Source organism: Capsicum annuum, chromosome 1 (genome assembly GCF_002878395.1).
Source record: "Capsicum annuum cultivar UCD-10X-F1 chromosome 1, UCD10Xv1.1, whole genome shotgun sequence".
In the NCBI taxonomy this organism is placed as follows: domain Eukaryota; kingdom Viridiplantae; phylum Streptophyta; class Magnoliopsida; order Solanales; family Solanaceae; genus Capsicum; species Capsicum annuum.
Window position 1 is genome coordinate 115,680,100 of NC_061111.1, and position 63,515 is coordinate 115,743,614.

Genomic DNA, 63,515 nt, shown 5'->3' on the forward strand with positions numbered 1-63,515 from the left:
CTTGACTCGTTATGTTATCACCAAAAAATTAAAGATGTAAAATTCTATTGACCTAAGATAGGGCGAAAAACGACTCAAGGCTCAAATAAAGCATGTTTTTCTATTGGTTTCTATTGGTTAATTTAAATATAACTGTAAGGCATCATACTACGCACGACAATATAATATATCAAAATAATGTACATTTAGGAGTCATTTGGTGTGAGATATAAGGTATAATAATCATGAAATAAAATAAAAAATTATTTTATTTTACATTGAGTTGAAAGTAGTAGGTAGTTTCAGAATTATATATATGATGAGATGAGGGATGGGCATTCTGTTTGCTCGATTTGCTTGTTTAATATCGGTTCTATGTTTTGATTTTCAGATTGACGAAAAAGACAATCGTAATCAAACCCAAATAAATTTGATTTAGTTCGATTTTTATAAATTCAGTTCAGTTATTTTGAATTTTTATTTTGGTTTTGAAGATTAAAGTATTGAATTTTTCCTTGTCATGACCGGGGATTTAAAATTGGTGATTTTAGTTTAGAAAAAAAAAAATTTCAAGCCTATTATTCATTTCCAAATATAAATAACTCAACATGGATGAAATGAAATAACGAAAAATTATTATTTATACTGAATATAATATATATATATATATATATATATGTATATATAAATATAAAATTTATATATATAATAAAATATACATATTATTTATATAATTTTAATTTTTCGGTTTAACCAATTTTATTTTATTTTTTGAAAAAATAAAAAACTGAACCGTTTTAATCGAATTTCTAAAATTTAAAACCAAAACCGATCCAAAAAGTTAAAAAATCAAAAGTAAAATTAAATTTTATCTAAGAAGACAAGGACCCGGAATCAAAGTTTCAATTGTTTGAGAGATATTCGAAATTAGAGGTTAGTTTTCTTAGCTTCTACAGTAAACTCGATACTTTTTGCATTTCCGAAGGTCCCCACTCAATCATTTTGAAGTCAAAGGTTCTAGTTTTGTGTGTGTTGACACCCAATTTTGATCACTTGGTACTCTTTTTAGGCCGTTGTTTTGTCAAAATCATTAATTTTAAATATTAATATTTTTTTACACATTATTCTTGTATCAAACAAATATTGACGTGTCACATTCATGATTTAAAAAATATACAAAGTATTTTATTACTTTTATTATCATTTTTTGTAATTTATCAATTTAAATGTAACATTTTTACATAATTTGTTAATATTTTATTTAGTATTCACACTCGTAAATTACTAAAACATTGTCTATTATTATTATTATTATCAGCAAATTCAAATTTTGTATTCATAATTTATAGGTGTCTATTTCGAATTATTGTTATCATTGATTTTAAAGTAATATATTATTTGTCATATTTTTATTTACACATTTTATTTATAACTAATCTGAGAATAATTATATTATTTATTTTTATATTATTATTATTGTATTAATCCGCAACCTTATTCAAATTAATTTTTTCCAATTTATTTATTTTCTAACTTGATTTTGCCAATTTATAACAATTTTAGCCTAATTTTATCCAATTTATTACAATCCTAGCCCAAATTGGGTCCAATTGAACTCAATTTCAAATTCCAATCAATTTTTTTAACTAAATTCTTAATCTTTAGATCTCAGTCATTGATCAAATTGATCCAACGGTTGGGTTCAAACTCATGCCTTCTTTCCTTTTAAAACACCCAAAACCAAAATCCTAATTCATTCTAACAAAACTGCCGCATACCTCTACCATTGCTTTTTCTTTTCTCTCTTTTCCAGTCGCCGCCTGCCACCATCAATGGATCGTTGACCGATGGCCAATCCCTTTTTACCCCTTCTCATTGACATCACCGTCCTCTCCTTCCCCACTGGCAAGCAAAATGGAGTCATCTCCGACGCCCACATCCCTTACCCGCTTCTCCACCGGCAAAATACATCGGTGAACCCCACTCATGCCGCCGCTACCGCTGCCTCCAGCCATAATTTTTTATCGATAATTTTTATATAATATTTTTATGTGACATACATAATTTATTTGTAAAAATAACAATTTTCATAATATTTATTTATTTATTATTATTATATTTAAAAAGCAGCCTAAGTCGATTTAATTGTCTTCTCAATTTTATTTAAATTCTAGCTAACCTTATATCTAATTGATGTCGATTTTAATCGATTTTTTAATTCAATCACAACTAAAAAATGGTCATCGATGCTCTTCTTCCGCCGCTACTCTAATTGTGATTTCTCTTTCTCGTATTACTAAAAAAATAGAAAAAGCGACCATCAAAAAGCAATCACGGATGGTGGTAAGCAACCACTTGTGGTCTTTTTTTCTTTTTTTCTTCTAAAATGAATTTTTGTTATTATTATTATAATTATTGAACTTTTTTTATTAATAATAATTTATTTTACAATGCGTAACATTAATTTTACATGCGCAATTTACTTTTATATCGAGTCTTATTATTTTTCTCGTTATTATTATTATGTTATTATTACATGTATAGCATCCCAAACTCAATTCGATTTTTCCAATTCAATTTAACTTCTATTCATTTTGATATTTAATCTGTGTCAATTCTAGTCTAAATCAGTTTCAATTTCATCAAATTGAAAATCTCCAATTCAAACTACCTGAATTTGACTATCTCTACAATTTAGTCTCAACCATTGACCATATATGATCAATGGTCGGGATTACATCAACTTCTTGCCCTTTTAATAACACCACCACTAAAACCCCTAATCTTTTTAATATTAAAACAGCCTCCCAATTTAATTTTAATTTTTTTTTATTTTTAATAAAATTGACAGACAACGCCGCTATAATTTTTTATTTTTAAAATATTAATTCTAGAAAAACGACGTTATCCGTCGCAATTTTTAATTTTTTTTGTATTTTTTACAAAAATCGACGGATAGTGTCGCTATAATTTTTTGTTTTTAAAATATTAATTTCCAAAAAGCGACGCTATCCATTGCAATTTTTAGTTATTTTTAATTTTTATTTTTATTTTTTACATAAAGCGATAGACAGTCTCACTTTTGTTAAAAATAAATAAAAATTAACTTTATGAAAATGATATTGTCCGTCGATATTTGATATTTCTAATTTACTAATAAATAAATAATTTTATATTTTAAAAATTAAATTAAATATAAAAATTTTTAAAGAGTGACAAACAACGTCGATTTTGTATGTCGCTTTTCAGTCAAACACTTATTAGGGCACACCCTAATTTTCTTTCTCTTTTCTTTTCATTTATCTTTTCGATATATATATATATCATGTAGTTATATACGCAACGGAAACTTAACTAAATGTATTCAATTATATATTGAATACATTGATATCATAAGATTGATTGATCAAGGTAATAATATACTGTTGAAGTTATAATATACTAATGTAAGCTAAATTAAATGATAATTCATCAGAGTATATATGAAATAGGTTGTATTACGAGATAATATACTCGTGTATGTGATGTATATAGTACGTATTACAAAGTTGATAATCAACCATATATACATACATATATATATATATATATAAATATATATATATGTACAAATACTTATCTCTCGTATAGTCGTGTATGTGATGTATGTAGTACATGTTACAAAGTTGCTAGTCAATCAAAATATATATGTATAAATATGTATCTCTCGTATAGTGATGTACATAGTAGTTAAAAGCTAGCTAACAGAATCTATATATCCAAATATTTTGAATAATACGTTAACATCATATGATCAAGGTAGTAATACACTATGGAAGTTATAATAATGAAGATAATTAACCGATAATTCATCAGATTAATACGTTATATTAACCCAGTTAAAATTCCAAATTCAATCTTTTTTTTAACCCAATTTCTAATCCCAATTTGACTCATCTCCTCAATTTTAGTCTTAGTCGTTCATCATATTTGATCAACGACCGATGTTAAATCAACTTTCATTTTTTTTTGAAATTGGACTGCTTTAGACATATTTTCTTAAACCGAGGGTCTATTGGAAACAACCTATCTATCTTAGCGGTAAGGTCTGCGTACACTGTACCCTCCACAGACCTCAATTTATAGGACTACTGGGATAGTTGTGTTGACACTCAATTTTGACCTCACAATACCTCTCTTAGGTTGGTATTTTAGCAAAATTATTAATTTTAAATGTTGATATTTTCAATGCATTATTTTTATAACAAATAAATATTAACGTGTCGCATTCATGATTTGAAAATATATAATTTATTTTTATATTATTATTTTTTACATTATATAATATTTTATATAATTTTGCTAATATTTATTAAATCATTTCCGCAATTATACATGCCCATAATTTACAAACATTATCTATTATTATTATTATTATTATTATTATTATTATTATTATTATTATTAAAACGGCTTTCCTACACTTATTAAATAACAACATAAGTCAATTCAATTTGCCAGCTTATGTAATTTCTAGCCTAATTCTTATTTAATTAATATCAATTTTAGTCAGAATTGATATCAATTTTGACCCCAAATTAAAATTCAATTCTTGACCTGTTTTTAAATTATTATTACATTATTTTAATCTCAGTCGTTGATTAAAATTAATCCAACGGCTAAGATCAAGTCAATTTTTTCTTTCCTTCTTAAACAAAAAAAACAACCCTAATATCATATTTTTCATCTTAAAAAAACAGTCGCCTCCACAACCCTCTCTCCTCTCTCACCAAAAAATAACAACCACATCAAGCCGCCACTACTTCTCGCTAGTCGATGGAACCCCACCTCTCTTCTCTCCTTTTACTTTCTCTGGCAACTTTACCAAATGGCCACTGCTCAGCCAACAAAACCCTACAACAGCCACTGCTTCCACCGCCGACGAATCCAAGCTAGCTGTATCGCCACCAAGACAATATCAGAGCTCCGTCGGTGAACCAAACAAAAACCACCATTGTCGCTGCTTAATTCTTTTGTTTCAACAGGTATCCGTGACTTATAAACCAAGATATATTTATTACTACTTCTGTATTTTAAAATTTAGAAGGATAAAATTAAAATGATTAATTCACTAGTATAAGCAGTATAATCTATTCCTTACAAAGAAATTCAACTGGTAAAGAACAAGCATCTTGTTAGGTGATGAATTTAATAATCAAATATTGAGTTTAAATTTTTTTTAATACTCCTTGTTTGTTATACTAAGTGGTTTTTTATCTTTTATGAGTTTGAATAATGACATTAATAATTAGATGCTTCAATTGTGTTTGGAAGACAGACCAATTATTGTTTAAGAACGATTAGTCCAAAGAAGATAAAACACTTTATCTAATTCAATCAGTTGCCCCAATTTTGAAATAGAAAGGTGCTAAGGATATTTGTCGTCTGACTAAGAGTTCTCTGCGTTACCGGCGTCATTTTAAGAAGCTGTAAATGCTAACTAATTCGGAATCGTTTGAATACATTGAAGATGTTTTCCTTGCGTTGCTCAATCTCTCTGTTAAAGATGAAGGGTACTTCTAATTTCATTAATTATCAAAATATTATTAATTACCATGTACAACCTGTAGAGAGGTTTAGTAGGTATTTGTGTGTGGTCTGGTTCTACTGTGTGATAATTACTCTTGGTGCTTCGTACATGTTTCTCCTTTTATTTTACCAGTAGCATTAGTAGCATTGATTTCTGTTATTGTTTGTTGTTTGTTTGCTTTAGCTATTAGTTATCATATTATTTTGTTTTGAAATGTGTTCTAGTGACTTCAAAATGATCAAGTGTAGTCACTTGAGAAGTGGATTAGTGACTTGAAAATGGTTTAGTGTAGTTACTTGAAAGGTGAACTTGTGTTTTGAAATTAGTAAAGTGTAATCATTTGAAAATGTGAATTTATGACTTAAATTTGGTTTAGTGTTGACACTTGAAATGTGAATTTATGACTTGAAAATGATTAAGTTTAGTCACTTGAAATGTGAATTAGAGAGTTGAAAATGGTCAAGTGTAGTATTTTAAAATGTGTATTAGTGACTTCAAAATGATCAAGAGTAGTCACTTGAAAAGTGGATTAGCGACTTGAAAATGATTTAGTGTAGTGACTTGAAAGGTGAACTTGTGTTTTGAAATAAGTAAAGTGTAATCACTTTGAAATGTGAATTCATGACTTGAAAATGGTTTAGTGTTGTCACTTGAAATGTGAATTAGAAACATGAAAATGGTTAAGTGCAGCCACTTGAAATAAGAATTTGAGACCTGAAAATGATCAAGTGTAGTGTTTTGATATGTGTGCTAGTGACTTCAAAATGATCAAGTGTAGTCACTTGAGAAGTGGATTAGTGACTTGAAAATGGTTTAGTGTAGTTACTTGAAAGGTGAGCTTGTGTGTTTGAAATTAGTAAAGTGTAATCACTTGAAAATATGAATTCATGACTTGAAATTGGTTTAGTGTTGGCACTTGAAATGTGAATCTATAACTTGAAAATGGTTAGGTTTAGTCACTTGAAATGTGAATTAGAGAGTTGAAAATGGTTAAGTATAGTGACATGAAATGTCAATTAGCTATTTGAAAATGGTTTAAGTGTAGTAACTTGAAATGTGAATAAGTTATTTGAAAATTATTAAGTATAGTGACTTAAAAATGAGTAAGTGTAGTTACTTGAAATTGCAAATTTGTTACTTGAAAACGGTTAAGTGTAGTTACTTAAAATTGTGAACTTGTGACTTGAAAATGGTTAAGTGTAGTCACTTGAAATGTGTACTAATAACTTGAAAATAATAAAGTATAGTTACTTGAAAATGATTAAGTATAGTGACTTGAAATATGAATTAGTCAATTGAAAATAGTTAAGTGTAGTGATTTGAAATGTGTACTAGTGACTTGAAAATGTTATAAGTGTAGTGACATGCAATGTGAATTAGTTATTTAAAAATGGCTAAGTGTAGTGACTTGAAGTGTGTAGCAGTGACTTGAAAATGGTTAAGTGTAGTTACTTGAAATGTGAATTGGTTACTTGAAAATGGTTAAGTGTAGTCAATTGAAATTCTGAACTTGTGACTTGAATATGATTAAGTGTAGTTACTTGAAATGTTTACTTGTGACTTTAAAATGGTTAAATGTAGTGACTTGAAAAGTATACTAGTGACTTTAAAATGGTTAAGTGTAGTCATTTGAAATTGTGAACTTGTGACTTGAAAATGATTGTGTAGTTACTTGAAATATAAACGTGTGACTTTAAAATGGTTAAGTGTAGTGACTTGAAATGTGCACTTGTGACTAGAAAATGGTTAAGTATAGTCACTTGAAATGTGAACTAAGTTACTTGAAATTATGAACTTGTGACTTGAAAAATAATTAAATATAATGTCTTGAAATGTATACTAGTGACTTTAAAATGATTAATTATAGTAACTTGAAATGTGTACTAGTGACTTGCAAATAGTAAGCTTAGTTACTTGAAAATGGTTAAGTATAGTGACTTGAAATGTGTACTAGTGACTAGAAAATGGTTAAGTGTAGTTACTTAAAATATGAATTAGTTACTTGAAAGTGGTAAAGTATAGTGACTTGAAATGAATGATTAAGTGTAGTGACTTGAAAATGATTAAGTATAGTTACTTGAAATGTAAAGTAGTTACTTGAAAATGGTTAAGTATAATTATTTGGAATGTGAAGTAGTTACTTGAAAATGGTTTAGTGACTTGAAATGTGAATTAATCATTTGAAAATGGTTAAGTTTAGTGACTTGAAATGTGTACTAGTGACTTGAAAATGGTTAAGTGTAGTGACTTGAAATGTGAATTCGTTACTTGAAAATGGTCAAGTGTAGTGGCTTGAAAATGGTTAAGTATAGTTACTTGAAAATGGTTAAGTATAGTGACTTGAAATGTCAATTAGCTATTTGAAAATGGTTTGAGTGTAGTGACTTGAAATGTATACTAGTGACTTGAAATGTGAATAAGTTATTTGAAAATTATTAAGTGTAGTTACTTGAAATTGCGAACTTGTGACTTGAAAATGGTTAAATGTAGTTACTTGAAATTGTGAACTTGTGACTTGAAAATGGTTAAGTATAGTCACTTGAAATGTGTACTAATAACTTGAAAACTATAAAGTATAGTTACAAAATAAATATGTTTGGTTATATGAAAAGATCTCTGCTTTGAGAATTTTTCATTGAGTAAATCTTCTTGTATAATCCATTGCAGTGTACCTGACAATGTATAATCCATTGCAATGTACCTTCTATAGTCCATTTGACCGGGTATGGAGTTTTAACAAATAAGAAAAGAGTTTTCTTCACATTAAGTGTTAAATCATGCCACCACTTGAACCCTTCCTCTTGTTCTTTTATTCTTCTAATTTCATCCTCTGTTATCTTAGTAGAACAAGTCATAACAGTAGTCATAATAATTTGAAAAATCAACTTTGAGTTTATGATGCTTTATATGCTAATATATACATGTTTATATTTGTTGATTGTTATGATTTTATTTGATATTATAATGTCATATAATTTATGCGAATAATATATTTTTAGCACTTTTTATGGTCTGAATTAACATATTCTTATACAGAATGAGTTTGAAAGAAAGAAACAAGAAATATTAGCTGCTCAAAGTGCATCAATTGTGGATGTGGAAGGAAAATGAGAAAGGAATTGAACTTGTTGATGAAGCATGAAATCATTTTCAAATGATGAACACTCATCTCAAGAAGACAACCCAGCTTATGAGGATGAAATTGATGATGAATTTGACGACGTGAATGAAAGTGATTCTAATCCTGATAACGTGGATGAAAGTGATTCTGACCCTGATGGTTGATAGTTTTATTGAGGATTCAAGTTTGAAATATTTTGTTTTGAACCATTTAAGAATCATACATTATTGATGTGGATGTTATGAATTATGTTTTTTTGTTAGCCGTAATGGGTTACATTAAACTTGTATTGAATGATGTTTTTGAGAATTATTGAAGGTTTTGAATAGATTTTTGACTAATTGTGAAATGTTTCTTGTAATTTACGTGTGAATTATTACTTGGGAATTTCCATGTGGATGTACATGCTAAATATTCATGAAAATTTTCTTGAGAAAATTTGTTCTTGCGGATTTACTTGAGGCATTTCATATGAATTTTCTTGCGAAATAGTTTCATAAATATCCGAAAAAAATTTTCTTTTGTTAATTAGGAATTTTCACCTCTAAAATTTCTTCGGATTTACTTGAGAATCTTTGTGGGGAATTAATTTATAAATTTTTTCGTGAAAATCCGCAGATAAAATTCTTTTTTTAGGAAATTTCAAAAAATAATTCATGCAAAATTTTGATAGTTAATCGCAAATAACGTACCTGTGGATTTATTTCCGCAACTAAATTACCTAGGGATTTTATAAATCCGCAGGTAATCAAATTACTTAAGGATTTTACCACATTATCTCTATGAAAATCGCTAGGCAATAAGCATTTTTCTTGTATGAGCAATGGTACAACTTAAGTATGCCAGGAGAAGAACCTTCATATCTTTTAAATGTTTTACTCCAGAGTATCAAGACCTTTTCATAATGGGGTAATTCATTTTCTAGAAAATCGACATACTGATTTTCCTCCCTTCAGTCAAGTAAAATCATGGTTTTTTTTAATCAACAAATATTGACAATCTTGAATAATAGATCTAAGCATATGATATTTTCGATGTAAATGGATTCAACTTAGTCACTGGAATACAAACCAAAGGATTAGCTCTAGAAAGGGTAATGCCAGGTGCCTCTTCCATATCCACTTTATCTATCAATCCACCACTAACCTTCCATTCGAAGCACTGCATCATGGAAGCAAGGATTATTTGAACTATTTGTAATGCTAATGATGTTCCGGGGCAACCTCTTCGCCCCGTTCCAAATGGCAAAAAATGATAGTGTTGTCCTCTCACATCCAATTGGCATTTTGGACTCCCCTCATCTTCTGTCAAAAATCTTTCTGGTATAAATTCAAGAGGATTTTTCCAATACTCGGGATCCCTATTAATCGCCCACGTATTGACTAGTAACCTAGTATTTTTCGGTATGTGATAACCTTCAATGCAACAATCTTCTGTTGATTCTCTTAAGATCATAGGCCCGGTAGGGTGTAGTCTGAGAGTTTCTTTAACGATGGCTTGGAGGTATGGGAGGTTTAAGATATCTGATTCTTCCACAATTCGATTCTTACCGATGACCAAATCAATTTCATGGACTGCTTTCTGCATAATGTTAGGATGATTGATGAGCTCTGCTAAAGCCCACTCTACTGTGATCGCCGCGGTATCTGTGCCAGCAGCAAATATGTCCTGTGAAATATTAGTTGTAACCATAATCTGTTATTTTCATAGGATTTTGATCACGACTAAAAGAAGAGGAATTAGAAAAATAACAAACTCTATTGCTAATCCTAGTTAGCCACAAATTATCAAAAAATTATGTTAAGTACAAGTGATTTAGTGACAAATTGATGAAGTTCATAGCCAGTTCCAATTTTTCTTTTGTAATGGAATGACATTTTAACAAGATAAAAGGCAACCCACTTTTCTGGAAAATGTCATTTATTTTCTCAGTGTCAAATTGTTGTCTTCTGGTAACCAAAATCAGTATTTTCAACAAAAACTGCAAACACAAGTTCAAATAACTTATGAACAACCAAAAGAAATTTAAACTATTTCTCAAAATAGTAAAAAAGAGAGATGAAGAAAGAAAAAATCAATTTCACCGAAATCATGGGCTGTCCTTAAGGAAATTATTTCCCTTAATTACCCGAGGTTAATGAAATATATCCTCTCAGGACAAAATGATTCACTTCAGCAAATGGTGGTACCTCAAATTTTTTTAACAACAAACTCACTCAATAGTTTGTAAATCACACTTAAGTTTTTAGGAAGAAAAAGAGTTTTTTTTTATTGTAAAATTTTCGTACCAATACCTAAGTAAAAGTCAAGTATTTATACCCAAAAGGAGTTGCTTTAGAAAAAAAAGTAATGGCTCGTGAAGAGTTGCACATTTTTGAAACAAGTTGCCCACATGCGGACCCATGTGCGCTGCACATGGTCACATACGAACACATGTTATTTCTCTCTCAAAACAGAAAGTTGACTGTGGACTTGGATATCTGCGGACCAATATGCATCCGCATATGACCATGTGTGCCCGCAGGTAATCTTTTCGTCCTTCAAATAATGAACTGAAGGGCCGCGATCTCTTCAATGTGCGTTGTGACATGCGCCCCCAAATGGAGAAAATTTTTCTGTTCAAATTTTTGAATTGAAAAATTATACTCTCAAGTTTCAAATGAATTTTATCCAAAAAGATAATCTCTTGATCATTTAACAAATTCGAAGCCAAGCCGATGACAACGAGGATGTAAGACTTGTCTTCTTCTTATCTCACTATCCACATGAAGGAAAGCTTTTATACTTAAGCACAAGGATTTTCATTTCTTCCACCAGTGTGGGAGAGCACACATTTTATAAAATAAACACACATTTCACTTTTTCTCCATTTTTCATTCACATTTCACTTAGAACCCAACACAAACTCTTTTAATTTTACATGTTATATACAGATATCACTAAACTTCAAATTCTAGTAATTTTTATAGACGGTATGTTATAAAGCTGACCAGCTCTATGTATTTTTTTAAAAATAGAGGTTGATAAAACCTTGCAAGCAATTAGAAGTATATATATAATATTCTAAATGTGTTCTTTTCTCAATATTCTGTTTCATATACTCCATTATTTTACTCACGTTTCATTAATTAGGGTGGTGATTCAAGCCTATTGGGACAACTCTTCGCGCTTCTTACTTAGGTGATAAAAGTGATTAATGCAGATTGTAGAAGTTATTTGTGGTTAGGTAGTAACACATTTACTAAAAAGGCATTAGTAGCATGAAGCCAAATGTGCTTCCCAAAATCTGCTGTTGGTATATGTGAATCTTATAAATTTAAAAATTTGAAAGTAGTAGTCATTTCAAAACTTCCTAGAATTTATCTCATAAACAGGATAAACTATGGATCAAATGAATCCACACATTCTATATGAAGGACTAGCAGTACTTGCAAGTGTTGGTGTACCACAAGCTTGTTAAATGATCAGAAGTATTTGAAGAGTCAATATGGATCAAGTGCAGAGATCCGTTAGGGCTGGGAAACATAGCATAAGACAATTCTATAATCAACTGCTCGGTAACAACCCCAGGGTGTCATCAAAATGCTTTACGTTCATGAATGATGTCAGACTCAAGGTCTGGTCAATGTGGCTACAGGTCCAATTGAAGCTCTTAACCACACATAGACATACAAGATGGAGTTTGTGGTGGATACCAGATGTGTGATGTGCTAGAACCATGATGAGCCGGTTGATCATTTTGTTTAGGTAGTGTGAATTTGCTCAAAGACTTTCATTTTTAGTATTGTGCAAATATAGCGCTTGAGTTCGGACAAACAAAACATAGTCTGTCATATAAAGTCTACGAATTTTTAGCTAGCGGTCTAATGTTTTCTCATAAGATTTTCAAATTGCTCAAAAGATATCTTTAGATCATGGTCTAAAAGTAACAAAAAGAGTCATTTACTAAACAACAATCTCAAAAAGGATCAACTGGCAAAAGTTCTTGAGAAACTTACCAGGATAAAAGCCTTGATGTTCTCTCTTGTCAATCTCATCTCTGAACATTCATCCTCTGATATATCAAGTAGAATATCAAGCAGATCTCTGATCGCTACAGTTTCACCTTCATCCTTACTTTGACGATTTCTCTTCCTCCTTGCTTCTTCGTGCTCATTTATGATCCTCTCCATCATCTTATCGAACCTTTTACGAACATCCTTTGTCCTTTTTCCAAACCCTAGCAAATCCAAATTCTTACAGAACCAAATATAATCGGACAGATTGAATTTCCCAGCGAGTTCCGCGATCTCTTGAACCAACTTCCTAATACTCCCGGCTTCATGCTTGTCCTCTGAACACCTTTCACTCATTATCATTCTTGAAATAACATTATTCGAAACCCTTAGAAGCTCAGCTTCAATATCTACTGCTTCACCAGATTCCGCCTTTTGTAAGAGTAATTCAATAAAACATTTTATTTCATCACGTCTTACAGGAAGAAGCATGTCCAATGTTCGAGCACCAAGGAGTTCGGACATGCATATTTTCTTCATGAACTTCCAGTAAAGACCGTAAGGTGCAAAGGAAAAGTCTTGTGAACCGTAAGTTAAGTAATCAACCACTGCTGTTTGAGGTCGATTTAGAAATGAAGTTTCATGAGTTTTGAGTACTTGTTTGGCCATTTCGGGTGATGAAACTACTAGACAAGGGACAGATCCAAGATTTATGTGGATCAAAGGCCCATAGCGGTTCGAGAGCCTGTGAAGTGCCTGGTGAGGAATTGGAGATAGGAGGTGTAAGTGACCGATGATCGGTAAACCAAATGGGCTTGGTGGGAGATGACACGTGGTTCGTTTACGAAACACCACATATTTAAGAAATAAGCTAGAAAATAGCCAAATAAGGAATAGCATCAAGTAGCCTTGAAGATCCACCATTTTCTGACTATTTGAAGCAGAGCTTTTCAATTGTTAAGTTATTAGGAGACTGACCAAAATTGAACATAACTTTCTGTGTTGTTCTACACCTATTTATACAACCAAATTATATATGATGGAGTGTGTATATTTTTATTATATACAATGGCGAATCTCAAATTTAGGTATCCTCACAAAGCATTTTAGGTATTTTACTTCCTTGCCTAAGTGAATTAAGAGTACATATGGCAGTTGATGGTGTTCGTTTGTTAAATATTTTTATTTTTATTTTTATTCTTTTTGTTAAGATCATTTCTACTTGTGTGTTTGTAATTGGTCTCTTCTTATTACTTAATAAATTATCTTTTGATTAAAATTCCCTTCATTGTAAATTAATATAAATTAATAATAATCACTTTTGCTCAAAAAAAAATTATTCAAAAATAACTTTCATATAAAATCAAAGTAGTAATAATTTCTAACTACACCCTTATAGTAAATATTTTTCAATTCTTTAATAATATATATAATAAATAGGATAATTTAATCAATAATAAATAGTATATTACCTTTATTATTTTTTTAGAGGACATGAAAAAAGATAATCAATAATTAAAATAGGGTGAATAAAATATTTTTTAAAGGGCGTGTAAATAATAAACACGATAAGTAAATGGACCGAATGAAACAATTTATTAATTTAATTTAATTATTATTTAATATTCTTATAGATCACTGTTAAGTTAGTTTATGTAAATCTTCTAAATTAAGGTTGTAACTATTGTTTTATATAGTTGAAGTCATTGAAATATTTTATTGTATTAGATTGAAAAAAAAAATTGCAAATACTCTTGTCACATGAAATTATAGGTGAAAATAAAACAATAAATATCAACACAAATTTATTTCTATCTATAACCGAGAAATTACATACGCACAAACTCATTAAAATGTCAATATATTCTATTTTTTATCACCATTGAATTGACATTATTAAAATATCATGATGTTATTTTATAAAGAGTAAATACATAACCACCCCCTGATCTTGTCCGAGTTTTTGCAAAAGGACACATAAACTTTAACTTCGACCTATTACCCCACGATTCTTTTTTATTTCGTTGCAAACACACCATTTTTCGCTGAATCTCAGTCACAACAAGGAGAGTGAAATACGCGTGCCAATCAGGTGTTGCCACATGCCAAATACGTTTAATTTCATATATTTTTATTTTTTTAATACAATTCTTCTTTTTATTTAATTTAACACCCCACCCCACCCCCTATTTCCTCCCACCCCCAATCCAGCACCTCCACCTCCCCCCATCCAGCATCTCCCCTCCCCACCCCTCGCGTCCAACACCTACCCCTCTCACCGCGTCCAGTACCTCCCCCTCCCTCTCGCTGCCTCGCGTCCAGCACTCTCCTCGTTTAGTTTATTTTTTTTGTTCAAATCAATTCAAAAGTTAGTTTTATGATTGTATTGAGTTTTAAGAATAGTAAAATGATTGAATTGAGTTTTAAAGATAGTTAAATGTGTTTTAATGAAGTTTTAATGTAGGAGCTTTAATGGAGCTTTAAAAAAAGAATTGTGACATGGTGTTGAAGAGCTTTAATGGTGTTGAAGAAGATATTGTGTTGAAGAAGAAATGGTGGGTAGTTAAATGATATGATTTAATTGCAAAATGAAGCTTTAATGATATGATTTAAAAAAAAAAACTTCAATGGAGGAGCTTTAATGGTGGCATTGTGTTGAGGAAGAAATAGTGGGGTTATGGTGATGATGATGATGTTGTTGTTGTGGGCGTAATTGATGTTGTGTGTTGTAATTGATGTTGTTGAGTGATGGTGATGAAGAAGAAGTTGGGGAAGAAGACAATGGTGAATGGGGGGTTGCGGGGTGGGGTGGGGGTGGGGGTGGGGGTGGGGGTAAGGGGTATGAAATAATTTTTAAAAATAAATAAATATTAATTTTTTTAAAAAATAAATATAAATTATATATTAAATTATTTTACACATGGCAACTTGTAATTGGTAAAAAAAAATTAAATTTGAGCCCTTTCACGCGCTTGTGGAGCGTGTGTACACGCAGGGGGTCAAAACGGTGTGTCTGCGTACACTCTATCCTCTCCAGATCCCACTAGGTGGGAATACACCGGGTATGTTGTTGTTATTGTTGTGACTCTTTTATAAAATACTGAATTACTTGTGGCCTTTTGATATATTCTAATTCTCCAATAATATTTTCTTCCGCACAAATAATTTTTTTTTAAAATTATCCAATTGTTTTATTAAGAACTTTAATAATTATAAAATTTATCAATAAAATATATTTAATAAGTTGGTCATTAGATTATGTTAATTATAAAGTAAAAAATATAATATAAATTATATTTTTTGAATTTAAATTATTATTTTTTATATCATGAGCACTAAAACTAATATATATATATATATATATATATATATATATATATAGGCATATTGTTTAATTTTTAGAAACGGTCAACTAGACATATACATATAACCAGTACGTCTTCATCATGATTATAAAAATAAAAATAACAATCAAGGCCGGCATTGATAAATCATTTTTCTTAAAGTTTAAACGAACTTAAAACAAAAATGAGGAATACGACGCTAATGGCTTACTATATTGCCTAAGCAAAGACCATGTCCTGTGAATTAGGATTGCCGAACAAGATGACTTATTTCGCAGGAAATTACATGCCCCTACGGGGGTAGCTTTGTACTTTTGCTACCCTAGCAAATTCTTTAAAGACTAACCTTAGTATAATATTTTTGCTCCTCTATACCTCAAATGTTGTTACGCTTTTCATGGTCATTTGTATCTCAATTTTTCTTTTTTTCTATTTTTCTTTTTCTTGTTGTATTTTACTATTTCTTGATTTTTTATTTTTTTTTTCTTATTTTAATTTTTTTTTTTCTTTGTTTTTTCTCTTTTTTTTTTCTTTTCTTAACCTTTATTTTTTTCTTCTCTTTTTCCTTTTTTTTTGAATCTTTATTTTTTTTTCTCAACTTCTATTATATTTTGTCAATGAACAAAAGTTGAATAATCTGCAAAGAGGATCTTCTTTCTTTGACATCAAAGAAAACTTAAGGGTATGACTTGTTGTTTGAAAGTCCTTTGAAATAAGTCTTGCCTCTAAGGCAAGAGTTATAAAACATCCCATAAATCAAGACACAATGTGGTAGTGTCAAGTCTTGCTCATGAAGCGTAACTTGTTGTTTGTAAATCTTTGAACTAAGTCTTGCCTCTAAGGCAAGAGTTATAGAGTATTTCATAAATTAAGGCATAATGAGATAGTGTTAACTCTTGCTCATAGGGAGTAACTTATTTTTTTGTGAGGTTCTTGGGCTAAGTCTAGATTTAGAAGTAAGACTTATAGATTATCTCAAGACACAGTATGATAGTTTCAACTCTTGCCCATAGGGTGTAACATGTTGTTTGAATGTTCTTGGACTAAGTCTTCCCTCTAAAGCTAGAGTTATAAAACATGTCATAAATCAAGACACAATGAATATGGTAGTGTCAACTCTTGCTCATGGTCATAACTTGATGTTTGAAAGTTTTTGGGTTAAGTCTTGCCTCTAAGGTAAGGGTTATTATAATGCCTTGATACTAACCCCTGAACATCACACGGTGTTTAGGAAAACACGTAGACCCAGAGCTAACCCATGGTATGTTCTTAGCACTGAATCAAGACAAATTTATTTAAAACATGAGCAAAAACTTAAATTTAATACTCTAAATTTTTTTGGATAGATAATATCAATAAAGTAATGAGGACAAAACATCAACTAAACTTACGAATATCTGAAATCAATTGACAAGTCTTGACAAGCCTTTAAACATATTGAAGAGCCACTAGGACGGGCTTCAGTTGACCCGAAAGAAAAACATATAGTCTGAGTCATAACTGAATTTTTGGATCTAAACATAATCTAGGTCCTCAGAATATAAGGACTCACCAATTGACGGGTGGTAAGAACTGGTGATCGCGGATAATCGTGTTGCTGAGGACAAATATCAAGACCTACATTATGAAATAATGTAGCCACACAAACATATATGTGGTCAGTACTTCTGGAATGTACTAAGTGTATGTGGGTGAATGCAATAAGTAAAATTAATACAAACTATAAGCTTAAAACATGCATGCTAAGTGTGGATAGACTCACCATATTCATCAATAAAATTAAATATTGAAATATCATAAAGCATATTTAGTAAAGCATAATCTAGTAAGGTTAGTGAGTCATTGCACTTAGTTTCTGAAATCATTATTTCTATAGGAGATTTTTATAACCGACATAAATTAAGTGAGTAAATATGGAGTCCAACATTTGACCATGTTGAGGAGGATTACTCTATAACTTACCATCGGTATAGAGCCATAACTGAAGTGATCACTAAGTTGAGCCCATTTTAGGTAAGGAAGACACTCTCTGGGGAGGATCCCTTTAACCTATGGTGGAACTTAGTTTCTAAGAAGTTGGGTGTACTAAACACGTATCCTTTCATTGCTAAATACTACTCCCAAAACATACTGTTGCTCATAATATATGGAATTCATTGTAAGTAAGCATGGAAGTCTATATGTTTAAAAAACAATCATGCTTCTGTTGCTAAATCATGTTTCATGAGTAAGCATATGAATTTCATATCATGAATATCATGTCTGAGATCATAAGATCAAAGTTTAAATCGTAATCATGATGTAATAGTCTATAATATGAAATAGTAAGTTTAAATTGCTTATAAATTGAATGAATCATGCTAAAATCATATACATTTACCAACTTATGGTATTTGATATCAAGAGCACTGAAATTTACTTCATGATACCAACTATATGAGTAAAAATATGGGTAAACAATGAATTTTTATAATAACTACAACTTAATTCATAGTAGAGCATCATAGTTTCAAAAGCATGTAAAGTGGGTACAAACCCTAATCATTATGTCTGTAAATTCATATGAAAGATAAACTTTTGGGCATAAGGATGAAATTATCAATTCTCTTGGGAGAAAATTTGAATTTAGGACCCTTGAGATTGAATTTTGAGAGAGACCCTTTCTTTTGGTGTTCTTAAGAGCATAGAAAGAGAGGAAATAGTGAATTTGTGTTATGGGGGTAAGGAAAAGTGTTTTAGTATCAGTTGTAGGATCATTTAAGATGTAAATGACCAACTTTACCTAAAAATTAAAGGAAATAGAATTTTGGCATCGCCGCGATCAGTGGCGTGCCACGCCCTTATCACGGCAACCAACTGGTGTGTGATGTGCAATAATTTCATGGAACTTTCAATGCTTAAAATGGTAAAAATATGCATTTACTTAGGTCATTTTTTTAGATATGATGTGTGTTTTCTATGTGTTGTAGGTAAATTAGGTTGAAAATGGTATGGGTTAGAATTGGATGAAAAAATCTAGAATAATTGAAGTACTGATTGGATCACGAGTCATTTAGTCACCTAACGACTCATGACCTCAGTCTTGATGATAACAGTGATCATAGTTGAGTTCCAGGAGTGAATGAAGACTGACCACGACTCGTAAAGTGTAACTATAAGTTGTGGTGTGAAGTTGTTCTAAGCACGGTGGCTAAAAGTCCTAAAGATTGACAAAAGATGCTCTAGTGGTAATGAATGAAGACCACGAGTCGAAATGACTGGCTACAACTCTTGGCGAGGAGTCGTTCTGACAATTGACTCAAAAGTCTTAAAAGTAAAAATCTACTGGAGTGATGATGACTTGCAGCATACGAATCATTATGTCACTTAATGAGTCGTAACCACGAAAAGCAAAAAAAGAGCTATGAAACAGGCAACGAGTCATTGCCAGTCCTAACGATTCATTGCCAGAGGCATGTCCACTGCCAACCTAGTTTTTCTATTTTGTTTTAATTAGGTTTCCTTTAGTATTTTGAGATACTATAATACCCTTGGGTTATTCTTGTATTATTTTACACACTTTGAGATATTTTTATGCATTTTGCCCTCTTTGATACTCTTGTTCTTGGTTTTTTTATTTTGTAATTAATCTGAGATTTTGGATTTTATTCTTTCATCATTGTGTAATAAATTCTATGATTTCTTTATTGAATTCCAGGGATTGTCGCATAACCATGAGCGGCTATCTCCTTAACTAGGGTTGTGAAAACCCTGATGGATTAATAAAGTATGGAAAGTACGAGGTTCGGTTAGATTATTGTTGCCACATATATTGTGATCTTCTTTGTATTAATTTCTTCCTTAGTTACTACAGAAGCTACAGAATTGCCTATATTCACAATCATCCTCACAAGGGAGTTAAATATTAGGAAAGAAGAGCACAATAATGATTCGAGGCTACTAACCCTCGTCTAATAGCTTGAGACTCACAAGGTGAAAGCTAAACTGGGATTGAAGATAATGCTTAGTAAGGCGACACCCTGAGACCCACAAGGTGAAGGATGAGATTTACCAATGAGTCCACAAGACAATAGGTGATACATATCTTGTCAGATTCTACATATGTAGCCTTGGGATAGTCGGTCTGAGTATGAGAATCTTATGGAGTTAATAAACCAGGGGGAATACAGTCCTAGTGTTCATTTCATATTATGTAACAACCAAATAAATCCAAAGATTGTTACTTTTTGTTGTTTTGATACAAATTCCCCCATTTACTTTTCCACACTGCTCTACTCTTTCAGCAAGTTTGAGATACAAGTTCATCCATTCCCTGTGGGATCAACCCCAACCTAGTTGGGTTAATAAATTTGACAGCGATCGCTTTATACTTTATGGAGGTATAAGTTTGGGCGATATCAAATTTTGATGCAGTAGAGGAATATGAAAAGAAAAATAATATTTAGGAGGATGAGGGGTCCAAAAATAAAGACAAGGGTGAGAATGAGTCGAGTAACACCTCAGTTGAAGTACACCCTCCTCCACCAGCCACCGACAAATACTTTTGAGATTGACTTTCACATGAATGAGATGAGAAATATAAAGAAAAAGCAAATCGGCACAGAGGATAAGTTTATTCACTTTTGGTGGATGGACAGTTTTATTATCTTTGAGAAAGAGGAGATTATTTGGGTAGTAGGAGTAGTAGGACCGAGTTTAGGTTGATTACGAAGGGCAGCCTGAACTTTTTGGCAAAAGTGTGGTGGATGATTATGCTTTATAGGTTGAGTCCCACATATAGGGACAATGTACTCATCCCAAATTGAACAACCTTGGTAGCTAGTATTATGGTAGGATACAATATTCACATGGCCTAGTTGATAACTAGAGAGATCTATAATTGGGCAGTAAGCACCAATGCAGTCCTAGCATTCCTTTATTTGCTGATGTAGATATGTTTAGATGCGGGAGTGCAAGAGATAACAAGGGTTGACATGTTTTTCCAGTCATGAGGTACTACAAATTTGAGGTTTATTCATGATGATTCAAACCCCTTCTCCAAAGTTGCAATGATGGGATCAACATTGCTTAGCGAGATACTTCGGGCTGAAGGGCACGTGATTGATGATACAGGGTTCATTGACATGGGTATGACCCTACTGAGACTACCTAATTTGAGCCTCAGACCTTGACAAATATAGCAGGTACTTCTCCGACTCTGACCCCACCACCTCCTATGGTACCACATCTATTTACTTCTAGATCGGCCACCGCCGGCTATGCATTAGTGATACAGTCATTCTTAGCTGAGGTAAGGAAGAGATTAGGCACCATGAAGTCATATGTGAAGCTTACTGAGGAGAGGGTTAATCCATGGGTAAAGAGAGAGATTATGAACAAGATGAGGAGCATATAGACTCGATTTAACAAGTTTGAGCATCATATTATCCAAAAACTAGAGGGTATCCAGTTCCAAATTTGGCGTGCGTACATGTTGAGCTAGACGTAATCCATAAGGCAGTTGAGGACCTGTATAATAGACCATTCCCTTTGATACCCATTATTAAGGAGATCCATAAGGTAGAGGAGATATTAGATATTTGGGGTGTTAAAGGTACAAAAATCGTGGTTGATGTTACTGATGGTGAAAGAGGTAAGAAGAGGAAGAAAAAAAGAGAACTAAGAAGACAAAGATTAAGGCAGTGAATGTAGATAGTATACAATCTGAGCGGGACAATCAGACCAGGGTTTGAGAGATAGTGATAGGAGCTAATAACTCCCAAGTTATTGGTAAGACGATCCCAGATGCAACCAAGTTAACTAGGAAAACTATTCCTACCCCACAGGTACCATTGATTGCATCGTCCACAGCTGCCATTATTGATGTGAGCATCCCAAACACCACCAGGACCACTACTGATGAGACAGGGGCCTGTTCATAGTCCCCATAATCTGATGTTTTATGAGCCGGTGCCTAGTGTGACTAGGTATGACTTTTCCCCCTTTGCTATATATTACAGTCACGCACTAAGGACAGTGAATAGTTTCTTAATTAGGGGTGGGGGTTTACCATATCACTTAGCCATCGTGGGTTTTTGTTTTCGTGTTTCTTTTCTCACTGGTCATAGTTTGAATGTAAAGTCGACATATCTAGAATAAAATTATTTTGTATTGTGTTTTGTGTTGTGTTGTGATTGTGATGTCTGTGTTGGTGTTTAATTAGGGCAAAAACACCATATAAGGGATCTACACCTACACCTATATAAAGCCTCAAATAGAGCCATATGAATACTAGCGGACTAACTATTATTATAAGTATTCTCAATTAGAGGTAGATGATCATCCTAATTTCCTTGAGACTCAATCACACAAGCTCTCAACATATCTTCTATAGTTTGGATAGTATGCTCTTCCTGACCATCTATCTGAGGGTGAAAAATAGTACTAAGCTTCACCTTGGTACAAAGGTCCTTCTGAAATGATTTCCAAAATTAAGAAGTAAACTGAGTACCTCAGTATGAGATGATGGATAAAGAAGTCCCATTTAGTTTTACTAACTCAGGTGGAGTCTTACTAACTCGCAAACATATAATTTAGCATAATTTTTAGCCATATCTGAGGACTTAGCTTGCAAGAAATGGGCTAACTTGGTCATTCGATCCATGATGACCCAAATTGAATCATGTTGACGCCTAGTTCAAGGAAGTCCCGTAATAACATCCATATTAATAACCTTCCACTTCCAATTAGGGTGCCTAATATCCTAAAGCGTGCCTCCTAGTCTTTGAGGCTCAACCTTTACTTGTTGACAATTGGGATACTTGGCAATAAACTCTTCTATGTCTGTCGTGATACCATTCTAGTAGTATACTTTCTACAAATTGTAATACATATTGGTGGCACAAGGGTAAATCAAATACTTGAAATCATGAGCCTCCACTATCATCCTATCTCTCAATCCATCAATATTGGGTACACACAGATGACCATGATAGCGATGAACACCATCTCCCCCTTGGGAGAAAACCTCTAACTTTTACTACAGGACTGCATCCATTAATTGACTAAGTATAAGGTCATTATGTTATTTTTATTTCACCTCTGCTATAAGTGACGACTCCAAACCATTGAGTACTATCAATCTACCATCATCTGTATCACACAAATGAACTCCCAAGAGAGCTAATCTATGCACCTTTTTGGTCTATGCACCTTTTTGGCTAAATCCTTCTTCTTTGCACCGTGGACTACACTACACATAGACAATCTACTCAAACCATCAGCCTCTATATTTTCTTTACCAAAATAATAAAACATATCCATGTCATAGTCTTTTAGAAACTCTAACCACCTCATCCGATGAAGACTCAAATCTTTATGGATAAGCACATACTGGAGACTCTTATGGTTGTGAAGACCTCAATATGCACTCCATATAATTAATGTCTCTAAATTTTCAAGGGGAACACAACTGCAGCTAATTCTAAAGCATGAGTTGTATAATTCTTCTTATGATCCTTGAGTTGGTTGTAGGCATACGCTATCATCTTGCTATTTTGCATTAAGAAATATCCTAGCCCAATTCCTGAGGCATCACAGTACACCACAAATCCATCTAACCCATCTAGCAAAGCTGATGCCAATGATAAAGCCAATCTATCATTCAACTCTTGAAAATTTTTCTCCCTTTTGTCTAAGTATTGGAACTTTACCTTTTTTTGTGTTAACTTAGTCAATGGTGCGGCTATTGAGGAAAACCCCTCAACAAATCTCCTATAATATCTGACTAAATACAAAAAGATCCTAATGATAGATAAGTAATATGCCTAGGCCAGTGCTTCACTACATTTGTTTTTGAAGGTCTATATGAATACCTTTCTCTGAAATCATATACCCCAAAAAGGTGATGGACTCCAATAAAAATTTATATTTACTAAATTTTGCAAACAACTGGTGATCCTTGAGAGTCTGTAATACTATTCTCAGATGGTCTGTATGCTCCTTCTCACTCTGAGAATAGATAACTATATCATCTATGAAGACAATGATGAACATGTCAAAATATTGCATGATAACCCTATCCATTAAATCCATAAAAGTTGCAGGAGCATTTGTTAGTCCAAAAGACATAAGCACAAACTCAAAGTGATTATATCTAGTTCTAAAGAAATTCTTTGTAATATCACATTCTCTGATATTCAACTGATGATATCCCCGACCTGAGGTCAATTTTTGAAAAACAAAACACCAGGCGGCCTGAAGCTGGTCAAATAGTCCATCAAGAGTATAGGGTACTTATTCTTAATGGTGGCCTTATTTGACTATCTATAATCTATACGCATTCTGAGAGTATCATTTTTTTCCACACGAATAACACTGGTGCGCTCCATAGAGAAATACCAAGTCTGATGAATCACTTATTCAAAAGGTCCTTAAGCTGTTATTTTAAATTCTTAAGTTTTACCAGAGCCATCCAATAAGGAGAAATGAATATGGGCTAGTGTAACACCCTGGATTTTTGGTCCTTAAAAATTTCTTGACCTTTGATCTCACTGTAAGATTACGACTCTCCCTATGAGTCATTGCGTGTATATATGAGTCATAGTACCCCAATTGTGTTTATAATAGTGTGCTAGCATGAAGTTTCTAATGTGACTATGACTCAGATTTATGAGTCGTAAAGACTCTATACGAGCCATATAGTCCTAAACTGTAGACTGACCAGTAAGGGCTGCCTAATTTACTGCCTTAATAACGACTAGACTCAATGAGTCGTAATGACTCTATATGAGTCATAAGTTACCAGTCGTAGGGTGAATAGTGGGTATCCAAAAGTTTTTGTCTTGATTACGACTCATAGGGTCACTTTACAAGTTGTATGGTGACCCGTAGTTAGTGGCGACTATTTTTCAACTTTTAATTAAGGGCACTTTGGATATTTCCCTCTTCCCCAGTCATAACCCATGGCTTAAAACCACTTTAGGGTATCATTATCACTCAAAAATAAATCAAAACAACTTCTCAAACTCTTTCAAATCTTCAAGGTCAAGAACACTTAGGTTTCCAAGAAGTTGGTCACTTAGGGCTATCAATGGTGATTTTTCTCCAAAGTTGTGATACTTTCCGGCATGATACTCTTCCCCACATCTTATTTTATAAGAAATATGTGTTTTAAATAGTTTAATTATAGGGATTTAAATGTAGTTTTTAACATGGATTGAGGGTTTTGGAATGGTTAACCCTTGAATTTTTTTCCATAGTTTTCATAAGTTATTCGTACTTTGAATTGAATGTTTTTGAACAATGGGGTGTATGGGTGTGGGAATTGGAATAGGGGTAGAGATATTTCTCCCAAATTGATGTTTTGAACTTGAAATTGATTTTAAACAGTTGTGTTCCCTCAATTCACTTGTGTAAATAGCTTTAAATTGAGAAATAGCCACTTGGCTTGGATTACTCACCTATACCATTGCATTGCTTAAATGGTTAACCAATGAACATAGATTTTGAAAGCCTTGTTGGCTATGTTTTGATTTAATGAGCAAATGGGGTCGAGGCATTCCCCCGATTTGATTTGTTAAACTAAATAAGGTCAAGGCATTCCTCCAACTTAACTTAAAGAACAAAGGGGGTTGAAGCATTCCGCAGAGTTAATGGAATTATAATGGCATAACTGGGAGCTTGCAAGTGTGGTATGATGATACCTATAGTGTGACTTAATTTATAATTCCTTGGTAAATGAATAGGTTACGTGAAACTTATTTATATTAGGATTAATGGGGGTTATGTAGCTAAGATGTGGAGGTGTGAGTCTCGAATGACTTATAATGAAAACTCACATTTGTCGATGTTATAGTTGGTCGTGATGACTGTGTGTATGGTTCATACTATTAATATATTTGTATATAAGATTAATATGGTCGGGACATTCCCTGATTTTCCTTGATACCTTCGGTTCATGCGGCTAACACATACTGGGGCTCTTTACTACTGTGAGTTCTTCTGGGTTACTCGGGTTAGGCAATCTATGAGAATCAATCCTCCAACCTTTAATGGCTCTAATATTGAGGAGGATCCTCAAAGGCTCAAATATGAGATAGAGAAGATCTTCTGAGTTATGCATACTTTTGTCTCCAAAGGCATGGAAATTACCTCATATGAATTGGAAGATGTGGTATAGCAGTGTATGAGGTGTGTGATCAGTTTAGGGGTGATGATACAGAGTTGGCACTATGGGATGAATTTTCTGGTACCTTCCTGGATTATTTCTTTCCTTAGGAGTTGAGAAGCCTAAAGCTAAGGAGTTCGTGAATCTAAAATAGGGTAGGATGTCTGTGAAAGAGTATGGCCTAAAATTTCATCAGTTATCTTGTTATACTCTTGAGCTAGTGTCAAGCATGAGGGCTAAGATAAGAAAGTTTGCTTTGAGTTTGTCTCGAAACTTGGTGCTGGAGTACAAGGTCACCTTAATGAATAGTAACATGGATATATCTAGGCTAATGGTGTGTATGCAGTAGGTTGAATATGAAAAGAAGAAACAAACTCATATAGGGAAGAGTCAAGGTAATAGGTCCATATATTCTGAGAAAGATGGAGGCCAATAGAATAATAAATAGATGGCAGGCAATGGTCTAAAAAAGTGGGTAAACTCTGGTTCTTATTCTACGACTAGTGTTTTCTATCCTAAGTTATCCAGCGATCCCCCTTTCAGAGAAATAGTGGGTTTAAGGCATAGGGTGTCTAATCTCAGCCAATGGGTCCCAGTCCGCTCTATCATATCCTTTTTGTAGATTTTATAGTTAGTTGCACCATGGTTTTTGTGCTGAGTGAAGAAATAAGTTTTTTAGATGTGGCTATCCTAGATATATTCAGAGAAATTTTCCTTCAGGTAATGTTGCCATTGGGGCTAATAAGGTTCCAATTGTTTTTTCATCAGCTCCTCTACCAAAGGGTTCTACTTTTGGCTCTAACAATGGTCGAAACTGTCTTTATGCTCTTGCCACCCAATTAGGTTCTGAGGCATCTCTTGATGTTGTTAATGGTACACTAAAATTTTTCTCTTTTTATGTATATTATTTACTTAATCCTGGGTTTAGTTTTACTTATATGAACCGCTATTCTCGATCCCTGTTCTGTGTCTACTTTAGTGAGTGACTCTATTGTGTTTAGAAAAGTCTATAGAGGATGTGTGGTAACTATCTATGATAGAGAGACATTGGTGGATTTGATAGAGTTGGAGATATTAGATTTTGATATTATCTTAGGGATAGATTGGCTCTATTCGTGCTATGTTTCTCTTGATTGTAGGACCCGAAGGGTTAGTTTCCAATTCTTAAATAAACTAGTAATTGAGTGGGGAGGGAGTTCCCTAGTACCTAAGAAAAGGTTCATCTCTTATCTTAGAGCCTAGAAGTTGATTTCCAAAGGGTGTATTTTTCACTTGGTATGAGTTAAAGATTCTAACTAAGAGGGTCCTTTTTTATAATCTGTCCCTGTGGTCTGTGAGTATCCTAAAGTATTCCCTAATGATCTTCCTGGTGTTCCTACCAATAGGGAAATAACCTTTAGGGTTGATTTTTTACCGGGCACTCATCATATCTCTATCACTCCTTACAGAATGGCTTCAGTTGAGTTGAAAGAACTTAAGGAGCAGTCAAAAGATCTTCTTGATAAGGGTTTTAACTCCCTAGTGTTTCTCCATGGTGTACTCTTGTACTTTTCATACTTAAGAAGGATGGTCCCTTCAAATGTTTATAGATTACCTTTAGTTGAATGAGGTGACAATAAAGAATAAGTATCCTCTTCCTAGGATTGATAACTTATTTGACCAACTCTAGGGTTCTAAGTCCTTTTCTAAGATTAATCTTTAGTTGGGTTATCATCAGTTAAACATTAGGGAGGTGGTATCCCTAAGACTGCTTTTCGTATGGCTATTATGAGTTTTTGGTTATGTCTTTTGGATTGACTAATGCCCCGATGGTGTTTATGGATCTTATGAGCTAGGTATTCTACTAGTTTCTGAACATATTCATCATAGTATTTATTGATGACATTTTGATGTATTCAAAAAGTAAGGAGGATCATGTCAATCACCTTCATATAGTATTGCAAACTCTTAAGGATAAATAGTTATATGCTAAGTTCTCAAAGTATGAGCTCTGGTGTAAAGCTGTTACATTTTTGGGTCATTTTGTTTCTACTGAAGGGACCATGATGGATCTAAAAAAAGTTGCAGTAGTTAAGAAGTGGCCTAGACCTACGAATCCAACCGATATTTGAAGCTTCTTGGGTTTGTTCAGATATTATAGAAGGTTTATGGAGAGTTTCTCATCTATTGCTTCTCCATTAACTAGACTAGTTTAGAATAAGGTAAAGTTTTTGTGGTTCGATGCTTGTGAGGGTAGCTTTGAGAAGTTGAAGGATAAGTTGACTTCTGCTCCTATTTTGACCCCGCCTAAGGATATTGATGGTTTTGTTGTTTATTGTGATGTATTACGTGTGGTACTAGGTTATATGTTGATGCATCATTGCAAGGTGGTTGCATATGGCTCTAGGAAGTTGAAGTGCATGAAAAAAATTATTCAACTCATGATTTGTAGTTGTTACCTATGGTGTTTTTTCTCTAAAGATCTGGCGCCATAACTTGTATAAGGTTCATGTTGACATCTTCTCAGACCATAAGAGTTTGCAGTATTTATTCACCCAGAAGAAGTTGAATCTCAGGAAAAGGAGATGACTTGAGTTACTCAAGGACTATGACATGAGTCTTCTTTATCACCCAGGTAAAGCTAACGACGTTGCTAATGCTCTTAACAGGTTTTCCATGGGGAGCTTGTCTCATGTAGTTAGCTAATCTTGGAGTTCATCTCTTAGATTTTGAGGATGATGGTGTGATTATTACAAAGGTGGTAAAGTCATCTCTTAGTTCGGGGGTAGAGGAGAAATAGGTTTTGGATCGTATTTTGATGTAGATCAAGAATGATGTGGGTCACCAAAAGGTGATAGATTTTGAGATTGGTGGTGACGGTATCTTGAGGTACCAAGGTAGACTATGTGTTCCCGATGTTGTTGGGCTGTGAGAAAAGATTTTAGCTAAGGCTCATACGTCGAGGTACACTGTTCAACCTGGTTCGACGAAGATGTATCATAAATTGAAATAGATATATTAGTAGAGTAACATGAAAAGGGATGTAGCCAATTTTGTAGCCAAATATATGGTGTATCAGCAAGTAAAGGTGAAGCACTTGTGGCTTGGTGGTTTGTCTCAAGAGATTGTGTAGCCCGTATGGAAATAGGAAGTGATTAATATGGATTTCATTACCGGTCTTCCATTGTATCATCATCAGTTTGATTTGATTTGGGTCATCGTGGATTGGATGACCAAGATCGCTTACTTTCTGCTAGTGAAGACTAACTATTCGGCAGAGGATTATGGTAAGCTCTTCATTCAGGAGATTATTAAGTTGCATGGTGATCTAGTCTCTATTATATATGATCGTGTACGCACTTCTCATCTCACTTTTGGTGCTCATTCTAGAGAGTTTTGGGGACTAAAGTGAACCTTAGCACCGCTTTTCATTCTCAAATGGATAGACAAGCAGAGAGGGCTATTCAGACTTTAGAAGATATACTAAGGTCTTGTGTGTTTTATTTTGGTGGTAGCTGGGTTGATCATTTGCTTCTCATAGAGTTTGTATATAATAATAGCTATCACTCTAGCCTTGGGATGGCTTTTTTTTAGGCTCTTTATGGTAAGAGATGAGGATCTCCTATTGGGTGGTCTGAGGTTGGTGAGAATAGGTTGTATGGTCCCGACTTGGTTTAACAAGCCATGAAAAATGTGAAGGTGATTCGGAGTAGGCTTAAGATCGCCCAAAGTTTTCAAAAGTCCTATGTGGATTTAAGGCAAAAGGACTTGGAGTTCGATGTGGATGATTTGGTGTTCTTAAAGGTGTCTCCCATGAAGGGAGTGATGCAGTTTGGGAAGAAGGGAAATCTCAATCCCTGTTATATTAGTATATATCGTATTTTGAGGCTAGTGGGTAATATGGATTATGAGTTGGAATTACCTTTGAGTTTGGGTTCCATTCATGTAGTGTTTTACCTTTCGATATTGAAGAAGTGCGTAGGTGATCCTTCCTTGGTTGTTCCTTTGGAGAATGTTTGTCTTTTGAATTCCTTGTTTTATGAGGAAACCCCAGTAAAGATTTTGGATAGGCAAGTCTGTCATTTGAGGACTAAGGATGTGGCTTTAGTGAAGGTTCTATGGAGGAACCAAAAGGTTAAAGAGGCTACTTGGGAAGCTGAAGAGGACATAAAGTCCAAATATCCATTCTTGTTCCCCGCTTTGGATAATAGTGCTTGAGGTATGTGTATTCCTTAATATCTTTGTTTTTTTTGTCTTTGTTAAAGGAAAGTGTAATTGTGTTCTATGTTAAATCATACTAAGGGATGCCTAGCTTGATTATTTGGGGATGAATGTCCTAAGGGGGAGAATGTAACACCCCAAATTTTTGGACCCTTAAAATTTCTTGACCTTTAAGCTCACTGCCCAGAATATGACTCTCCCTATGAGTCGTAGGATGTCTATACGGGTCGTGGTACTCCAATCATATCCAAACCAGTATGTTAGCCTAAAGTTTCTGTTGTGACTATGACTAAAGGTTTATGAATCATAAAGACTCTATATGAGTCATATAGTCCCAAACCGTAGCCTGACCAATAAAGGTTACCTAAGTTACTACCTTGATCATGACTAGACTCAACAAGACGTAATGACTGTATATGAGTCGTAAGGTACTAGTCGTAGGGTGACCAATGGGTACCCAAAAGTTTTTGTCTTGATGATGACTTTGACCCTACTAGTCGTAGTGCCATTTGACGAGTCGTATGGTGACTTGTAGTTACTGGCAACCATTTTTTATCTTTTAATTAAGGGAACTTTGGACATTTCCCCTCTTTCCCAATCGTGACCCAAAACATAAAACCCCTTTAGGGTATCATTATCACTCTAAAAAAATAAAAATAACTTCTCAAACTCTCTAAAGTCTCCAAGGTCAAGAACACTTAGGGTTTCCAAGAAGTTGGTCACTTAGGGCTCTCAAAGGTGATTACTCTCCATAGTTGTGATACTTTTAGGAATGTTACTCTTTCCTGGATCTTATCTTATGAAAAAAATGTGTTTTAAACGGTTTAATTGTATGGAATTGAATGTGGGTTTTGACATAGGTTGAGGGTTTTGGAATGGTTGACCCTTGAATTATTTTCCCATGGTTTTCATAAGTTGTTCATGCTTTGAATTGAATGTTTTTAAACTAATGGGGTGCATGGGTGTGGGAATCGAAATGGGGGTAGAGGTATTTCCCCCAAATTTATGTATTGAACTTGGAATTGGTTTTGAATATTTGTGTTCCCTCAACCTACTTGTGTAAATAGATTTAAATTGTGAAATTATCACTTGGCTTGACTTACTCACCTATGCTATTGCATTGCATAAATGGTTAAACAATGTTCATGGATTTTGAAAGCCTCGTTGGCTATTTTTTTATTTAATGAAAAATGGGGGTCGAGGCATTCCCCTAATTTGATTTGATAAACTAAAGGAGGTCGAGGCATTCCTCTAATTTGAATCAATAAACAAAGGGGGTCGAGGCATTCCCGCAAGTTAATGGAATTGTAGTGGCATAGTTGTGAGTTTGCAAGCGAATGGTATGACAATACCTGTGGTGTGCCCTAATGTATAATTCCTTGGTTAATGAATGAATTATGTTAAACTTGTTTTAGTTGGGCTTAATAGGGGTTATGTAGCTAAGCCGTGAAGTTGTGGGTCTCGAATGACTTATACTGGAAACTCACATTTGCCGACGTGAGAGTTTGTCTTGATGACCATGTGCATGGTTCACACTATTGATATATTTGTATCTAGGATTGGCATGGGGTCAGGGCATTTTCTGGTCTTCCTTTATACCTTCGATTCGTACGGCTAACATGCACTAGGGCCCTTTTACCAGGGAGAGCTAAAACGATATAGCTCGTGGGTGCCTATTTATGAATTTTGAGCTACATAGTCTAGGATAATGATTTACTATCATGATAAACCTTGTTCCTTACCTAGCATGTTATTTATATATGTATATGATGATGTGTGCATGGTTTTGAATTGTATTCTGACTTGGCATTATTTTATCCTCTCCCTGAGTTACATGCTAATGCTTACCCCACTAACCATCCCCGAATGTTGTGTCACCACGCGATGCAGGGTCCGAAGGCACTTTTATTTTTCCTGTGCAGTGATAGGTGCCCAATGGGTCTTTTAGGTATCATCTTGAAGTGGTGAGCCTTCTTCTTCCAGAAGGCCCGTTACTTCTTGGTTTTTGTATGACACAGACTATTTCCTTTCTTGACTCTTTTTGGGTATTATTGGGGGTGTCCTAACTTAGATTGTTTTTGGATTAGTAGAGGCTTTGTGGATATTACTGTGGATTGGGTATTAATGTTGACACTCTTAGATGTCTTTGATCTTATTATTTTCTATTTTATTATATGTTCAAAATTCATCCACTGCTAGTTGTGTTATGTTCTATTTGGCTAGGAAAAAGGGGTGGTCTCCGGTCCTTGGTGGATTTGTGATACCCGTCATGGCCAAACCCTGGTTTGGGTCAAGACAACTAGGTATTCGAAAGAAGATCAACCCTATATCAATTTCTCTATTGGGAAGTACTCCGGACAAATTCTCTGGAAAGACTTTGGGAAATTCATTAACTATATGAATTGACTGGAAGATTAGGGTCTCAGACTCAGTATCTTTAGCCCAAACTAGATGATAGATACACTCTTTTAAGATTAACTTTCTAGGCTTAAGATAGGAGATGAACCGACCCTTAGAAATGATTGAATTGCCCTCCCATTTGAGGACTAACTCATTAGGAAACTGAAATTTTACAACTCAGATATGATAATCAACTGAGGCATAACATGAATGAAGCCAATCCATGCCAAGGATGACATCAAAATCTATCATCCTAATTCTATTAAATCTGCTGAAGTAACCTTATGGAGGACTATAATAGGACACTTCTGTAAACTATTCTAGCAATAACTGACTCACCAACTGGGGTGAAAACTAAAAATTTCTTGGAAAGACTTTTGAGATTTACGTCAATATTCATAGTGATAAGTAGGGTTATAAAGAATAGTTTTGACCCCGGGTCTAACAACACATAAGCATTAAGATGAAAGACACATAGCATACCAGTGACCACATCTGGGGAGATCACTTATTCCTGGCAGAAGGATAAAGAATAAAATAAATTCTAACACTAACTGCCATTGGTACTAGATAATGTGCCCTACTGCTGAGTTGGGCATCCTGACTGAGCTACTGAAGTAGTGGACTAGGGCTGAAGGTGAGCATCTCTATTCCCCTACTTAGTCAATAGGAATTCTCTAAGCCTATGGCCTAGATTAGCACAATAGTAACAACCATCCCTACCCATTATGAACTCACCAAGATAATTTCTACCACACTTTCTGTAGGTTGGATTTGTAGACACGTAAGTTTGTCCCTCCCCAAAATTATTTTTTACTATTTTTTACCCTGTCTTACCACGTACTTTCGCCCATGTGATAAATTCCACACAATAGTCCAAAAAATTCTTAACAATTTTTAACACCTCATCCTAAAAAAAATAACAACCTACCATAACAACTTTGACACATCACACCCCTACCTCACCACTCGTACCCCTACTCGTGTATCCCTTCCTTCATATTTTGTTTTCATCTTTAAAAATATAGACACACACTATACATAAGAAAAGGGGAGAATTAATCAAAAATAAGGGACCTCATTGGAATTCACTCCACTCGAAAATTATACATACTCTCACAGTTTCCATATACACTTAAATATACAAACACACAACTGACAGAGAAAAGAGAATTCGATAGAGATTCACCATCCATACAACCTCACTGATACACATACCCAGGAACTCACTAATACCAGAATAATACACGCACGCACACACTGGATAGAAAAAAGCACACAAAGACACATAGCCAAGCGAAATAGAAAGAGAGAATCGAAAGACAGAAATCAAAGAGAGAATGAGTGAAACTCAGAAAAGAGAAAATGTATTGGATAAATCTCTTTATTAACAACCAAAAAACCCGTTGGGAGGATGTATCCAACGATTCCCATCGGGAAACCACAAGCTCCACGTCAAAATCTCCAAAATCAAGCCTATGGGTATAATTCTAGCGAAATCTTTTGGTAGCAACCCAAAATTGACCCAATCAGCCCGTAATTCTACTAATATAGAAAAATTCATCGAAAACCAGAGCTTTTCAAAGCTCCAACAACACAAAAGCAGTAGCTCCAAGCTCTAGCCGTCCAAACCCACCAGAAAAAGGCAAAGTTTCACTGAAAATGCGTACGGGTCTTCTGTGCTTTTCATAATTTGGTTTTGAGTTAATAAAAATAGAATGAAGGGATTATATCGAGGCTAAAATTGTTCATTCATTGAGGTTCGGTTCAAGATTCTAATCACGATCTTAGTCAAAAAGAGAAATTTTAATTGAAAGTGACGTTAAGCTCCACTTCTCATCTCATTCTCACTTAATTTTATTATTTAATGCTATGCGTGATGAATTCAAATTGTGTGAAGTTTGTTCCATGTGATTTTGTGATTTTTGGATCATAAATATTGGTTGTTGATATCGATTGATCAAACGTGTGAATTGAATAATTAAAAGATTTGGGGTTCATTTGAGGTGGGGATTAAAAATTGATAAAAGTGACCATAGTTGTGCTTTGATTTGTTATTAGTGATTTATTTTGGAATAATCATTAATTTTATCAGACTTGATAATATCATGATAGGCCGAAATGAATAGACAAATGGTAGTTTGGGTAGGCAAATTTAGGGATTATGGTTTGTTGAATGTTTGAATGTGTGTGTGAATAATTCTTTATACTTTATTGAAAAAATTAAAAGTGTATTCATTTAGCCAGGGAATGCCTCAAGGTCATTTGTATTCATTCGCTGGGGAATGCCTCGAAGTATTATGTACATAGAAATGTTTGTGATCAAGGCTCGAGGCACCGGGTGGAGCGTAGTTTAAGATTAGCATAGGTTTACATTTTAGGACCTTTTTATTTGGGTTTGTAATAAATTAGACTGGATACTATTTTTGGTTTTGTTTGTTTTCTTGTTGTGTGTTTTATTTGGTTTGTACATTTCATAGTGTATACTAGCAAATATATTCCATGAAGTGATCGTGGTCGAACCACGGGATCGAAGGGTGCCTAACACCTTCTCCTCAGTCAACAGAATTCCTTAGCCAAAATCTCTACCGGCAAACCGGTTTTAAAGAGTCAAAATTAGTTTTAAAAAAGAATTTTCAAAGGTAATTTGGCACACCTGATTATGCCAAGTGGCGACTCTGAGTTTAAATGTAAATAATCCTTTTTGAAATAAATTTTATTTTTTTTCACTTAATAATAAAACCCTTTTCGAACTTAAAATCAAATCTTTTTGCTACAAATAGGGTGTGACAGCTTTGGCGACTCTGCTAGGAATTTTTTGAAATTCGAGCTAATTTTTTGAGTTGTATCGGCTCAGTTTGACACTATAGGTGTATAGACATTTTGTTTGTGTTTGTGTTATTGTTTTATCAATGTTGAGTGCCTACGTGCTACGTATTTACAGTTTTTCTCTCATATGTTGCCACTTTATATTTGGCATCATGTGCATTACCCGAGTCATTCTTTCCGCAATAAGTCTTAGAATACACGCCGTGTACACGAACTCTAGTTGAGTCATCCTTATTTTAGGATAGAAAGCCGTCGAATGTATGAAGTAGTTGGAAAGAAATCATAGACACTATCGACCATATGCGCCCCCGAACAACCTTGTTAGTGGACCCCAGCCTAGGTCAGCCTTTAGGTCATGTTTATCTGCATCATATTGAGACCTAGTGGGACCCACTTGTTACTTTATAGGATATTCACCCATAAAGCATCCTTACATGCTAATTGTTACATCTTTGAGGATAACAGGATCATTTGACAAATTGATTTGGGGAAAACATGTGTTAGAATAAAAGGAGTGTGTGTTTAAGCAAGGAAAAAGAAAATAAAACATAGAGTTTCATAGTTTATTTTAGTGTTCTTTATGATTTTGGTTTTTCATAATTCAAAAATTCAAAAAACAAAATTTGCCTTTTGCACTCATTTACTCAAAAAACAAAAAATCAAAAAGATTTTGTCTTTGTTTCCTTCAGCAAATATTCATAATTCAAAATTTTCAAAAGGTTTTTTGAATATGTTCTTTTTATAAAGAAAATTCAAAATTATGGTAGAAGTTTTATACATTTCATATAACGAAAATACCAAAAAGATTTTTTCTTCATAGTTGGTGTAATTTTGTGTGAAGTGTCAAATTGAAAACTCAAACAATATTTTATTGACGTTTTCCATTGTCTGTGTTTGGTCGTGTCTCTCAAGTTAGGGTTCAGTTTGTTATTTAATCCTTAATTGTCCAATTTGGATGAACTACACACACTTGATTCTCCTCTCTCAGGAGTGAGATACGTAGGCAGTCCTTCCAGGGTTCAGTGATCTTATTTAAAAAATTAAAAAAAAAAAAATTCGTCACTCTTTATTAGAGTAGGTGTCATATATATCTCTAAAACAAAACCACAAAAATATTTTTCTTTAATAGTTTCAAGTTTCATTTTTGTATGAAATTTAAAATTGAAAACCCAAAAAAAAATTTCTTTGGTAATCATAGGTTTTATTTTGTATAGGAATCTGAAAAATTCTAAAAGATTTCCTTCACTCTTCATTTAGAGTAGGTGTCATATACATCTCTAAAAGAAAACCACAAAAATATTTTCCTTTAATAGTTTCAAATTTCATTTTCGTATGAAATTCAAAATTGAAAACCCAGAAAGATTTTTCTTTGGTAATCATAGGTTTCATTTTGTATAGGAATCTGGAAAATTCAATAAGATTTTCCTCACTCTTCATTTAGAGTAGGTTTCATATACATCTCTAAAAGAAAACCATAAAAAATTCTTTAATAGTTTCAAGTTTCCATTTTCGTATGAAATTCAAAATTGAAAAACTAGAAAGATGTTTTATTTGTAATCATAAGTTTCATTTTATATAGGAAGCTAAAAAATTCAAAAAGATTATCATCAATTCTTTTGACAATTTGTTATTTCTTTTCTTCTTAAAGTTTCAAGAAAAAGAAAGAGAGTTGATAGGTCGTTTTGTGGTCAAACATCATGAACTACGCACACCTCATCCTCCAATCTCAGGAGTGAGATACGTAGGCGCCCTTCTTAGGTTCGGTGATTTTTTCAAAAAAAAAACAGAAAGAAAAAGTTTTGAGAAAGTATTGAACTCTAACACGTTTGTTTTTTCTTATTCAGTTAGTTTAAAGTGATTGATTTATGGTATTCTGACTGTTCCTTCACGTCAAACCAAATCCAAGGAAGGGTTAGTTATGTTCAACAAGAATATAGATAGTGACGTCATGAATCAAACAAAGAGTCAGGAAAATAAGAGTTTAAAGTAAGAGATTGGGAGACTAAGGCAACAAATACCAGAAATGCACCGAGCTTGGGCCAGTAGGTTGCCTCCTCCTTCATTTCCCACTATTGATCCTACAAATACCTTGAGTTTTCCACCAAAGTTACTAATTCAGTTTCCTACTATTGTTGATGCACCGCAACATGACTCAGAATTTGCTCTAAGCCAAAAGCATCCCAATACTTCTACTACTCTTTCTATAGCTCCTTAGTTTAAGCCTGCTATATTCATAATACCACATGTTGTCTGTGATTTTATTGCTCAATCCTCTATTGAGGCTTCTATATTGGTATACCCACGGGTTGTGTTTCCCTATGCTGCTAGTGGACCCATGTTCAATACTTTTTGTGATATTTGTTATACTCCGGAGCCCACATCAATGTTAATTGGACCATCAAAATTTCTTAACAAGAAGTCTAGCGTGTTAGAAGAGCTAGAGAAAATAGTTGGAAAAATAAAGAGTGCAAAAAGGCTATGAAAAGTTTCCTAAGACTTGCAGGTAAAGAAGATATTTCATACAAAGAATGGGGCATGTCTTCAAGTGTTAACCCTCCTCCAATCCTTGAGCCGTCAAAATTTGAGAAGCATGATAGGCATGAGTTATCCATGAAATATTTGGGACAATATTGCAATCAATTACGGGAAACTAAAGGGAAGAAGAATTAGAAAGATGCAGCTGCTATTGTAGTTGGACAACGAGCACGTCCAAGAAGACCACGCTATCATTACCCTCAGTCTCAAGCCCAAATTCATACCCAATCTTTCTATAATCACTCCCAAAGTCTATTATACTTCATTTCCCCACCTTTATTTCTAGTATATTGTGCACAGCCATATGCTCAACTCCCTTCTTACTCAAAATGGCGCAAACCAATGCCTAAAATTCATCCTCCAACTCTACAAACATATCAAAGACTTTTTAGGCCCAATGTTCAATCCACGTCAAACAACAAAAAAAGGTAGAAGCTTAGAGATAATTTCACTCCAATTGGAGAATCATATGCCAATCTGTTCCAGAGATTAGTTCAATGGGATATGATCAATCCTCTCCTTGGGTATACTCGTGACCCTCATTCAAGAAATTTTGATCCTCATGTATGATGTGCATATCATTCTGATGTTTAAGGTCATAGTATTGAGGATTGTCAGGCTCTAAAAAGAGAAATAGAAAGGATGATTCAAGAAAAATTGATCGTAGTGCAAAATATTGGCACTACGAGTGTCCCACAGAATCCTTCACCAACACATTATAATGCACAATACATTGGAAGAAATTGAGTTAAACATAGGGATCCAGAACATATCTATTGAAGAAAATCTGTTGGACAGTGGTGGAAACTCTAGTCATGCTGATATGCAAACCAGTGGCTAAGATGTCAAGCTCAGTGATTGGAAAGATACTTCTCTCCTTACTTGGAAGGGTTTTGGTAGTTTGTTTTGTTTTTCTTTTTGTTTTCCAACTTATTTCAGGGTTATAGTTTAAAATCTATCTTATTTTGTTTCTCTGTCGTTTTTGTTTAAACCCTTCAATCTTTTCTTTTAATGAAATGTGGTGCCCTTGTTGGTTTGTCTTATTTTAAATTATTGGTTTGTTTCCTTACACAGTTCATTTTATATTGGTTCTAGTGATATAATATGCTGGTAGAATTTTCAGCTAGATCTTAGAATCCAATTTAAGCATTAACTTTGAATCAAAGGGCTAAAGTTAGAAAAAAAGGCATTTGAGAAATAGGTAGAGTGTTGAGTCACTTAGTGACGATGCTGAAGCCTTCTTTCAAAATTAAGGAAATTATTTTGAGAATCACAAGAGTAACTTGGTCATCAATTGAAAGACATATCTCGATTAGGTCAAACAGTGGTGTGCGATACCATATCAAGAGGAACAGAAGGAAAATCAGCTTCGTGAAATCATGAGTCATTCAATGTGAGGAATGTACAACAAAGTGGAGTTGTATGCTAGACAAGCGTAGAAGAAGTAGTGATGTACAGACTCCGTTAAAGTTAATGTTGTAAAAGATGTCACAAATGATCTTCATCTTTTACTTCATATTGCATGATATGTACTTGCATTTAGAAGGATTGATATGACGAAGGCATTTCATTCTGCTGTCCAAATATTGTATCATCCTTTGTTTACCCCATTTGAGCTTTAGTTTTATTTTTTTTCATACCTCTCTTTTGGAATCAAGATAGAGTCAACAAAGTTTAAGAAAAGTGTCGAGTAAAAGAATAGAGTCAGAAAAGTTTCAAAATAAATAAAAATAAAAGAAAGAGAGAGAAAAAAATGTGTCAAAAAGGAAGAAAAGAGATGAGCGGCGAGAAAAATAGAGTCAAAAAAATTCTAAAGAGAAAAGAGTCAATAAAAGAAAAAGATAAAAAAAGAAATCAAATCAAGAAAAGGAACAAGTTGTCAGAACTACGCGTGACCTGATTCTCCTCTCTCGGGGTGAGATATGTAGGTTGCCCTACTCTGGGCTTCGTCCAATCAAATAAGCCATTTAGAATTGCCCAGTCAAAAGAAACTGAGGCATAAGTTAATCCTCAATGTTTGAGTCGATTCCAAAAGCTGTAAGTCCTACCCCACTTCAAGTTTCATTTAGGCCTCATGTCGTTCTCTCTTTCTAACCTTATCCAAAAGCTAAGTTACAATAAAAAAAGACCTTCAAATTAATCTCTGAGAATGATAAGGCTAAGCATGCAATGTATATGATAATGTATTTTGGGAACTACTTGTCTTCCTCAGCATAAGAAATCAGGAGAGATATAAAAATATGAGTTTTATCGGTGAAAACTCTCACGAGTACCATAAGATGATGGTAACTTGAGAGAGATAAAATGAGAGAGACTTATCGGTGAAAATCTTCAAGGGCACCATAAGACAATTATGAGTTAGGAGAAATGAAAATAAGAAAGTCTCATAGAGTCTTATTGGTGAAAACCCTCACGGACACCATAAGGCAATGGTGACATGAGAAAAAGAAAATGAGAGAGCCTTATTGGCGAAAACCCTTCAAGGCGCCACTAGCCGTATGAGGTCTCTGAATGCAATTGGCCCAAGGAAGTAACTAAATTTCAGGGCCATTAACTCAAAAACAATTGGTAGAAGGTTTGGATGGATAGATCATGTAGCTTAATCCAAAATGCATGGCATAATCATTAGAGTTAACTGTCATTTTTAGATAAATTTTTTGTTTCTTTGTTTCAAATAGGGACATTCATTGTATTTTCTTTCTTCTCTTTATTTTTATTTTATTTTCTTGAGTCAGTTATCCAAATAAAAAATCATTGTCATTTTTATCTTGTCTTTGAGTCAAGTCCATGTCAAAACAAGTGAGAAAAGATTTCAAAAATGGCTACCAACTTCTTCAATTGCACAAAGCAAGAAAAAAGTCCAGCATATGAAAGAGACATGATTGTGAGCTGAAATAAGGCATACAGAAAGTTTTGTCAACAGACAAGTCTGGGAATTCATTGAAATACCAAGGTTAAAAGGATGCATCTAAGTAACATAGCAAAAACAGAGATCCTATATTTATGTCAGGTCATTCTTAATGATCTAAGTTTAGATCAATGCTACAGCAAGTCAATGACAATGCTGATGGCTGAAAGCAAGATCAAACGTGACCAGCATAAGAGAAATTGCGTCAAAACCCAAAGCCACAAACCAACCACTATGTTTTAAACTAACAAGTTTTCTTTGATGAAACAGGAAATATGTTACCTTCAAATCAAGGACTTCAGAGCATAAATATCAAGGGATGTAATGCCTCACTTCTACAAATGCAGGAAACAATGTTGGTCAACAGGTTTGATAATTAAATCATGATAAAAATTTATCATCTTATATTCCTCGGGGACACACTTACCTATTCAGGTATTTCAGTTTTCAAATTCCTAGGTGATACACTTTTAAATTCCCCTTAACTCTTAGAAGATGTACCTTCTAGTCTAGTCATTCCCCTTGAATCCTAGAAGATGTACCTTATAGTCGAGTCATTCCCCTTTACTCCTAGAAGATGTACTTTCTAGTCAAGTCACTCGCTTTGACTCCTAAAATAATGCACTTTATAGTTGAATCATTCCAATTAACCCACAGAAGATGTATTTCCTTGTTTGGGTTTTTTAAGTAGTTATGATGTGACTTTCACAAAAGTCCTCTGATGATAGACTGGGGCAAAAATTTTATTCTTGTTGTTTGAAATTTTACTTTTCTGAAAAATAGAATCTTTCTTTATCAGAATATTTGTTTGAGATAACACTTGTTCTAGTTTTGACATTATAAGTCAGGAGCTTGCCTAAAGAATAAGGTGATGAAACTGAAAGTTAGGAGCTTGCCTAAAGAATAGGTGATGAAATTGCAAGTCAGGAGCCTGCCTGAAGAATAGGGTGATGAAATACCAAGTCAAGAGCCTGCCTGAAGAACAGGGTGATAAAATGGCAAGTCAAGAGCCCGCCTGAAGAACACAGTGGTGAAATTGTAAGTCAGGAGCCCGTCTAAAGAATAGGGTGATGAAATAGAAAGTCAGGAGCCCACCTGAAGAACAAGGTGGTAAAATTTCAAGTTAGAAGCCCGCCTGAAGAACAGAGTGATGAAATAGAAAGTCAGGAGCCCGCCTGAAGAACAAGGTGGTGAAATATCAAGTCAAGAGCCTGCCTGAAGAGCAGGGCGATCAAATGACAAGTCAAGAGCCCAACTGAAGAACAAGGTGGAGAAATTGCAAGTCAGGAGCCTGTCTAAAGAATAAGGTGATGAAATAGCAAGTCAGGAGCCTGCCAGAAGAATAGGGTAATGAAATGATAAGTCAATAGCCCTCCTGAAGAATAAGGTAGTGAAATTACAAGTCAGGAGCCCGTTTGAAAAACAGAGTGATGAAATAAAAAGTCAGGAGCCCGCCTGAAGAACAGGGTGGTAAAATTGCAAGTCAGGAGACCGTCTGAAGAACAGGGTGATAAAATAAAAAGTTAGAAGCCCACCCGAAGAATAGGGTGGTGAAATAGCAAGTCAAGAGCCCGCCTGAAGAATAGGGTGATGAAATAGCAAGTTAGGAGCCCGCCTGAAGAACATGGTGATGAAATTAAAAGTCAGGAGCCCGTCTAAACAACAGGGTGATAAAATTAAAAGTTAGGAACCCACCTAAAGAATAGGGTAATGAAATTTAAAGTCAGGAGCCCACGTGAAGAAGAAGGTGATGAAATGGCAAGTCAGGAGCCCGCCTGAAGAACAGGGTGACGAAATTAAAAGTCAGGAGCCCGCCTAAAAAATAGGGTGATGAAATTAAAAGTCAAGAGCCCACTTGAAGAACAGGGTGATGAAATTGTAAGTCAGGAGCTCGCCTGAAGAATAGGGTAGTGAAATGGCAAGTCAGCAGCCCTCATAAAGAACAGGGTGATGAAATTGCAAGTCAGGAGCCCACCTGAAGAACAGAGTGGTGAAATGGTAAGTCAGGAGCCTGTCTGAAGAACAAGGTAATGAAATTGTCAGTTACGAGCCCTCCTGAAGAATAGGGTGATGAAATTATAAGTCAGGAGCCCGCCTATAGAACAGGGTGGTGAAGATAAAAGCCAGGAGCCTGCCTGAATAATAGGATGGTGAAATTGCAAATCAGGAGCCTGCCTGAAGAATAGGGTAATGAAATTGCAAGTCAAGAGCCCGCCTGAAGAACAGGGTGATGAAATTGCAAGTCAGGAGCCCACCTGAAGAACAGGTGATGAAATTGTAAGTCAGGAGCCCGCCTGAAGAATAGGGTGATGAAATTGCAAGTCAGGAGCTTACCTGAAGAACAAGGTAAAGAAATTGAAAGTCAAGCAAGAAGGTTAAGAGATTGAAAGTTAAACAACAATGTAAAGCAATTGAAAGTCGATAAAGTGAGGAAATTATAAATTAAAAGCCCACCCGACGAACAGAGTGATGAATTAAAAATCAAAAGATTAAAAAATAGCAAGTCAGGAGCCCACCTAGAGAACACGGTGATGAAATTGAAAGTCACCCAACCATGTGAAGAAATTGTAAGTCAGGAGCCTGCCTAAAGAATAGGGTGAAGATTTTCAAATTCAGGATCAAGGTTCAAAAGTACCACCCACAGAACATGGTTAATTTATGAGTTCATCTCCAACATCAAATTTTCTATGGAGAAAGAATCTATTCTAAAGTTCAACCCAAATAAGATCAGATATTTTGTCAATTTTAAAAGCATCAGAAACTCAAGTCAAGAGTCCAAAAGAAGCTGCATAGATAGGACTTTTGTAATTTTAGTTATTTTTTTTAACTTATAATTTTCATTTTTGATGTAATGACAGAGTCGCAAACTGGAACCTCGATAGAACCTTACTTGACTTTCCAAATCAGTATAGTCCTTCTCTTTCCAATCCTTTGTAATACTTGTGAATTGAACCCCATGTAATCTGGGTAAGTAGGATGTCCAAAATCAAGAATCAGTTGTATTCCTTCCTTCTGTTTCCTTCCATCGAATAATGATTGGGTAAAAATTCGATCTTGTTGTCTACTTTTTTTTTTCTGAAAACACTTTGTGTTTACACCCAAAGAGGGGCATGATGTAGACACGTACTTTTGTCCCTCCCCAAAGTCATTTTTTACTATTTTTTTACCTCGTCTTACCACGTACCTTCGCCCATGTGATGAATTCCACTCAATAAAAAGTCCAACAAATCATTAACAATTTTTAACACCTCATCCTAACAAAAATAAAAACCTACTATAACAACTTTGACATATCACACCCCTACCCCTACCCCCACCTCACCACCCATACCCCTACCTGTGCACCCCTTTCTTCATATTTTGATTTTATCTTTAATAATATAGACACACATTACAGACAGAAAAAGGGGGGAATTGAGAAAAAAGAAAGGACCTTACTGTAATTCACTCCACTCGAGAATTACACACACTCTCACAGCTTCCATATACACTTAAATATAAAAACACACATCTAACAGGGAAAAGGGAATTTGATAGAGATTCACCATCCATACAACCTCACTGACACACACACCCAATAACTCACTCACACTAGAATAATACGTGCACACACACACTGGAGAAAAAAATAGACACAAATACACAGCCAATTGAGATAGAAAGAGAGAATCAAAAGAGAGAATTAGAGAAGAATGAGCGAAACGCAGAAAAGAGAAAAAATAATGGAGAACGATCTTCATTGACGACCAAAAAACTCATTGGGAGGCTTTCTCCAGTGATTTCCATCGGGAAACCACCAACTTCGCGTCGAAAGCTCCAAAATAGAACCTGTGGGTATAATTTCGGTGAAATATATTGGTAGCAACCTAAAACCGACTCAATCATCCTGTAATTCTATTGGTCCAGCAAAATTCATCAAAAACCAGAGTTTTCTAAAGCTCCGACAACACAAAAGTAATAGCTCCCAGCTTTAGCCATCCAAACCCACCAAAAAAGTAAAGTTTCATCACAAAATACATATGGGTCTTCTGTGCTTTTCATAATTTGGTTTTGAGTTAACAAAAATAGAATGAAAGGGTTAGATCAAGGCTGGACTTGTTCGCTCATTAAGTTTTGGTTTGAGATTCTGATCACGGTCTTCGTTAGAAGGAGAAATTTTAATTAAAAGAAACATTAAGCTCCACTTCTCATCTCATTCTCATTTAATTTTATTATTTGATGCTATGCGTGATAAATTCAAATTGTGTGAAGTTTGTTTCATGTGATTTTGTGATTTTTGGATCATAAATATTGGTTTTTGATATCGATTGATCAAACGTGTGAATTGAATAATTAAGAGATTTGGGGTTCATTTGAGGTGGGAATTAAAAATTGATAAAAGTGACTATCGTTGTGCTTTGATTTGCTATTAGTGATTTATTTTGGAATAATCATTAATTTTTTCGAACTTGATAATATCATGATATGCCAAAACGGATAGGCAAATGGTAGGTTGGGTAGGCAAATTTAGGGATTATGGTTTGTTGAATGTTTGAATATGAGTGTGAATGATTCTTTTGACTATCGCAAAAATTGAAAGTGTATTTATTTAGCTGAGGAATGCCCTGAGGTCATTTGTATTCATTCGCCAGGGAATGACCTAAAGTATGATGTACGCAGAGATGATCGTGGTTAAGGCCTAAGGCACCGGGTGGAGCGTAGTTTAGGATTAGCGTAGGCTTACATTTTAGTACCTTTTTATTTCAGTTTGTAATAAATTGGACTGGACACTACTTTTGATTTTGTTTGTTTTCTTTTTGTGTGTTTTGTTTGGTTTATACATTTCATAGTGTCTACTAACCGATATACTCCACGAAGTGATCGTGGTTGAATCACGGGATCGAGTGGTTCTTAACACCTTTCTTCGGTCAATAGAATTCTTTAGCCAAAATCTCTGTTCACAAACCGGTTTTAATGAGTCAAAAACTAGTTTGCAAAAGAATTTCCAAAGGCGATTTGTCACACCTGATTATGCCAAGTGGTGACTCTGAGTTTAAATGTAAATAATCCTTTTCGAAATAAATTTCATCTTTCGTCACTTAATAGTAAAATCCTTTTTGAACTTAAAATCAAATCTTTTGGTAAAAAAGAGGGTTTGGCGGGATTTATTTATCCCCAAGAAATGCTACCCTAAGTTTTAGTGGTTGGTTCTCTACTTTACTGATCCTTATTTGTCCTGGGTATTGGAGCACTGGCTGAAGATGGTGTTGGAGATGATGAATAATTCTGAAATTGAGCATGATTTCTCTCTCCTAACTTATGCTGGCCATACTCAAACTACTTGGTCCTAACCTTTTTGGTCTCTCCTTCTTGTGTCTTTAGTTTCTCAACCCCCATCTGTGAGCATGGGTCATCAATCGAGAAATATCTATATCCCTAATAAGCATTAGCAGTCCTACACTCCTTAAAAATTAAGTCAGATACTCTAGTGACAAACTTACTCATGCAAACCTTCGAATCCAACAACAACTCTAGAGCATACTTAGAAAGCTATGTGAATTTGAGAGAGTATTCTTTCACAGACATAAAACCCTTCTGAAGGTTCAGAAACTCTTCCACCTTAGACTCTCTTATCTCACAAGAAAATAGCCTATCCAGAAAAGTTGTCAAAAATACATCCCAACTTATTAGAGTTGTATTCTCACCCTTGCCTTCTTTTCATATAGTAACCCAATCATAAGCAATATTTTTTAGCTGATAAAACTTCAATTCCACACTATCTAGTTTAGTGGCATGCATAATCTAAGTGATTTTCTTTATTTCATCAATGAAAAACTATGGATCCTCATTCACCTTCAAATTAAACAACTCGAGTAAGTTTATCCTCATGAAAACTCAAACTCTGGTTACATCTAAGTTACCATTCTGTTGAATTGGAATTGATATAAGTTGATTATCCTAAATATTTATAGCCTGAGCTAACACCTAAAAGGTAACCCAAAACTCAGCATAAGTGATATTTTCATTCAAAGGATCTATAGGTGGTGGTGGTGGGGCTGGTTGGCCTCTATTTCTATGGATGTAAACTTTGAAGAGGAATTTCTATCATATGAAAGTACAAGTTAGAAGCGATAGTGGTAATTCCAAAGCACAATAAAGATCATGAAAGAAAGGATAGTTTCTAATAACATTCCGTACCCTCTCACTCTTAAGTGTAGTGCGCTTCACACCCATGATTAAGACTCTACATAATGTGACTTGTCATACTCTCCTAGACTCTTGTAAATCTTTGGCTATGAGACTAAGTTTTTAATGCCTCGATACTATCTCGTAGATGTCATAAAATTGTTAGGACTACAAGTAGACCCCAATCTAACCCATGTTATATTCTTAACAATAAATCAAGATAAACTTATTTAAACGTGAGCAGAAACTTAAATTTAATAATCTAAATTCATCTGGATTGATAATATCAATAAATCAATGAGGACTAAACATCAATTAAACATACTAATATCTGAAATCAACTGACAAGTCTTGACAAGCCTCTAAACATACTACAGAGCCACTGGAACAAGCCTCAACTGACCCAAAAGGAAAACATATAGTATGAGCATAATCATAACTTAACTTTTGAAGTAAATTTAATCTAGCTCCTAAAAAAATGAGGACTCACTAACTGATGGGAGGCAGTAAATGGTGATCGCGGCTAATCGTGCTATTGAGGATGAATACCAGGACCTACATTATGAAATGATGTAGCCACACAAATGTATATGTGGTTAATACTTCTGAAATGTACTGAGTATATGAGGGAGAATGTAATAAGTAAAACAGATATAGATCAGAAGCTTAAAACATGCATGCCAAGTGTGGATAGACTCCCTATGTTCATGAATAAAACTAAAAATTAATCACAAAGCATACGTAGTAAAGTATAATCCAGTAAGGTCAGTGAGTCATTACACTAAGTTTTTGAAATCGTTATTTCTGTGAAAGATCCTTATAATTGACATAAGCCATATGATAAAATATGGAGTCTAACGTCTGACCCATGTTGACGAGGGTTTCTTTACACCTTGCTATCGATACAGAACCATGATTAGAGTGATTACTAAGATGACCTCATTTTGGAAAAGGGAGACACTCTCTAGAAAGGAACCATTTAACCTATGTTGGGATGTAGTTTCTGGGAAGTTAGGTGTGCTAAATCCGCATTCCCTCAGTGCTAAATACTACCCTCAAAATATACTATTGCTCATAATATATGAAATTCACCGTAAAGTAAGCATGTAAGTTTATAAGTCTAAAAATCAATCATGTTTTTGTTGCTAAATTATTTTCATGAGTAAACATGTGAATTTCATATCATGTCTGAGATCATAAGATAAAAGCTAAAATCGTAATCATGCTATAATAGTCTGTAATCTAAAATAGTAAGTCTGAATTGCTTGTAAATTGAATGAATTATGTTAAAATCATATATATTTACCAACTTATGATATTTCAATAAAGAGCACTGAAATTCACTTCATGAGACCAACTATACGAGTAAAACCATGAGTAAACCATGAATTTTCATAATAACTACAAGTTATTTAATAAGAGAGCTTCATAGTTTCAAAAGTATGTAAAATAGGTATGAACCCAAATCATCAAATTCAAAAATTTGTATAAAAAATAAAATTTTTGGACATAAGGATGAAAGAAAATCCTTGTTCAAACCCCATATAACTAAAATTATCGATTCTCTTAGGAGAAGCTCTGAATTTGGGACCTTAGAGGATGAATTTTTAGAGAACCTTACTTTTGGTGTTCTTGAGATCTTGGGAGGATAGGGAATTGTGAATTTGTGTTATGGGGTTAGGGAAAATATTTTAGTATTAGTTTTAGGATCATTTGGGACATAAATGATCGATTTTCTCTTAAAAAATTGAAGAAAAATAGGATTTTGGCGTCACTAGCGTGGCACAGCCTTATCGCACCAAGACAATGTCATGGCACACCCTTATCACGACAACCAATTGGTGTGACACACCCTTATCGCACCAAGCTACTGGTTTTCACATCTGGGTGTGTCTTGCCTCTGTGGTACGACTTAAACATGGACCCTTACTGTTTTGGAGTTATTTTAAACTTTGAAACTCATTTTAAAAAATTACAAAACACTTTCTAATAGTTACATTAACATTTCTAATCATTAACCAATCTTAAAAATACTTTAAAACATATGGGAGATATCAAAATAAAATTGTCGAACTTATGGGGCATAACAATTATAGAGCATCTCATAAATCAAGATACAATGTGATAGTATCTACTCTTGTTCATAGGGAATAACTTTCGTTTTTGAAGTCCTTGGGTTAAGTCTTACCTCTAAGACAAGATTTATAAATATTTCATAAATCAAGAAATAATGTGGTAGTTTTAACTCTTGCCCATGGGATGTAACTTGTTGGTTGAAAGTCCTAGGGCTAAGTTTTGCCTCTAAGGCTAGATTTGTGGAATATCTCATAAATCAAGATACAATAAATGTGGTAGAGTAAACTCTTGCCCATGAGTCATAACTTGTTGCTTAAAAGTTCTTGGATAAGTCTTTGTAATACCCCAAACTTTTCCTTAAGCCTAATTTCATCTCTAGAGGGTTAAGGAATGACTTTATAAGTGATTAACATTTAAAACATATGGATTTTCCCTAATTTTGACTTTTTATCATGTGGAAAATTTAATTAGCTTTCCAACGATATAAGATCCGCCCAGATCTGATAATCGGGCAAGAAGTTATGGCTAATCTAAGTTCTAGTCATGAAACACTGTTATTTTAGTGCTTGGCGCATCGCAGAGAGGGTCTATTTAACAATTGTCAAGTTTCAGTGAAACTCAGCGATAGTGGTGAATCGCGGAGGACCCCAATTTTCCAATAGTCAATTTCCAGTGGCCTAGCACGATTGTGACGTATCGTGCTGAAGTTCCAGGTCCCAACTAGTGGGACAACGTGATGGCTCTACGTTGCGGTGACTCCCAGATTCCCATTTGTCGATTTCCAGTAAGCCACCGCGATAGTGGCGCATTGCGGTGGCCTATAAAATTGGATTTCCAGTTCAATTTTTTCCCAGCTTCGTATAAAAGTTATAAATGGCACTTTGGACTTTTTTCAAGCCTCTTAAACCGTACAAACATCAGAATTTAGGGCCACTACAAGCATCATATGAGATTTTCTCAAAATTTTCCTCAACTAAAAACCCTAAGTATCCAAATTCTCTTCTAAGAATCTCAAGGGTTCACCATAGATTTTCTAAATTGAGTCAAGATTTAAGGTTCTCAAGTCAAAGGCTTCAAGAAGCCTCATTCAAGAGTACGAGTAGAGTCCCAAAAGTGGAGTTCATCCAAGGTTTCTAATTCAAGGTATGTGGGGTTTGAACAAGAACACTCCTTTCGTTTTTGTGCCCAAATTGTTGATTTTTATTAAAGAATTACATATTTTTGCAAGCGGGTTTATACCCAAATTACTTTATTTTGAGATTATGAGATTATAAATTGTTCAAGTCTTGATTCGCATGGTTATTTCACTATTTTATGACATGAGTTAAGAAATTATGCTATGAGTTGCACATCCTCGTATTGATTTGATGTTTCCAAGATTGATGTCATGATTTAAGCTTTATTATGAAACAGAGATTATTTGAGCATGAGTATAAGTTTTAAACCAAGTATGAGTTTTGATGTTTCTTGAAGAGTATGTTGTTTAGTATGATTCAATCAGGAAGTACTTTCATTTTAAAGAAAGATTACTTTTAAGCCTGAGTTAAGACAGGAATCCACATTATTCAATCTTTATGATTTAAAGCTAAGAGAGTTATAAATTGGTTTTCACTATAGACTCTTGAGTTGTTTTGAGGTGGATTTCCTAAAATTTCTGAATTTGAGTACGGGAGTAGTATTTAGCACCGAGCGAGAAGTGTGGTTTTAACGCATCCTACTTCCCCAGAACTACATGCCCCGTAGGATTGAGATTTATAGGCCTGAGGCCGAGATAGTGTTCACTAGAGTTAAGGTTCTATTCCGATATTAAGAGTAGAACAGCTCTTCCTAACGTGGGCAAGACGTTGGACTCCATGTATGATTTATGTTGGTTAGAAGAAACTTCCAAGTTCATAAGATTCTAGAGTTTTTCCCATGTCTTAAAGTTCTAAAGTTCTAAGTCCTTGAGTTTCAAAGAAGTTCCATTCTCCTCAAGATGAAAGCATGAGCTTAGAAAGCATAGTTTAAAGATTTCTTTTGTTTACAAGTTTTGAGAATAAGAGGAGAATACAGATTTTTGAGTTAAGTATAATGACTCACGAGATTTATACTACATGTTTCATTATTTATGATTTATGAGATTTATGTTTCAGACTTATTCAAGCCATGTGAGTCATTCATATTTGCATGCAAGATTTTATAACGAGTAATGATATTATTTATGTAAATGCATACACCCCCATATACTCAGTACATCCTCAAAGTGCTGATCTACATATTCATCTATGTGCTACACTGTCTTATAATGTAGGTTCAGGTGCTCAGTCTCAGCATTGTCAATGATCTTCGAGTACCTTGATTTACACTCTATAGTTAGTGAGTCCTCATGGTTCGAGGACCTATTTCTCAGACCTTCAGATTTGATATCAGTGGTTATTTCTTTTTAGTTGAGTATGATCCGGTTGAGAATTTGTCCCAGTGGCTCTCTAGATCTTGAGTAGTAGAGGCTTGTCAGACTAGATTTTCAGACGTTTGTCAGATATTTTTTTAGTATTTCGTGTTTCAGACATTATATTTTCAGTCTTTTCAGTTGAGATTTGATGAGATTTATTCTTATTATCTAATTTTGAATCCCTGAAGTAAGTATGAGATTTAGTAGCAGGCTCAAAGGGTTAGCTTGAGGCTACTGTATCCTTGAGCACCGTGTGACGCTTCGAAATGAGATTTCGGGGCGTTACAGTCTTGCTTCTAAGGCAAGGGTTATAACTCATCTCATAAATCAAGGCACAGTGTGGTAGTGTTAACTCTTACCCACGACGCTGACTTGTTGTTTGAAAGTCCTTGGTCTAAATCTTGGTTCTAAGATACGATTCATAGAGCATCTCATAAATCAACACACAATGTGTTAGTATCAACTCTTGCTCATGGGTCATAACTTGCTATTTGAAAGTCCATAGGCTAAGTCTTGCCTCTAAGGCAAGAATTATAGATTATCTCATAAGTCAAAACATAATGTGGTAGTATTAATTCTTGTCCATAGAACGTAACCTGTTGTTTGAAAGTTCTCGAGTTAAGTCTTACCCGTAAGGCAAGAATTATTAACATGTCATGAATTAGGATGTGGCTGTGTCAACTCTTGTCCATGAGATGTAACACGTTGTTTGGAAGGAATCAAAGAAAAAAGAAAAATAAAGGTTGATAAATTTTAAAAAATAAAAATCAAAGATAATAAAAAGAGAAAAAAGAAAAAACAATAGAAGTTGATAGGAAAAGCAAAAAAAAAAAGATTAAGAAAAAAGAAAAAAATGAAGAATAAAAAAGACAACCAAAAATAAAAGCAGAATAAAGGTTGATAAAAATAGAAAAAAAAACAAAAGAGAAATAGAAAAATAAAAAAGAGAAAAAAAATAGATATTGAGAGGAGAAAAGGAAAAAAAGTAAAAGTTGAGAATTTTTTTAAGGAAAAAAAAAAAAGAAAAAGACAAAAATCTAGGTAAAATAAAAAGGGAAAAAAAATGAAAGTTGGAAGATAAATAAGCATGAAGAGTTGCTTAAAAATATTTAATATATAAAGGGGCAAATATATATTTGTCCTATACAAAAAAGAAGAAGAAAAAGATGACTAGTTTTGTATCGCTTTTGTTACGAGGACAAAAGAGCAAAGTCGCCTACTATGGGGGGAGGGGGGGGGGGGCATTTTTGTAGTTTATCCCATATTTCATGGTGACTCAAGGGTGAAACTTGTAAAACATTTGCTTTATACCCCAAAAGTTTGAGATACCAAAAAGTTTTAAGTGTGAATTTTATGATTTATAATCAATATTAAAGATTGTAAAAAGAATGTTACATATTTTATATAAAAAGGAAAGAAAGAAGTTATTTATTATTTGTCAAAATATTTTAGAACTTTAAATTAACAACTCAAATCTCCATATTAATAAATAATTTATTTACAACAACATCCTAATAATATATTGTAAACAAATAATTAACATCTTGTTAACTAGAATTGATCTTACTTTCATAAATAACTAGTTTAAGGTATGTGCCTGCGTTGCACGCGTGTCTCAAATTAATTAAAGTAAACATATACTCAAGAAGAACTACATTATTAAAAAGTAGCATCTGACATAAAAATAACTGCTATGTCTATTTTAAATGATATAAATAAATATTGTATATTGTTTATTGTGTCGCACTTAATCTTTTGGTTTAATAAATATTTAGCTCGTTTATGTTCTTTTTTCGTTGCGTTGGTTGTTTTATTTTGATAAAGCTTTTATTGCCGACATTGATAATCTTCTTCAAGATAAAACATCTGTCACAAAGTGGATGACCAATTAACGAAAGTTACATTCTAACTAGTAATTTATAACTAAAAAAGTACTTGTAAACCTAAAAAATGTTGGAATTGAAATAACATTATGTCATGCATAAGCTAACCATTGCAAAATGTGGTGGTGATAAATCAAATGACAAAAAAAAAGTTGTATAATAAAACAATCATACAATATTAATATGATTTCGTCAAGTAAACTACATATTGACATTTAATTATACGATAATAAATTTTGATTTATCTCTAATTTCTTCACCACTAATAATTTTCTTATTTAACAAATTTATATAATTAAGAGTTTTGTCAATTTTAAAAATAAATTTAGTAATATAAAATATTTGAAAATGAATAAAATTGAATTCTTTTGCTAAATATTTAATTCAAAATTTTAATTATTTGTAAATAATTTATTTATTATTAATTAAATACTTGATAATAATTCATACCAAATTTATAATTTTAATTGTCATTATTAATCTATATAATTGAAGGCTTTTGATTTTCCATTATTAAATCACTTTGCTTTTTTTTTTTTCGTTCTATCTCCCAACAATACATTTTATATACTTTAATTTATTGAGAGTAATTTGCTCGTGATTTGGGACATTAGACGATTTTAATTATTTGAATCATAACCCATTGAAACTGATTTAGATATTTATTATATTATTATTCAAATACATGTTTGCGAAATAATATAGACAGTGACTATATTATTATATAAATAAATATATATTTGTGTCTTAATTTAAAATTTCTTACCATATATTTTAAGACTCATTTTTCATATACACAAGGTAAAAGAAAATCTATCAATATCAATTTATCATATATTTTGCGCTTGTCATATATTGTAGGACTATTTAATTTTTCAGTTAGTGTACGTGCTTTGGACATGAGCATGACATCAATGAAGATAAAACAACGATAATATCAATTTGTTTAAAAATAACTAAGAGTTAATGAGCATGCTACTGCAGTGGCGGATCTAGCTTGTATTGCTTCGGTGAAAAATTATACTATTTATATATGATTAAATTTTATATATATATATATATTGAATCCTCTTCAGCTAGTTCGTGTGTGCTCTTTCGAACCCCCTTAATGAACTTCTTGGCTCCGCCACTGTGCTACTGTATAGCCAAGCAAATATCAAACCTAATTTTTCATGAAAAGTTTTTCTCTATTTTCTTTTTCATTTCTTTTTCACCAAGATAATTAAATTATATAACTTTAATTGATCTTAGTTTTATGATCGTAATAAATTTATAATGTTAAAAAAATTAAAGAAACAAATCAGTTAGTTGCTTAAGTATAAACCTCTTAAAATTTCAACGAAAAAGTAAGAATTTCAGGACAATAGTGATTTTATAATCTCAAGTTGTCTAAAATGTTTTAGCTACAATGCCAGAAGATGCATAAACTTTAAGCGCTCATTTGTTTGCATTTAATGGAGGTCTGAATGTAAATAGTTCTGATTTCAAACCATTAAGTGCATTTATTTGTTATTAAAATTTTAACTCTTAATAGGTCTGAAAAAGTCTTAATCATTCAGATCTAGAATCAAGTCTTAATAGGTCTGAAGAGGTATTCTGGTGTTGGATAATATTCATTGTCACTCTATTCGTAATCATCAGTCACCACCACTAACCACCTCTGCCATCGCCACCATTGTCAACCACCACCCATCACCACCAACCACCTCCACCATTGACAACAAATATCGCTACTAACAACCATTATTGTCAATCGCTATCACACCTACTACCTCTATTATTCTAATTATATTCACCGCCACCACCACCATCAACAACACCACCATCATTAACCACTACCGATCAATCCTTACTACCGGCCAACTCATCTATCACAACTAGCACCACCGCTGACTACCACTAATACATCACAACCTCCCAACATTCTTCGGTCACCACCACCAGTGTCACTAGTATCGCCACCTCTACCACCACTTCAACCACTATACCATCGCTATAATTTATCTCTATAAACAACCATCTTCACTATCACAACTAAAAACATCTCCAACTAGTACCAACGCATCGTCAACCATCATGCATTCATTTTTAAATCATCACAATCAACACCTCCAACTACTAACATCAAACAACGTCACATCACAACTACCACCACCACTATCAACCGCCACCATCATAACAGTCACCACAATATCAACCATCACAACTATCACCACCAACATTACTTATCACTAACATCAATCATTGTCACTGCAACCACCATTATAAACCATCTCCACTATCACTAAAAAAACATAAATGTATTTTTTTCAATCAAATAATAATTTTTTATTTTACTTGAATTATAGAATAAAAAAAAATCATAAATGTGTTTTTATTTTATTATATATATAAATAAAATTATTTTGCACATTAAGATGTTGAAAAACAAATAGTCTTAATCATTCAGTTTTCAAATCTAGAGACAACATCTTAATCATTCAGATTCAGACGTTTGAACATTATAAAAAATAAATGCAGCCTAAGTTGAAGACTATTATCTATTATCTATATCTATATCTATATCTATATTTATACTCTATACCTATAATATATTAAAAGTCTGATCTATAATATATTAAAAGTGTGAAGACCCTTAGAAAAGTAATTTGAACTTTTTACCCTTCATTAAAAGACACTCCTTTAGATAAAATCATCTTTTTACCTTTTTCCTCCTATTAAATTTCTAAAAAAAAATTAATAATTCAAACTGAAAAAAAAATTCAATCCATATTTTTTGAGGATTTTTCAAAATTTGTGTCCTATTTAGTTTATAACTCCTAAAATATAAAATATTTAACACTTCTAAATCAATTATAATTTTACCTTAAATTAAAAAAAAAATCAACAATTGAAAATATTCTACAAATGCTTTCCTTATGCAAGAAAATACAGAAAAATTGAAAGTAAAGAAACACCTCTAGGAAGCAACAATTTCATCAACAATAACTCTTTATTAAGTCCTGGTTTTCTTCCTCTTGTGTAGTTGTATTAATTGTTAATGTTCTTATTTTTTTCGTTCTTGAAATTTTGGCTTCGAATTTTTTGTACTTATTTTTCAGGTTGACTACTAACTGTCTTCTCTGTCATATTATATTGGTGTTTGTTTGTATCATAAATGAATTTGTAGCTACACTTGTGGTATCAATGTTTTTAAGTTACAAAGAGGTAATTAATTGTTATTTATTACAAAAAAAAAATCAAATTTCTACTATTTTCTTATTTTTATTTTGATTAAAGTTGTCTTCGTGCAATATTCATTATCATTGTTCTTTCTACTTTTCTTTATTTCTTTTGGTCAATAGTTTAAAGCTTATACATGAATTATACATAATTAATAATTGAGAAGCAATTCTTCTTTTTAATAATTTTTAGCGATGTTTGTCATTCAGTTGGAAATTCTGATCGAAAATTGAACAAGATAAGTATGTTCGCACCGACTGAAGTAGCTAAAAAATCAATGGTCTATTTCTTTTCTTTTTTACTCTTTGATTAAATAAAATTTTTCAACTTTTTGAAGTTAGTTATTGTGGCATGAAGTTAGTCCATATTTTCATGATAAGTTATATAATAAATTAGTTCTTGGCTAAGAATGACGGTGAAGGTGAAGAGGAAACCTCGAAAAAGTAATAAATATTTACTTTGGTTTTCTTTGGATAGTGTAGGCAGAATAATTACTCGAAAAGTCCAATTTAAACATTATAGGTTCCGTTCAGCTTTTGGAAGTTTTAAAATATTATTTAATAAAAACACGGTCATAAAAGTTAAAAATAAATCAGGTCTTAATTTGTGTTATCAAATTATATTTTTGTTGATTTTGCTTAAGGTAACGAGGGTTATTATATTGATGGAATATCTTCAGTGGACCATCGTCTCAAGGGTCTATCAAAAACAATATAGATAGGGTAAGGTCTGCGTATAGTCTATTCTTTCCAAAGCTTAACATTTTAGGGCTACAATGGATTGTGTTGTCACTGGATTATAGTTTCTTTTTCTATTACTATGTATTGTTTGTTAATATATATTATTTCTTATACATTTGTTTACCTCTTAGATGAAAAGAGGGGAAAAAAGATGAGTAGAACGAGTTAGTCTTCAGATCTCGAAAAGTATATGGATACAAAACTCCAAATCAAGTTGAATGTCAGTCACTGAGTTGTGGGAACTCTTCCTAGATTTGATCAATTCATGAATTTGGTTATTGATTACACTAATGCGAATGCATTCATAAGAATATGATCTATATATGGAGATTTAGGGTAATAGCATGATGACGATTGAAGAACTTAAGTCGGATGTCTGAATACAGTCATACGAATGAGCCGATTATTAGAGTAAGAAATAACTTATTATAATTTATCTAACTGTAATGATAATGTTATAAGAATTATTTACATTAGTAATATATAAGATTTAAACTTTTTTTAGAATATTTCTTTGTGTGGATGAGAAAGAAAATGACGATTGGTGAACACATTTGCATTTTTTGGGACGACAAGGGAACACCTTCTGCAATATCATCTCTTAGTGAATGGTTAGCCACCATCTAACTTCTAACTACTCCCATTAAGATTTTTCCTTTTTATAATTCGATAAATAAATAAAATAATGAAAAAAGGATCTTTGTGGCGAGTAGTCTTGTGGAGCAATGATAAAATTATCTTTGTGTGACCTATATATATAGTAACAAGTTTGAGCCTAAAATCAGCTACAACTATATTAACTTCCTTAGGGTGCGATCCATCTCGGGACCATCAACATGAGTTGAGTTGTGGAATCTACTATTGGTGCTTACATCAATATAAATTCTATGCAAGTTCATTGATTTACGAACATGTAGTGTCTCCTTTCTTTGTGTTATGAATTTATGATATTTGATAAAATATGTTTGGTTCTTTTTTTTCGAGGACCTGTAGAATTTATGCGAGTGGGTTCAATAGTTGAAAAGTAAACGCTAGTAGTATTCACATCCATAGCAGTGGAAAATTTGACTTTATATGTTGTAAAAGAGAAGTGAGTTTGAAATTCAAGGAGTGATCTAATCAATTTGGGAGCAATGAAGAACCTATTGTATATAATGGACATGTAAACTTATAATGTAGTACAACAAAAATGCTATGTTGACATCAACACTGGCCTCGATTTTCTATGTTTTGTTGCTTGTATTGATAAATTTTCTTTATTTTTATATTTTTTGAATATGATTAGTTGACTACAGTTGATATTCTCTAATTCTTATATAAATTTGGATATTTCCAACATAATGGAGGAACTAAAGATGAGGTGGCTCCGACCAAATGAGATGCATGCAATACTTTGGAGGGATATTGCATGTTGAAAATTATGATTTTCAGCCAAACATTATGTTGGATTAGAAAAATATTAATGGTCTTCAACTATATGCAGGGACTGAGTGAGTTAGGCTTGAAAGGGGTCAGCCAACAGTGTTCAATCCTAACCCTCTTTAAGTAAAATTACGATTTTATATGGTTAAAGTTGTTTGGAAATGAGTTCTTTTGTGAAGTTTATGACCAATAAATTCGAGACGATTTTAATCTCTGTAGATTGAGAAGTCACGTGCCATACTATGATTATGCACTTGACCTTATCCTTGATGCTGAATCCTCTCATGGTGATATGTTCATCGAGGAATAAAAAAATTAATTTAGCACGATAGAGATGTTGTATAATTTGATCCATGTCCGATATATTTTGACAAGCACGGAAATGAACGCAATGTTAGAGAAGTACATGAACTATGACTTTAGGTGATATCCATGAGTTTATTGCTATGGGCAGCCTTTTTTCCCAGTTGGTCAGTACGATATTTCACGTTCAAGTATGATATAAATATTTTTTCCCAAATGTGAGTATATCTATTTCCCCCAATCAAAGTACTAAGGCAATATCAATGGAGCTTACTTTGGAACAACGTTTCCAGCCCTCTTTTTGATGACTTATGGCCAGAGGCGAATCCAGGATTCTGAGGTTTCGGGTGCCACGTCCTATGAACAGGAGCACCATATTTACATAAGAGAAAAGGCTAATAACCGTTACTCCTAAAAATTCTTATTTCTAAAAAAAAAAAGAGATGTTTGACCAAGTTTTTTAGAAAAAATAACTGTTTTGGAGAGTAATAAATGCAGTTTTTGGAGACTAAAAAAATAGTTTATTCCCTAGAAAATTACTTTTTTAAAAATACTTGATTAACCCGAATTGTTGCTCAAAAAATATTTTTAATATTTATCAATTAGAAAGATATTTCTCATCAAAAATTTTAAAAGTGCATTTGAAAAAAAGAATTTGAAAAATAAGTGGATTAAGTAATCACATATTGATTATTTGTCAAAGTACTAGTCCTAACTCATTGGTATATTCTAGGGTTCAAATCCAAGGAGACACAATGTTAAAGAAGATGTCTAGGGTTCAACTAGGAGACACAATGTATTTCGAAACATTTTGAAATGTCTTCTAAAATAATTGTGCAAAATATCGTCCAATGCCAGATTTGAACTCGGGACTTTGACAACAAATGTTGTGCCCTTTGCCATCTGCACTACATCAAACATGTTAATGTGGGTGCCATACTTTAAATTTGTACTATACCTGACATATATATACCTATATATATATAGAGTTTCTATCGAAATGATCGGATATCGTGGAACCCTCAAGCTACTATATAGATCCGCCCCTGCTTATGGCTTCCTTAATCCACAAGACCAACACAAAATTAAGTTTCTAGGGTATTTGGTTTCAAGCTCCATAAAACTTGATAGTGAAATTCGTTGTGAGATATTACATTTTTCTACCACTAATGGTACAAAAAGGGGCAAAATCTTAATGTATCTTAACCTAGCCTCCAGATGAGTACCTTTGCTGAAAAATGATAGCATTAAGTATTGACGCACCAAGAAAAAAGAAATACATGAGCAATAAATCTCATTCTTTAGCTACCTAGAAAAGAAATAAGCTTACAGATGCTCTTGTATGTCATGATGAAATTTTAAATATGAATTTCACTTGATAGATTGGCCATAGTTGCTTCCTGAGCAATGAATCAAGTTTGTCATATCTAGAACACTTTTCTTTTTTATCTAGGTTCTATCATGGTGAATTGTATATCATAGCTAAGTAAGCAGTTTGAAAAATTTGTGTACTTTTTCGAATACGAAAATTATTTTCCTTATTAATGAAACTTTATTTCTCTTAATTTCGTTTGAAGAAGTTTTTCAAATAAAATAAAAGAAAACACTCTTAAATAACTATCAATGTATTTTAACATACTGCACCAAATAATCTGTTTTATTTTCAGCTTAATAAAAATATACGTTCATATCTAATTAGAGATTCTGAATTCGAATTAAGTGAATACATATATACAAGGATCAATTCTTCTTGTGTAGTACTAAAAAATTATTAGAAGCCAATACGCATAGGTAGAAACGACACACATCAAATTGAAGATAACATTTTCTTTTTTCATTTCACCTTTAATAATAAGTAGTCTCTATTCTTTATTTTGTACTCTTACAATTTATTTGGATGGCTGCTACGTATTATTTCATTATTTATAATATTATATTACATACTTGGAGGAAAATATAATCATTAAAATTGATATATGTCGAAGAACGTTTTGTTTATTGTTGGATAATATATTCTCTTTATACATACTGTTTGGAGTTATAAATTTTGGAACAAATTTTAGTTCAATGTATTGACTGATTATTGAAAACTTTTTTTTTGTGGGGGAGGGGGGGTGGGGATTTTTAGTTTATTGTATAAATAACATAAATACCAACCCTTTTGAAAGTAATTACACTCTCTCCCATTTTTTTAATTACTTTACTATCTCTCCCTATTAATATACATAACATAGCCGACATATACATAGCACTTTGCGTATATATTGGGATTTTTGTAATATGTTTTTAGATTGAGATTTTTTGTAACATTGAAAATATAAGTTGTATATTTGTGTAATTTTTAGTAATTTAGTTGCATGTTTATTTTAGTTGAGGATTTATTTCTCACAACTGCAATTTAGACTCTAGTTTTGGCTTCTGTCCTTTAGAGACATTGTGTTATTTATTTGTTAGACTTCATTCTATAAATTTGAGGTTTTTATGAATTCGGTGATTCGATTGATCTTCATATGCTAATCTCTTTAATTATAGTACTGATTGCAACCTTTGACTAGATTAGTTTAAAATTGTAAGTCATGTTTAGCCTTACATTCCAGGAAGCTCTGATAGCTTTGAAAAATACTTTTTCAGGAAAAAAAAGTTTTAGGAAAATGACTTCTAAAAAGTTTTAGTAAGGGCATTCCGACATAAAATCGCAAGGGCGACGCACCAGAGGGTCCCCGAGTTGGGGTACGCTCCGCACCTGTCATAAAACTTAGCTAACTCCTGTAAGCTGAAAATCCAGCCCTAATTCGTGTTGGAGGGTGCGATGTGCCTCCCAGTCTCTGCTACGAGCCTCATGCCGCACAGCCTTAAGTGTGCTATAGGTTGTGCGGCACTCACCTGTCCTTCTAGTCAGAAATTTTCCCCAACCTCGTCTAATATAGGGAATTTTGGTCCTAATACTTTGATGAAACTGCTTAGCATGGCTTTTAAACATCCCAAAGAGCTTAAACACTCAAGATATCAGTTTATATCCCTCATCTCTTCCTCAAATTTCAGATGACAGAAAAGTCTCTCAAGCAATATGTTTGGTTCTAAGCAAGGCTCTCTCTAAGTTTTTCTCTTTTTCTCAGGTATGTAATGTTGTTCTAGTGTGGAATGCAGTTCTTCCCCACAACCATGTGTTAGTTTCAATTTAATTCATGAATCAAGATAGAATTTTGTGAATTTGAATTCCAAAGGTCTAGCCATTTTCTCTTTAAGGAATTCAAAGTCAACCAAAATGTTAAACTTGAGCTTTGGGGTCAAAATTTACATTTTCACATAACTTACAATTCCACGAGTTACAATATATAAACAAAACACAATTTTGAAATCAATTTGATAATCAAAATATCCTCTCTTTGGTGTAGATCCAAAACTCCTAATTAGTTTCTATATCAAAACCATGATTTATGGGTAAATTAAGTACATAATCAGTGTTATGAATTAATCCTAGTTGAAATGGCTTACCCAACAATTGGTGATGCAAATTTCAAAATCGCCTAAATTCAAGACCCCAATATCCAAAACATTGAAAAATAAATAATCAAAGTTTCAAAATCTAAAAGCTTTTATACCACAGATATCATCACAATATAAAACCATTATCGCAAAAGCGGCAAAAGCTAACCACTCCCCCAAGCCCGACCATTGCAAAAGCAACCCTCTGGTCACAATTGTGAATCCCACCGCAATTGCTTCTAAATAGACAAAACAAATTTGCAAAATTTAAAAGTTCTAATCCAAGACTCACCGGAGCCTCTCCGGTTCTAATTTGAATTCCTTAATATGAGTAACTATGACTTGTATCAACCTCTCAAACACAAAATTAAAAATCGGCTCGTTACACTAGTTCAAAATTTCATGGCTTATCCAACTTTATATGTTTTACCCAAAAGTTAATTTTCTTTGTTTTATTGAACAAAAGTCATTTAAATTTACCTCATGTTCACAAAAGTCATTTTGATATAATTTGGTTAAAACTAAGGGTGTGCAAAAATCGAATCGACCGATAAACCGAACAGATAAAAATATTATTGATTTATTGTTATTGGGTTAACGATTTTGTAATGGTTTTATAAAAAATATTATTAGGTTATTGGTTCGGTTCGGTTTTTCCTTATTGGGTTATTGGGTAAATAATATATATATATATATATATATATATTTATTTTCTAAAAATTAACAAAACCTATAGAGATATATATATTGCTATTGGTTT

The 63,515-nt window shown here is 33.3% G+C and overlaps 1 protein-coding gene and 1 pseudogene across 1 annotated transcript; one reads left to right on the forward strand and one right to left on the reverse strand.

The window, feature by feature from the left end:
* Positions 1–9,675: 9,675 nt before the first annotated feature.
* Positions 9,676–13,788, reverse strand: LOC107876531 (cytochrome P450 93A2). Its single transcript, XM_016723435.2, has 2 exons — positions 12,668–13,788; positions 9,676–10,337 (listed from the first exon to the last, which is right to left on the reverse strand). Exons 1-2 carry the CDS (start codon positions 13,586–13,588, stop codon positions 9,684–9,686), a joined length of 1,575 nt encoding a protein of 524 aa, XP_016578921.1. The 5' UTR covers positions 13,589–13,788; the 3' UTR covers positions 9,676–9,683.
* Positions 13,789–21,059: 7,271 nt separating this feature from the next.
* On the forward strand, positions 21,060–60,397 carry LOC107853002 (annotated as a pseudogene).
* The last annotated feature ends 3,118 nt before the right edge of the window (positions 60,398–63,515 follow it).

Coding starts and splice junctions, on each gene's coding strand:
- LOC107876531 (XM_016723435.2), bottom strand. CDS start 13,588: ATGGTGGATCTTCAAGGCTACTTGATGCTATTCCTTATTTGGCTATTT. Junction 10,338..12,667: donor ACATCAAGGCTTTTATCCTG/GTAAGTTTCTCA, acceptor AATATTTCACAG/GACATATTTGCTGCTGGCAC.